Source organism: Littorina saxatilis, linkage group LG2 (genome assembly GCF_037325665.1).
Source record: "Littorina saxatilis isolate snail1 linkage group LG2, US_GU_Lsax_2.0, whole genome shotgun sequence".
NCBI lineage: Eukaryota > Metazoa > Mollusca > Gastropoda > Littorinimorpha > Littorinidae > Littorina > Littorina saxatilis.
In genome coordinates this window covers 23,116,121-23,187,729 of record NC_090246.1, presented here as the reverse complement: position 1 = coordinate 23,187,729, position 71,609 = coordinate 23,116,121, and the positions used below count along the sequence as shown (strand labels likewise).

Genomic DNA, 71,609 nt, shown 5'->3' with positions numbered 1-71,609 from the left:
GATTCACCGTAGGGGCAGGTCCCACTTGTACATCCTGAACTCAGGTCAAAATGAGTTCGGCTCATTCTCTCCCTGACCGGACGCGACAGTCCTACGCGAATCTATCAAAACTAGGAATACAGAGTTATCTCCCATATGTTTTTCGCGAGCACTGATCTAAATTTGAGATCAGTGTTCGCGAGACGAAAATGATTTGCATATTGGCCGACTTCGACAGTGATCTCCGTTCTGTTCTTCACAGTTATAATAAAGACATCGTTCTAAGGTCAAAACAAGTCGAAATTTTGGGACTGCTGCCGGAAAGAGACCGTAATATATGGTTGCATCACTACAGAAAAAATCGTCTGCTTCAGCGAACGCCGAAACCAAACGGTTGATTATCACGTGACACTTTTGCCATATTTAAAGTTGTTTGCACAGTAAATACAGCCGCGAAAAAATAGCTCGCTTGAAACTGTCTTACAAATCAATTCCTTTGTAATTTAAAAATTTCACAACACCATGAAAAATCATTATTGACGATCGCGAATCTGCTTATATCAATAATACATTACAAAAAGCTCTAAATATGTAAAAAAAAAAAATCGGTTTCCTTGCCAGACAAGCATCCTGTCACGGAGAGAATGGGCCGAACTCATTAATTTTGACCTGAGTTCAGGATGGGTACTTGTAATGCAAACAAAGACGACGAGGAAAAGAAAAGGGTATATATATAATTATGTAAACAAAATTGGAACTTCTTTCATCTCTCGAACAGAAAATGGCATTTGCCTATTGTCAACAGTGCCACCAAAGACGCGACTGCTATACATCCAGTCACATACCCTTAAATGGTTCCACAATTATACAACCGAGCTTTTTTTGTCTCCATTCCAGGAAAAGAGTACCGAACAATTAATTAAGGGCAAAAACTAGCATCTCTTTTGTTTCCCAATGTTGGCTTTAAATGCATTATTTGCATTTCCGCCCCGCCCCCCCCCCCCCCCCCCCTCCCCCTCCCCCCTCATCATCAGAACGAAACTGTATGCCATTCCATCGAGAAGCTGTCGTCATCGTGGTTTTTGTTGCAGCTGGAAGAACTATAATAGCAACTTCATCGAAAGTCGAAAACTGACGATCCTCAAGGATAACTCCGCTGTTCAAACATGTTGGAATGTAAGCGCAGACTTCCTGTGCATCAGTTCTCAATCATCCGGATGGGAAGCGCTTATCAAGTGGGACCTGTTGCAGGCACACGCCACGGCGACCACTGTACGATTTCAGTGTGTGTTTCGTTGCTGTTGGTTGTTCGGTTAGTTGGTTCATTGCTTGCTTGGTTGGTTTGTATATGATTTTATTCAGTAATTATAGCACGGCCATCAACATCGAACGCAGAAGAAGAAGAAGAATTCAGTAATTATAAAGTGACACATACGCACAACAGAGTCACGTGGGACCACACACACCAAGCTATGCTTATTTCAACTTCGGCCTTTTATGTTATTACTGACACGAATTACTTAAAGGGATGCTATAGATCTGACCGTTGAGGGGGGAGGGGTGTGTGTGTGTGTGAATGTGAGTGAATGCGCGTCAGGGCGCTGCTTCTCTTCGGTGTTGAAAACAAAAAGTAGTCCAGAAGCGCCGTTAGCGGCAAGACGGTCAACGCCCTCTATGACGCCGCGGCCTTGTAAGGCCTGGCACTCACCTATGTAACTTCAGCAGGACAGACGACGCATTGCAGATTATCCCAGCCCGCCACACGTTGCGTGAAAGGAAAACAGGCCAAGTACTCGTCATAATCCCTATCGCAGCATTAATAATATGCAGTGCGTCGTCTGTGCCGCTGAAACTGCGCAGGTATATTCTGCCCTTAACCAGCATCATGTACACAAACCAGCCCTCACATAGAGTATTCTTTCTTTGTCTATTTTAAGACATTTAATTAAGCTGTTGAAACACTTTCTTTTGCAATGGCGCGGTAGCTTTATCAGTTACACAGAATCATAATTATGGTGTAACTTTGGAAGCGACTTGAATGCCTTTTTACATTTAGTCAAGTTTTGACTAAATGTTTTAACATAGAGGGGTAATCGAGACGAGGGTCGTGGTGTGTGTGTGTGTGTGTGTGTGTGTGTAGAGCGATTCAGACTAAACTACTGGACCGATCTTTATGAAATTTGACATGAGAGTTCCTGGGAATGTTATACCCGGACTTTTTTTCCTTTTTTTTTCTCGATAAATAACTTTGATGACATCATATCCGGCTTTTTGTAAAAGTTGAGGCGGCACTGTCACATCCACATTTTTCAATCAAATTGATTGAAATTTTGGCAAAGCAATCTTCGACGAAGGCCGGACTTTGGTATTGCATTTCAGCTTGGTGGCTTTAAAAAGAATGAATGAATTTGGTCATTAAAAATCGGATACTTGTCATTAAAATTATGGTTTTTTTTTAACGATCCAAAAACAATTTCATCTTATTCTTCGTCATTTTTTTTTATTCCAAAAACATATAAATATGTTATATTTGGATTACAAACAAGCTCTAAAAATTAAAAATATGAAAATTATGATTAAAATTAATTGTCAAAAATCGATTAAGAAACAATTTTGTCTTATTCCTTGTCGGTCCCTGATTCCAAAAACATATAGATATGAAATGTTTGGATTAAAAACAAACTCAGTACGCTAAAAAGAATAAAGATACAGAAAAGCGTGTTATCCTGCTCAGCGCGACCATTACCGCACTATTCTGGCTTGTCTATTTCACTGCCTTTGCCACGAGCGGTGGACTGACGATACAACGAGTATGCGGTCTTGGTGAAAAAATGCAGTGCGTTCAGTTTCATTCTGTGAGTTCGACAGCTTGACTAAATGTTGTTATTTCGCCTTACGCGACTTGTTTTCTTTGGTATTATTTCTTTATTCGTGTTATTTGTTTGTTTGCATGTTTTACTTACCTTTTGTTTTTAAAAGTTGGTTCTAGTCCATAAAAGTTTATTTATATTGACTAAAAATCCAATCATAGTCTAATGATAATTGTAAATGTGTGCTTTATCTCTGCTTATCAGAGGGGTATTCAACTTATGGCTCACTCACATGCTTCTGAATCCAGCAATGCTTCGCCGGGAAGGAGCAAAGGTGAGCGATTACGACGAGTTCTGCGCGAGGCAGTTGTGGTATAAACGAGCAGGCGGATTCCTTTGATTCGTCAGAGATCAATCCCACAGGATCAACTTGTAGTGGCGGCGGCTAGTTTGCCTTTACCTGCCTATCTCTTCACCTCCCCTTACCCCCTCCCCCTCCCGTATCTCTCTCTCTTCTTCCTGTCTGTCTGTCTGTCTCTCTCCCTCTCTCACTCTATTTCTCCCCCCCCCCCCCCTCTCTCTCTCTTTCTCTGATCTGTAGTTCAGTCTTCATCCTCTCCTTCGAGGTACTGTGTGAGTGTGTAACAAGATTGATGTTTGTGGACTTTTGCCAGACGCTCCCGGGCGAAACACTTTAGAGGGCTTGATAGATCACCTACATACGATACACTTACTTTGAACTTCAAACATCGAGTCAGTCAGAGGCGCGGCGGCTACAGATCCAGATCGAAAACAGGCTTTTTATCGTCACGCCATAATCAGGACAGTACATGTATGACAAGCATCGCATCACTTGGACCTTCTTTGAAGAGCATGTTGTTCTTCTCCGCCCGTGCGTATATCTACAGGCTTTTTAATCTACATGGATAAGGTCGAGAAGAGAAGGATGGCTGATAGATAGAAGGGGGGGGGGGGGGGGGGAGTAGGGAAATGGGAAAGGGGAGGGGTTGTTTGGGGAGGGATCGAGATTGCGAAGGTATTTGCACCTTTAGGTCAATTCAGCTGATGTCGAAGTCTACCTCCACCGCTCAGTGGTCAGCATGAAGGGTGAAGGCCCTATTATATGGACCACTCTTTGAGAGTCAGAACGGAATCACTATCCCCTACGATGGACAAGGGGTCCTTTAACCCTTCCCCCGCAGCGTTGCTTAAAGGGACACCACCGTTTATCGATCGATCAGTTTGTAGCTTGAAAGAACCGCGGCGTACTTGTGATTCAGGCTCAAGTAGGTGTATCTGAGCGTTGGATCGCCGATAAGTGATTATCAGAACAATAGGTTCTCTTTGATTTCCGCGGCGAATTGTTAGGAGGGTGTTGGCGAGTGTGTGGGGGAGCTCCACTCCACTGCCTCGGGATCGTTATCCGAGTTGTCGTGCTGAAGGGGTCCAGTTCGACCACGGCCAGTATGGCTTCTACCCGTGACAGCCGATTCTGCCACTCGCGACGCTGCGCGAATCCCCTACATCTAGTCGAGGATATACAAAACCTTCCCACTCTTGTGTACAAATGTAAATATTGTACAGCGCCTAAGGGCGGTTTTTATATGATAATTTATCTATACTGTTCGTCCTTTTTAACAAGGTGTCTATGAAATTGCACGTCTTTAAAAAAAAAAACTATGATGGAAATAAACTTTCTAAAAACGTTTTAACGGCCCACTTCCCCCATACGTACGGTTATTGGATTATACGGCAAAATTCTGGTACGAGTCAGTTCTATTCAAAATCTTATCGTATAACACAAACTTTGATTGGCCCTTCCCCGTTATCTCCAAGCTCCCATCCCCCCTCACCCTCCCCCCTGTTTTTTTAAAAAATTAATTAATTTTTGTTAGCCTTTTAACAATAATGTCCCGTATAGATCCCAGTTACCTGAGAGGACGTTAACCCCTAATGTCAGTCAGTCAAAACCTGCCCCTAAACGAAAAGACCTCAATTGGCCTATGCTGCCACTAAGGACGTACGTGAAAATCAGAAGGTCACTAGGCATCCCATGCATAATGCGCAATGCTTGTGGTTTTACCCATCACAGGTTTTTAGACACTCGTTTTTCAGCATTAATATATCTCATTGGCTTTTAACGTTTCTTTTGAACTGTTTTATGTGAACATTACGGGAAGAAGTGGTCGAATTCGACCCCGTCAGACGTAAAGTCGCCCCGCATCGGCCATCTCGCTGGGCACATGACAGAGAGAGAGAGAGAGAGAGAGAGAGAGAGAGAGAGAGGGAGAGAGAGAGAGAGCTGCGACAATCTCTCGAGGTCTTCTTCCTGTTGCCGCAAAGAGAGATAGGAATGATTACAGCAAGGAAACAGCGCAGGGTGAGATGCTCAAGAGAGCTACTGAAGGGCGGCGTGAGGACACTCCCGTGGGTCAAGTGGCGTTGAAATTGGTTTGAAAAACGTGACGAACCGCAGCGTTCCTTAATCATTTCTCAAATATGTCTGCTGTAAATCTCCCAATCTTTCTGTTAGAGGTTACATAGTGGTGTGGTACAACAACAAACACAGTCACAAACACCAGACCATGATTAAACGAACGAAAACATCACTGAGACGATTAGGCCCCCCCCCCCCCAAAAAAAAAATAGGTCTGTTTACGGTAACATAGGCCAAAATAATAGGGTCGGTAGGTCGGGATTTTTTTTCCCCAAAAAACATATTTTTACGTTATTTTGCAAAAAAACCAAAAGATTTTTTTTTCCCAAATGCCAAAACAAGTCTAGAATCGCGCGAAAAAAATAGGGTCGGTCGGGTTACCGTAAACAGACTATTTTTTTGGGGGCCTTATACAGCAGGCTGCACACACAACAGCATGTGATTCATCGCTTTATGCTCATAAATAAATGATGCAAACCTCAAATGATCACCCTCGAACCTCGGTCTTTTTTTTTTGTACAGCCCCCTCCTCAAGGGAAACATTGCCCCCCCCCCCCTCCCCCTCCCCCCGACGGTTTGTGTATTCGTGTTTTTTTGTTGTCGTAGCTGAGAAGGTGTGCAATGCCTTCATTCATAATTTCATCATTGTTGCTTTGTCCTTCACACGACCCAGCACGGTTCTTGAAGGCGAACAATAATGGAGGTTTTCGACTACATCGCACCTCTTCCACCCCCCCCCCCCCCCCCGCCCGCCCCCTACGCGCACGGTTCAGTATAACCACTATTGCAAAACTGTGATACCAATGCGAACGAAATAATTAGTCGACTTACGTCATCGATACCATCGACAGTATCAAGCGTGAGAAAACAGACCTCTCCCTCTAAGCTGCCATTATGACGGTTGAGTGGACATCCACCGGAAAGCACAAGACGCATGCCTGCTTACATCGGTTTTGCCCGGGACAATAACTGTGTGGCATTTGCATTTAATACGTCATTCAAATTCAATACATAGTCTTGGTCATTAATACAGACAAACAAACCGATAATAAAGCTGGAGAGGCAGACAGAAAACACCCACACACATACCCACGTCCGCACGTGTGATCACACACACACACACACACAAACACACACTACAGACAGACAAACACAGACAGACAGAAAGACAGACACAAACACACACACAGAGTATAATAAAATACATAAACACAGATACGGACGGACAGACACTAAAACTGACAAAGAAACAGACACCATCTTCCTCTCTCTATCTCTCTCTCTCTATCTCCCTCTCTCTCTATCTCCCTCTCTCTATCTCCCTCTCTCTATATCTCTCTCTCTCTCTATCTCCCACTCTCTATCTCTCTCTCTCTATCTCCCTCTCTCTCTATCTCCCTCTCTCTCTCTCTATCTCCCTCTCTCTATCTCTCTCTCTCTATCTCCCTCTCTCTATCTCCCTCTCTCTATCTCTCTTTCTCTATCTCCCTCTCTCTCTCTCTATCTCTCTCTCTATCTCCCTCTCTCTATCTCTCTCTCTATCTCCCTCTCTCTATCTCCCTCTCTCTATCTCTCTCTCCCTTTTTTCTCTATCTCTCTCTATCTCCCTCTCTCTATCTCTCTCTCTATCTCTCTGTCTCTCTCTATCTCCCTCTCTCTATCTCTCTCTCTTCCCCGGCCCCTTGTCAGTAATTTTTTCCCAGGCATTGTGTCTGCTTCGATTAACCCACATAAAACTTCATTCTCACTTCAAAGATAGGAAAGCCTGTGAAAAAGAGTTGATGCTTTTTTTTGATTTTTTAAATTTGTTTATATGAAGTCTTATATCGCGCGCGTATCTCCAGACTCGGACTCAAGGCGCAGGGATCTATTTATGCCGTGTGAGATGGAATTTTTTTTTACACAATACATCAGTTGGTAGCGCGCTGGATTTGTATTCAGTTGGCCGCTGTCAGCGTGAGTTCGATCCCAGGTTCGGCGGAAATTTATTTCAGAGTCAACTTTGTGTGCAGACTCTCTTCGGTGTCCGAACTCCCCCCGTGTACACTACATTGGGTGTGCACGTTAAAGATCCCACGATTGACAAAAGGGTCTTTCCTGGCAAAATTGCTTTGGCACAGTTAATAATTGTCTACCTATACCCGTGTGACTTGGAATAATAGGCCGTGAAAGGTAAATATGCGCCGAAATGGCTGCAATTACTGGCCGTATAAAATTTCATCTCACACGGCATCACTGCTGAGCGCCTAGAACTGTACCCACGGAATATGCGCGATATAAGCCTCATTGATTGATTGATTGATTGATCACGCATTCACATCGACCAGCAGATCGCAGCCATTTCGGCGCATATCCTACTTTTCACGGCCTATTATTCCAAGTCACACGGGTATTTTGGTAGACATTTTTTTTTTATCTATGCCAATACAATTTTGCCAGGAAATACCCTTTTGTCAATCGTGGGATCTTTAACGTGCACACCCCCATGTAGTGTACACGAAGGGACCTCGGTTTTTCGTCTCATCCGAAAGACTAGCACTTGAACCCACCACCTAGGTTAGGAAAAGGGGGAGAAAATTGCTAACGCCCTGACCCAGGGTCGAACTCGCAACCTCTCGCTTCTGAGGCAAGTGCGTTACCACTCGGCCACCCAGTCCTGCTGATGATGTTTACTGACATGATAAAAACAGCTTCTATAATCATTAAAATGATATGAACAAGAGACAAAAGGGTCCGTTCCCACGCTCTCACAGTAAAACATTTTAAAATTAGACATAGGCCAACTTAAAAAAAAAAAGGAAAAAAAAAAGAATACGCTTACCGCCCTAGGCAATAATAGAGACACTTTTTGAGTAGAGCAATCAAATCACATCAAATACAAGTTTGCGAGCTATAACTTTTTTTTTAATATCTTCGTTTCTTTTTTGTGTAGCCACTGATCGTCTGAGGCAATGACGACTGGGGAGATATGTATCTCAGCGAATTGCATTGTCATCACCACTCGAGGCTAATACAGCATTGCCGGATGGGTGTGATTGGATAAACCTTATTGAACACGGCTCATCAATTCAGTGTGAACGTTGATGTTTTTAGTCGCGTTGCTTGCTACAGTGTAAGCTTGAGCATCTCAGTGTATACACGTTTCATATCGTTGTTGTTTGGATATTCACTGTCGTCGTTGCCAGTGGTTCAGACAGTTGCCGAGAGTTCTTCATTCCCCTACTATGATGGTGCGTGCATTTTTAGTATAAGTACATTGTGTGTGTGTGTGTGTGTGTGTGTGTGTTAGGGTGGGTGGGTATCATGTGTGTGTTTATTTTTGTCAAAATGCTGTACATGGCAGCAGTTTGTCTGCGAGTGCCACTTTTTTTGACTGAGCGATTAAACTGATGCTCTGTATTGCTTTTTTGCTGGAATCAGAATTCTGCTTCTTAGACAAAAACGGGGGATCGGTCCACGAAGTTTTCTGATCGGAAATAAACCCTCCATCAGCAACTTAGCTCGCTATGAAAACGACGTGCCAGAGTTCTCGCAAAATTAAAAAAATTAAAAAATCGCAAGAAGCAGTATTAAAACATTCAGTCAACATGTCGGCCCGAAACTAAAAGATCAACATTAAAATTCCGTCATGCCCGAGACTTCTTATAGTAAGGCTTGGGCAGTCGATCGAAGACCGAGGCAAGTCACGCTCGCCCCCGTGAAGAGTGCGAACGTTGTACCTATAATTAACCTATTTTCCTTAATAGTGAGCCCATTTTCAGAAACCATGATATTTTTTGGATTCAGAATGTTATCGATGTTTGTGAAAGACTTAGAATTAATTTACCAACAGAATAGATGAATCTGGCAACAGAGAGGCTTACCTCATCAACAGATTTTCCACCACGAAAAAGGATTCTTTGAGCACGAAAAAGATGAAAGCGGCTAATTATGTGATTTGTCTGTCTAATTTGTTTGTTTGTTTGTTCGTTCATGGGCTGAAACTCCTTCGGCTTTTACGTGTATGACCGTTTTTACCCCGCCATTTAGTAGGCAGCCATACGCCGCTTTCGGAGGAAGCATGCTGGCTGGTATTTTCGTGTTTCTATAACCCACCGAACTCTGACATGGATTACAGGATCTTTTTTCGTGCGCACTTGGTCTTGTGCTTGCGTGTACACACGGGGGTGTTCGGACACCGAGGAGAGTCTGCACACAAAGTTGACTCTGAGAAATAAATCTCTCGCCGAACGTGGGGACGAACTCAGTCACGCTGACAGCGGCCAACTGGATACAAATCCAGCGCGCTACCGACTGAGCTACATCCCCGCCCACGTCTGTCTAATTTGAGGGACCATTAAATACAAGCCTTTGTGAAACTTCGATTTTAATGACAATTAATGAGCAAACTAAATTTATTAATGTTTAAGCTTTTGAGCCGAAATGCACTCCCATATGGTCAGGACTGAGTTAAAGATTGCTTGACCAACATTTCAATCAGTTTGGTTGAAAAATGTGGTCGTCAATGTGTCACCTCAACTTTCAATAAAAGCCGGATGTGACGTTAAGAAAGACATTTATCGAAAACAAAATTGTCAAAAAACACCTGGGGATGTCATCTGGTATCATTTGTATGACAAGTTTCATGAAGATGTGTCCATTAGTTTTCTGGCAATCGCTCTACACACTTACAAACACACACACACACACATACATACTTACATACATACATACATGCCTACATTCATACATACATACATACATACATACATACATACATACATACATACATACATACATACATACATACATACATACATACATACATACATACATACATACATACATACATACATGCCTACATTCATACATACATACATACATACATACAGCATAGTTTATTCAGGATTCAAAGATACGCAGTTTATGTATAACACAATATTTATCTCCTGAAAATGGACACATATATGTACTCATATCCTTTGCCATAGTCTCAACGGACAAATTGTGGCATTAACACTGCAGGCACGTGTGTATCTATATATATATACGACTAGTGTCTGTCTGTGTGTCTGTCTGTCTGTGCGCGATGCGCGGCCAAGGTTCTCGATGGATCTGTTTCAAATTTGGTGATCATATTCAGGTACACCCTGGACACAACCTGGTCGATGAGATATTTCAACACGTGCTCTCAGCGCGCAGCGCGGAACCGATTTTGGTTCCACCTCAGCTATTTTGGTTCCACCTCAGCTTACCCGGGCCCCCATACCGACACACCATAGCCGCTACACCACATCACAACGCCAAAGTTCTCGGTGGTTCTTTTTCAAATTTGGACACCGTATTCAGCTACACCCCGGACACAATATCATCGATGAGATATTTCAACACGTGCTCTCAGCGCGCAGCGCTAAACTCATGTTCGTTTTTGTGTTCATTTCACCATTATAAGTAACTCTTCCTTATCTTCTCCAGTGTTTGGCGTTTATCTCCCTTCCTTCGTGTGGCTTTCCCGTTCAGTTGTAAGTTACTATTTATTTTTAGAATGTCACTGCGCTGTCCAGAACGCTTCCCTTGCACCCGTAAGTTGTTCTTACTGTCAAAGTGAAAAGGTCGAATCAATTTATAGCCACGCGAAAAATACACTCTCACCTATCTCTATATATTTATAGATACAGATATGCATATATATATACGGCTTCTCTGTGTGTGTGTGTGTTTGTGTGTGTGTGTAGGCAAAAACCTATGTATTATAGAGTTCTGTTTGTGATGGGGTCTAGCGGCTTTTGTCTGTCTGCATGTTCTGGCATGTGAGAAGCCACAGCAGATAATATAGGGCTAAGAAATAAGCTCTAAAATTCTCAATCCCGTTTGACAGGACTTCGCCTTTCAAAGGTGATTGTGGTGAACCGCCACGCTGTCTGTCTCTGTCGCGCCGTTCACCCCAAATTCCCGTTTCTGAGAGTGACTATTTTTAGAATGTCACTGCGCTGTCCAGAACGCTTCCCTTGCACCCGTAAGTTGTTCTTACTGTCAAAGTGAAAAGGTCGAATCAATTTATAGCCACGCGAAAAATACACTCTCACCTATCTCTATATATTTATAGATACAGATATGCATATATATATACGGCTTCTCTGTGTGTGTGTGTGTTTGTGTGTGTGTGTAGGCAAAAACCTATGTATTATAGAGTTCTGTTTGTGATGGGGTCTAGCGGCTTTTGTCTGTCTGTATGTTCTGGCATTTGAGAAGCCACAGCAGATAATATAGGGCTAAGAAATAAGCTCTAAAATTCTCAATCCCGTTTGACAGGACTTCGCCTGCAGAGGTGATTGTGATGAACCGCCACGCTGTCTGTCTCTGTCTCGCGATTCACCCCGGCGAAGCCGGGTATTCCTCTAGTCTGGTATAATTTGTGTGACAAGTTTCATGAAGATCTGTCCATTATTTGTTTTGCCAATCGCTCCACACACACACACACATGCATACATGCCCTGTTATATAGTGCTATATGTCTTATGTAAAAACAATGTCCTGTTTGTATTATTGTTATGTACCACGCCTGAATTTCTCTATGAGATAATAAAGTATTCTTATTCTTAGTCTTTTACATACACACACATACATGGTCATCACCTTCGTCTCGATTCCCAGTCTATCTGAGAACATTTATTGGTCAAAACTAAACTAAATGTCAAAGAAATAAAACAAAAACAACAAAAAACAACACATTTAAAAAGAAACACAATATCACGCTTCAGGAAGCTTGCTATATGATGGCATGAACGAACCTCCTCCCCCTCCCCCCTCCCTATAATTTTAAAATAGATCACCTATCAGGGCTGTGCTCGCTTTGACAACGACCGAGTATCATTTCTCTGGATGCAAACTGAGGTCAAGAATCACATCAGGACTTTCGGCTTGCCATGATGGCAGCCACGAATATATAATTTCAGTCTTTCCACCACTAACCCCCCTCCCCCTCCACCTCACACACACACTTGTGTTCTTCTGTCTGTCACTACCGTTCTACTACTCGTGTAGATTTACAAACTGCACGGAAGAAAGACTGAGCAGCTGCCGCAGCGTCCCGTGGTTGTGAGAGAGCCAGTCGGGTGGTGAGTGGAGGGACTACAAAGCGCGTGTATCTCCTGTCACCCGGCCCCTACAGCTGTGCCATTCGCACCTTGCCCACATCAAAGGCGGCGCCGTCACGCGCAAAGTGACTGAGAAAAAAGAGAGGAGGCCCCGTGGCGGAGCGACTGCCACAATGGGGGCGGCACGAGCTCTTTGAAGTCGGCGCTGAAAGCCCGAGCCGCTCGACCTGCTAATTACAACGCCTTGTCTTTGTGAGTCGTGCTGCTGCGAAAACTGCCAACAGCTGGACGGACCATAGCGGACAGATGAAAGAAACTGAGGCAGTGGGGGAAAGATATTTTCCACCTTAGATCGTCTTCGTTTAGGTTTTAGTCAAGGGTTTTTAACACCTAAGTTTTATTCATTTATGAGTCTCGCTGTCATATTACAGTGTATTTATCTCTCACAGGCAAACTATCAGAAAAGCCTTTCCTGTGGAGGCACTCAGCCAACGTACACCCACCCCCTCTCTCCCCGACTTAGCGTCTAAGTTTTTATCCCTCGGCCTGCCTTAATCAAAGCGCTGGCGGTTCCTTTGTAAATTTTATTACCGCTAGTCTCGCCGGCCCGAACTAAAATTGTCAAGAACACGAAACAATTTTTTGGCACATATGTGTGGCAGCCGGGTGGCACACACACACGTGTACTCAAAATGTGCGTATTGCGGAACCTCTCTGCCGAAAAAAGGCTGCCTCCGGGATAGTTGGCTAGGCCTGTAAAAGAACTTATTTGAAAGACGACGAGGGCAAGAAAGTGGATTTGGCCAAGTACATTTTTAAGCAGCCGAACTCCACTTGTGAAGCCGGGCAAAGAAAAGCTTAGCGGCGTCCCTGATTTACAGCGCACGGCCCCACGCTGGCCACACTTCAAAGCCAAGCTCCAGCAAACATGTGTAATTTATAAGGCCAAGCTTATTATCTGCCATGCTTCGTGATCGCCTTCCAGATCTCCCAAAGTTATCGATTCCAACAGGAGACATTTCGGTTTAACTCACATATGACCAATTCCCTACAAAGTTCCTTTGACAACTTTTTGAACTGACCGATGTATCAAAGTGAAATTAGAAAAGTAAACATCCGTGCATCTGAAAGCTTCCATTCTCTCCCAACCCCTCCCCACCGTAGGAAGTCACAAATGTGAAGTCGGCCGAAAGGGGTGGTCAGTTGTTTAGACTGAACCACGATGCTACCATGCTTTTTGGAAAAGACTCAACATCTCTCAAAAATCAAGCTATAAGTTTTAAATGATTTCAATATCGTAAGCTACTCAATGGTATGGCGAATGGACGATAAAACAACGATTATGCTGTACGAATAGCCAACCTTCACCCCTTCCATTGATAGACTCGCCCAGCACATTTTTCTCAATGTTGATTTTATCTTCTCGTTGATTGGTGCGGTGCTTCTAAGGGCGTGACGTCACGGGGTCGGGGATTGTCGGCGGCGGGGATGTGTCTTTGATCTTTAGGATTCAAACTTTTCATAGCTTTTACATGGACAAAGATTTTTGTTGATGGTAGCGCAACATCTGGATATTCCTCGACGCCATTTTCAAAAAAGAAGGTAAGCGTCATGTATGCTGGTTGATGTGTGTTTTACCGCAGTGCTTACTGTGTAGTCGTGAAGCGAAGGGGGAAAGTGTGTGCGTGCGTGTGTTCTTGGCCGAAAACCTGAACCCGACCTGTGCCATCGGGGCAAGCGTCAGTCCGCTACTATCACAACACACAAGACCGAGTGAGTCGGTCTCTGAAGGAACACGCTAGCCTAGTCACTGACTGACTGACCTGTCGGAGAGAGCAGTGTGGATTCTGTACATACCTTGTGCCAGGTAGGCCACGGACATATCTTTGTGATCCTCTCTGGATTGTTTGATTGATAGAAGCGCTTGTGGAGAGTTTTAGAAGTTTCCAAGGAATTTGTTAAGACGGTCACCATTCTTTAGAGTTAAGTGTGACAGACAATATCCCCTCGTGCTGATGCTCATTAATGGGTTTTTTCTTCTCTCTCTGTGCCTTTATTTGTGATGATTTGGTTATTTACTCTCATACTCATAGAATAGATGATAAGAAAGTTGCTGTAACTGAATTAGTTCAGATGATGGTATGTAATGGTAAACTACAAGAGCATGTTTGTGCTGGTGTGTGTGTGTGTGTACATACATACATGTGTCTGTGATGCTTGCTTGACTCAGTTTATGCACAGTGTGTCATTTATTTAAATCATGAATGTTCATCTGTTCAAGAATGCTCTTCATTCTTGATTATCCGGGAATTGATTAACACAACAACTATGCATGGTTGTATGTGGGACGTATTTCATAATCATAGTAGTTTAGTACAGTGTTGATTTGTATGAATCTATTATTGAAGGTGTTTTCTTTTTGAAGTATTTAAATGTTCGATAGTGTAATTTGGCACCGTGTCACATACATGTATGATCAAAACAGTGTGCACATCTCATTTGGGTGGTGGGCTGTAAGGCTTCTGTGACATAGACTTGATTGTCACATACATTTCAGACAAACAACATTTACACCCACCTGCCAGATCAAATAGTGCTTTTAGTTATGCGCTATAGAAATCTCCTTAATAAATAAAATAAAAAGTAATGTAAACTGATACTGTTAGTGTAGCTGAAGCTTCAAAGGAGGCTCAGAGCATTGTAACGTAGTGAATGCTACTACAGGTGCACATATGCTGTTGCCGCCGCATGAAGATATGGTCATGATTATTTTAACTGAGTTTTGTGGTGTATATATCGATTACCCACTTACATAGCATGAAAATGCTGTGAAACTCATTCAGTTAGCAAGCAGGTGGCATAAATCCTGGTGAAAAAAATCATATGGTGACGGGTGTTTTCTGTTACTGTTTAAATACACAAACGAGTGACTTGTCCTGCTCATCGATGCTCGAAAGAACCATGACTTCAAACATCGGTAGACGTTATGTTCAAATGCCTGTGTAATCTTGCCGCTGGTGCATTGCTAAAGGCTTGTTGATTAGCTGTAAAATGCACAAGTCTTTGCTGTTTTGTTTGACTCTTCTTTACTGATGATTCTTATTGGATTAGTTCATTCTTTGATATCATGGCTAAAGTTGACACAGCCAATAGAATCTCTGGGTTCGCGGAGGTGGGGTTTAGAAGGAAACTTTTGTCATGTTATAAGGAGTCGCTGCAGCATTGCACGATTGTAAGTTTGATTGTAAGTTTGTTACTCGGTGATCAGCAGTGGCCAGATATCGGAGATGCGGAAGTGTGGTTCTTGGGCCTTTGTTTTGAAGCGGAATCTGCGCAGGACTTTAAAGCTGGCATAGCCTGCACATCTGGCATTTGATTTATCTGATTGTGGTACTCTATTGTTATTATTTAGTTTGGTTGCTGTGTTAATGTTTGTCATTTCATTTTATTGTCAGGAGATGTTTTGGGTAAAGCAGACATTTTGTTAACTTGGAATACTTTTTTCACATAAATTTTAAAGATTGACAGTTCCACTTTATTTCTAGAGATGAATGTTGGCAGATGTAATGGTAAGACTAAGAGTTGACTTGAAAAAACAACAACTTTTAAAAGTAATAGCACTCCAGTCTTTGATCATTGATGTGCTGCAAATTCCTTCACTGCCAGCTTAGCCATGTTCAGATAGTTTCATTTTATTGCTCTCATGAAAAGGTCTGTTTTCTTGCCACTAATAAAACTTCTAGACAGAAAGTGCTAAAGGCAAAACACCCTTGAGCATCAGAAGATTTTACTCGAGGCTTCAGACAGCATAGATGAACATGATTAGTAGAGGCAGCCTCAAAAGTCTGTGTTAGCCCTTTACCCTCATGTTTCCGTAGTGCGCTGTGTAAAGGACTACTGGGGGTTGAATTGGTGACCCTGATAACACAGGAATGTCTTACTGGATACATACTGTGAATGAAGTTGAACACACCTTTGAACCATTCTGTTGAAGATTGTCTTTGCAAGGTTTGGCCAGTTGACAACATAGTGATCTCTCCCCCCCCCCCCTCCCACCATTTAAGTCTACATTTTTTTTTAAACACTGCCTTCTAAGATTTTCTGTTCCTAACCTTTGTAATTTTTTCCCAAGTCAATTTTACCCCTCTTATTTTCTCAGGTTTTGGGAGGTCTTAAAAGGGAGGAGGGGGGGGGGGGGGCGGGTTGCTACTGTTAGTGTTAAAAAAAACCCACCATGCTTTTGATTCCTGACTTTACCTTCAGTTCTTTTCACAGATAGTTGACTAATCAGTGATAATTCATTGACAGCCAGTCTGTGTTTTAAAGACTGAAATGAATACAGTGGGAACCCCCTTTTAAAGATCTCTCATCCACCCCCCCTCCCTCTACCATTTAAGTCTACATCTTTTTTAAGACACTGCCTTCTAAGATTTTCTGTTCCTAACCTTTGTAATTTTTTCCCCAGTCAATGTTTTACCCCTCTGATTTTCTTAGGTTTTGGGAGGTCTTAAAAGGGAGGGGAGGGGGGTGCTACTGTATTGTCTGTTCTGATGATTGTGTGACTGTAGGCAGTAGTCACAATTGACAGAATAAAGAGGAGGCAGAGCCACTTGTTTCAAAATACTTTAGATTCTTCACAGCTCCAGTGGATATGGTGTGTTGCCAGTTTTTTTAGCCTCGTGTTTTGTTGTTTATGGTGTACAGAAACATATATATAGATATAGATATATATATCTTCCAAAAGTGACGGACCACCCCCTTCACCGCCCATGCGTCTAGCCAAGACACAAGACACGGATTAATCTATCCACTATACACAGGAAAGAAAGGGGGGAACATCATCAAGGGTTCATTCCTCTAATTTTGATTTACAGGACTTTAAGTCAAGTTCAGATTTCCGTGAGGAGGTATAAGGCATAGGGAAATAATATGGAAGACATGCTGTCTCCCGCACCCCTACCCTCGCTTTCTCCACGACCCCTTTTCAGAGAGATGCTTGGACCACGAAAGTGTTTTTAGTGTGTGCTGTGCTTGAAGCGAGCGCCACCTATGCCGAGTGTCTGTAATGGCGGCAGCTCTGCCCGAGCCCCGATTTCTCGTGGAGTACCTTTCTTCGACTTGAAAGAGTAGCTCGGGCCCCTTTTCGCCCAAGGTATGCTTTTCGCTCGATTTTGGGCGCGCTTTAGAAGTGGCATTTTTGTTGTTATCAGCATATTTTCTCTGAACTAACCAGGAATTTGATGTTAGAATACCTTCATGCATGGTTGATCGTAGGCTTGTCTCGCGGTCGCGATGCGAGAGCCCTTTCATGCGCTCTACCAGGCTTGTTCGCGAATGGTCTGACACAATTTTCTACTGATGTTAACGAAGCACTGCCTTTGTTCTTCACGAAAACGGGGAATTTTGTTTTAAAGTAGTTGTTAGAAACTGAAACGCATGCGCTTCCATTTGGCCGGACAAACTAGTCGCCACAATTCGCTAGCAGCTCTTTTTGATTTAGAGGTGGTACGAGGGTCAGAGGCCATCTTGGATGCCGAAACCTGCAAGATCGGGAATCTTTTTAGTTCTGGGGTGCTTGAAATAGTATTCTGGTGTGTTATTCCTAAATTCTGTAATGTCTGTTTTATTTTAAAGAGAATAAAATGGTGGCAGAAGCAAGGGATTGTGAGGCTAGATATAGAATGGTGGGGTTGATGTCCAGAATATTGTCCCTTTTCGCACCAAGAAAGAAAGAAAGAAAAACAAACCACACGACTCTGTTTGTACGCAGTTTAATTTGAACATGTGCTGTTTTGTCTTGCTTTCGTGATCATAGATACATCAGCATTGAAATATTAATCACAAAAGCCTGCTGGTTAGCAAGTCATGGTAAGTTATGCCAGGCACACAGACATGACTAGGATTGTAGGTAACCTTAAAAAAAATCTGGTAAGGGATCTCAACACATAAAAGAAAGAAGGAAAACGGACTTTTATCCTTTTATGTTTGCAGTTATACCGTAGATCTAAGAAGTTGTGGTGTTATGCGCAAAATATCAATTGTGTTTTGTATGGCAGATTGCACGTCACACTTAGGCCAAAAAAAAAAATAGGTGTGGTTACGGTAACATAGCCAAAAAAAATAGGGTAGGTAGGTAGGCAATCACTTTTTTTTTTAACTTTTTTTTCTAATGTGTACAAATTAAACCTACTTGACAGGGAAATAAGTGTGCGACTCGGGCGCTTTCGCTTTCATTTGGTTTTATTGCACTCGTTTTTTATTTTTTATTTTTTTATTTTGACAAATGTAATAAAAAGTTATAGGATCGGCCCCTAAAAATAGGGTAGGTCGGGTTACCGTAACCACACCTATTTTTTTTTTAGGCCTTATTAAACCAACAACTTGATTATGTTGCAAGTACACACCACGTTTTAAAAAATGTTTTTGTATTATTATCATGGCCTATTGCAAGAAAATCCTGACAACCACCACCACACGTTATATTTCATCTGTGCGCTGTATGCACATTTGATCACACTGAACAGATGGTAGTGAACAGCTGAATGTGTGATCAATTGCGAAGATGTGCTGAATGCTCAATTAAGAAATTTGTTATGTATGCACTTGATTTAAATTTAAAGCAAAATGAATTAGTTCCCTCTCTGTGTAGGAGCAAATTTGATGCTTTTGTTCACATGTGCATGTTTTGCTTTACATTTCAACTAATTAATTTTGTCCCCTTAGTTTAGCTGTTATGAGTTGAGGGAGGGAAGACAGTGGTGGATGCTGGAAACATGTATGCACGTACTTGTATGCATGTTACACAGCTGCTGTGACTTTGACTTTAAAGAACTATTTGCTTGGTTTATGATGGCCTTTCCAAGGGGGATCTCCCCCTAGGGAGGAAGGGATGGAAGAAAGCTTGGAGCTCAAACAAGCAGATAGCAGTCTGAGCAGTGTGTCTGTTTGAAGTGAGCACAGGAAATCCAGGCCTACTGCTCGCCCATGTTTGAACTGGTTTCTTCTGATGGAGGGAGTCACAACTGTTCTTTCCTTTCCACCCCCTCCCCCAGCGCCCCTCCCTGCTGTAGCCAGTCTCAAGTCATCTCCCCTTTGTGGCCGGGTCAGGGAGTTCAGGTCCCTTTAGATGGGTTGGCGTTTGTACAGGTAGAAAGCCGGATAGTGCTGAAAACATGTGTTTGTAGCTGGGATTTTCATGGCTGGCCTCTTTGATTTGGCTCTGCTTTGATGTTTCAAATATCTCTAAGCCATTTCAATTTGCTGTTAGGCTGCTTCCCCAAGATCAAAGCATTGCATGGCCAGTTGCTCATGTACACGCCAGGAAATATCGTCTTTTTAAATGAAGTAGAAAGGTTTGGGGCTTTAATGGAGAGGCGCTGGCTTTGAACTCAGAAAGTTGTATGAGTGTTGTCATACGGAATGAATGGCTTAAAAGAGACTTGCTAATGTATTATTTATCATTAAAAGGATCAAGCGTTTCCCCAGTGGCCAACTATTTTCTGTGTGTCACCTCCCTGTATTCATAGCCGATTGAACCTTTGATGGGGCTTATAAACTGTAGCTGACATTTGAATGATTTCTCCGGGTTTTCCACGCTGTGGTAGAGGCTGTCGCAGAAACTAGAGTAAAGCTTCTGTTTGGTTGGATGATAAAGTAAAAGAGATAGTTCCATGGTTGTGTGACATGAATGAATTGTGCCTTGCGCATTTGTCAGTTTCGGGCTATGGGGTTGTGTTTGCACCTGCAGGGATATTTTTTGGGTCTAGTGTGAGCAAAGAGCTTCCTTTGGGGAAAGCTCTTTTAGTTTGAGCATGTGTAATAAGTTGAAGCTGCTTCAGATCAGTTCTGGAAGCATACACCAAAATGTATCATTTCCTGATGTCTTATAAGTTATAATTACAGTTACACCAGTCAGTGAAAATTTGACAGTTGCAGTTTATTTCCTGGCCTGTTTGGTTTCCTGTAAATCAAATGTCACAACATAAAAGGAATTTCAGATAAAGGAGGAGACTAGAATGTTAAGGCCAAAACAAAAAATTTGTCTGTTTCTGGTAACATGGCTAAAAAAAATAGGGTCGGTAGGTCGGGATTTTTTTTATTTTTTATTTTTATTTTTTTTACCCCAAATGTAGACCAATAAAACTAACTTTAAAAATCGCGCAAAGAGACTGGATTCACTATACATAGAGACAAGACACTCAACACATTTACAAATCGTCAGCGGACTTTCGTTTTCACACGTTTTTGTTGTTCATTTTCTCACCCTGTCCTTTAGGCCAAAAAAAAAATTAGGTGTGGTTAAGGTAACATAGCCAAAAAAAAATAGGGTAGGAAGGTAGGCAATCATTTTTTATTTTTTTAAACTTTTTTTTCTAATGTGTACAAATTAAACCTACTTGACAGGGAAATAAGTGTGCGACTCGAGCGCTTTCGCTTTCATTGCGTTTTCTGCACTGTTTTTTTTTTTTTTTTTTTGTGACAAATGTAATAAAAAGTTATAGGGTCGGCCCTTAAAAATAGGGTAGGTCGGGTTACCGTAACCACACCTATTTTTTTTTTAGGCCTTACCACCAAAAAAACCAAAACATTTTTGAGTTTGGAAAAAAAAAGTTTAGGGTCGGGGCCGAAATTTAGGGTCGGTCGGGTGACCAGAAACAGACAATTTTTTTTCTTGGCCTAATAACCAAGGGGTTGTTTGTTTTCTGTGGAACTGAGAGCCAATCGGATGGTGTCAGTAATAATGCTGCTTCATGATTTGGAACTTGTTTTGAAGTATAATTTTATTTCTCTGTGTTTTACAGGCCAAGAAGCAGCAGGCGATGGCTCGGCAACAATGAGCGTACCATGGAGCAACCCAGAAAATGACGTCCAAGGTTTTCGAATTTCTAAATGATTCGGGGGGAAACAATTTCACAGAAACATCGCTTCCGCCAGAGACATCAGTGCGTCCACCAGTGCTGGGGGAGGAAAATGAGCTGCAGTCCAATGGGGGCATGTCCACCCGCAGTAGCGGGTCACATCGGAGTAACAAATCCCACTCCTCGTCGAAAAGTGCGACGTCCAACAAGGGTGAAGTGAGCCACTCGCCTGCCGCCACACCTCGCAAGTCCAACCTGGAGAAAGGGGACTGCACCATCACCACCCTTCCTCCTGGATTTGATGGCGAGGATGTGGAAGCGCCTCTGGGGTTTGAACCTGAAGGGAGTGCTGCCAACTCTCCGCCTTACGCCGAGAGCGGCACCCCGCCACACTTGAAGTGGGCAGAGAACTTGAACTACTTGCTGGAGGACAGCGAAGGAGTATCTCTGTTCAAGGAGTATCTGGAGCTGGAGCAAGGCGGGTCCGATGAGCTCCAGTTCTGGTTTGCTTGTCAGGGTCTGAAGAGAAAAGCAGACACTGGCGATGTGTCCAACATCGTTAAAGTGATTTTCAAAACCTACGTTCGTTTTGATAAAGTGAAGTGCATCTCCAAGGATACCAAGAAGGAGATTGTAGACAGGCTCGGCCAGAAGGTGAAATTAAATCAGTGTGTCTTTGATGAAGCCCAGAAAGAGGTCGACAGCCACCTTCGGGATGTGTCCTACCCGGCCTTCATCAAATCTGACCTTTATGTGCAATATGTTAACAATTATGCAGAATCACCCAAGTCGAGTCATTCTAGTGGGTCGAACTCTGCCAGGCCGGTGTCCCAATCTGGATTACTCCCTGTGCTTCACGAGGACAAGGAGCTCGCTTCTGAGGAGTTTACTTCCAGTGTCGGAGTATCTCTCAGTCTCAGTGCCAGTAAGACACCCAGTGGGCCACGCAGTGACTTTCTCTCCTCCAAGCGCTCAGAGGCCGTCATGGGGTAGGTATTTTGCTATTTTGTCTAGGGTGTGAAAATCTTTATCAAAGTTCCACAAACATTTTGCAATGGACATTTGTGACAAGTTTTTGTTTTGTTTAGTTAGATATTACGTATGTATATGTATGCATTTTCTGTGAGCCTCAAGTCACATTTAAAGTTGTACAGATCTGCAGAAGACAACAGTAATTAGAAAAGACTAGTTAAGACAGTAGAGCATAATCAGCAGTGTCCCAATTTAGCTAATTGTTTTAAACATTGCTTCGTGTGCGGTTGATAGTAAAATATGCGGTTTGTTTGAACTAGGACAATAAAGGGTTGTGTTTACTATCCTCGTATGATTGGCCTTGTTTGATAACTAGTGTGAGTAATTCAGTGTACTGTACAACCTTGGTGAATGACAAAAGTGTCCTGTTAGCTGTATTATGAAAGCCTTTGATGTTTTACATTTTCTCTTGATGATTATTTGGGTTAAACTTAAATACCCCTTCAGACATTCTACTTAGTACTGCAAAGAGGTCAAACCAGTGCAATATCATAGTGACATGCTTCATTCACAATGAAATGAAAAGCCTTGATCTTCATCAGGCTTCACTGGTGTTGGAAAGTTTTGTTGAATGTTTCTGTTCTGACTAGGTCGACCAGTGCATCAAAACTTCTGATGTACATGATCACAGGCTTAGACTCACTTGCTTCCCCCTCCCGTCCCCGCCCCCCCCTGCCCCCCCAAAAAAAAAAGAGAAAAAAAGAAGCTCAAACCAACCATTAGCTAATTTGCAGAGGGATAGAGAAGGAAGAGTTTAGGAGTGGAGGTTCATGTTTCCCATGAGGAATTTAGTTCCTTTATTGTGTAGGATTGTTTTAAAGTAGGTATAGATTTTAGAAACCCATTTTGTGAATTGTACTATGTAGTTGTTCGTGTTGCAGGTTCTACACTTCCAGAGGTCAGTCATCGTACCCAGCCCACATTTCGTATGCCCCTGTGTCTGCTCAGGACAGTGAGCTGCAAAGCTTATCAAGTGATGCTCTCACTGACGACACAGTTTCTCTAACGGACACAAGTAGTGTGTAAGTAGTTTGATGAATTGAATGTTTACTTAGTTATGTTTTTGGTATGATTGCGCTGGTTACCTGTTGATGTTTATGACCTAGGTATGTGCCTTGGCTACTGCCTTTTGTTAATGAAAATAAGACCTGTATACAGTGAGTTTCAAGGTTGTTATTCGTATTATTATTACTATTAACTGCCAAATTGACCAGCACAAGTGTGTGATGGCTTAGAGGTTTGTTTGGGTGAGGGTTGAGTGCGGAGTTAGTGAAGCTATATCATATTTTATATCAAAAGATGCCACACTTTTGATCTTGCACACTGCCTTCCTTTAGGCTGCCCCACCCCTTAAATTGTCCACTGTTCCTCCATACACTTTTCTCTGGTCCTTACACCTTGGTTGACTAGTCATGGCGAGCAGTAAGGAATTAAAACAGCCAGTTCTCCAATCCTTCAGGAGAAATCATAGTTTTTTTGGTCTGAACATGGGATTTGAACTTCCCCTTACCTGTCTTTGCCTTCCTATTTTTTTTTTATAGCCACTGCTTTTTGGGTTCGAAGTTGTTCCTAGCAAAGATACCTTGATAGCCTTTCTGATGTAGTATCGCTTTCACTGCTGGTAAGTGAGCTGTCAATGAGAACCTTTCTCTTTTCCTTCTACCACTTTATGTCTGTTAGTGAGTACTTGTAAAGCGACTTGTTCATAAGATGTAAATCAGCTGTGCTTACTTTGTGTGCATTTGAAGCTGTTTGAAGTAAATTACACTATTCTGATCAAAGAGAAGTTCTGTTGAACAAGTGTTTTGTAAGTCGGCATGGCGGATTCAACCTAAATGCCATACGCTCTGGGCTGTGCTTTCATTCTGAAGTTGCACAAAGGATGAAATTGAATAGGCAGTCATAACAATTAATCAATTGTAAGAAATTGTCTTTGTGCACTTTCAAAGAGAGGAAAACCAGTCTTAGGGCCAGTCTTCAGATCTGGCTTTGTACCTTTGAAGTTCAAAGAACAAACAAGCTTTAGGTTTTGAGTCTGGCAGGCTTGTCTGTGTGGAGTAGCCTGCAAGTGTGTGTGTGTGTGTGTGTGAACGTGTGTGTGTGTGTGTTTCAGAGCAGGCGTTGTTGCTAGCTAGCTAGTCATAGAGCCGTCATTGTGGCAGCTGTAAAAAGGGTCGGTCGTGTTGTGGCAGGCTATTATGAGCCGGCAGTCCCTCTGATCAGCGCCCCTTTGAAGGGCACTGGGGCTGATCAGGGCCAGGCACTTCAAAGGGCTTCAAATGCCGCCATGAAGCAGTTTGTGCAGCCTTGATAGAAGGCATCAAGCACTTACATGTTGGTGCGGCTTTTATCTAATGAATGACGGGCCGTCTTTGATCTGCCAGGCTCGAGCACTTGCTTTGCTTTTGCCGGTCTGCGCTGCCTGCTGGCTGCCAAAGCGTGTGTGTGTGTGTGTGCCGCGTTTGTGGCCTGTGTTACCGCTTCCCGGCCTTTGTCAGTGGCAGAGAGGCAGTGCCAGTATGAGTGGCGAGCTCTTCCGACCTGGAGTGGCTCTTTGATGGCAGAGAGTCGTGCCAGTTGTGTCTGCTGAAGTCTTCCACGTGCGGCGTGGGGGCCTTTTCCTCTCCCCTTCTTTCTTTCTTCAACCTCGCGTTTTGACTGTTGTGCTGGGTGGCGGAAAAAAACACCCTCGCATTGGTGTGTGGTAAAAGTGTCTGGAGGTTCCTTCTCCCCCTGCCACCCATATGCATCACACTCTATCTTCACAGTACGAGGTAGTTTGGCCTGTGGAAGCGTAGTTGGATACACTTCACTAAGCTTTACTTTAGTTAGTGGTCAAACATCAATACACCCCAGTTGCCTTTGCCAAGTATTGAGCATCTTCACTATACTCTTGTTGCAGTAGTGTCTTCAATAAAAGTCTTAATAAACTTTGAACCGTACAACAGTACTTGCAGTGTTGTCTCGCCGCTCCTCCCCTCCTTCCCTGTCCCTACCCACCCTTAGTAGTAACACTTTCGTTGCAGTAACACTCAATTCATACACATACTGTTCTCCCTTCATGTCAAACTCAAAGGAATAATTATGCTTACATGTAGAGTCACATATTGGTTGGGACGAGAAAGAATTTACCCGATGCTCGTAAGAGGCGACTAACGGATTCTGTTTCTCCTTTTACCCTTGTTAAGTGTTTCTTGTATAGAATATAGTCAATTTTTGTAAAGATTTTTGTCAAGCAGTATGTAAGAAATGTTAAGTCCTTTGTACTGGAAACTTGCGTTCTCCCAGTAAGGTAATATATTGTACTACGTTGCAAGCCCCTGGAGCAAATTTTGTGAACAAGAAACAATTGAAAAATGGCTCTATCCCATCTGTGATCTCCCCCCTTCCCCCGTTGCGATATAACCTTCGTGGTTGAAAACGACGTTAAACACCAAATAAAGAAAGACAAAAAAATTAAGCAGTGCTTCACAAAATCTGTCCATGCTGAAATACTTGGGAGTATAATTAATCTTCGCAAATGGGACGTCCCTGTTGTAAGGATTAAATAATTTTACTTTTCTTTGCAATTCCCAATGCAGATGGTGAATTACAAACCCAGTTACTGAGTTAGAGGCCATAACAGGTGTAGAAAGATAGGGCTGAACATATTGTTGGTAAGGCAAAAAAAAAAATAGGTCTGTTTACGGTAACCCGACCGACCCTATTTTTTTTCGCGCGACCCTAGACTTTTTTTTGGCATTTGGGGAAAATAAAAAAAAATCTTGTTTTTTTTGCAAAATAATGTAAAAATATGGTTTTTTTGGGGGGGGGGGGGGGAAAAACCCGACCTACCGACCCTATTTTTTTGGCTTATGTTACCGTAAACAGACCTATTTTTTTTTTGTGGCCTAAAATAAGATCATTACATGTACCTGTGATTTTATTGCTTAATGGCCCAAGGTGTAAGTGAAGCCCAAGACGTTCAATGTAGGTGATAACCATGCTTTAACTTTCTCTATTGGTCTTAAGAATCATATATGTTGTAAGGTGCAAATCAGTAAGTGCGTATTGTGCTGTTTTTAAGGTTTTGGGGAATGTTTTACTGGCGTGCATGCGAGTTTTATTTGAGACTTGAAACTTTATATTGACTTTTGTTGCAGGGATGGGAACATGACGTACAGCCGGAAGAGGTATAAAAAGGCCATGAAAACCAACGCGCTGCAAAACAGAGAGCATAGAACGGGTCTCCACTCACAAATCATTCCTGTAAGTCTTGCAACTCTGTGTATGTGTGTGTTTTGTTTTGTTATCTTGTACCTTCAGTGTTCTTTGTGGGAGTAGATAATGCCAATGAAAAGATGTACTGCACTAAATAGTAAATTCAAAAATAGAGAATTTAAAAATTTCATATTGTGAAGCATTTCATCGTCTTCACTTTGTGTTCATATTAAAGTTTTTTTAAACATCTTTGCTGTAGATATTTTTGTTGTAAAATATGGCAACAACTGTAACTGTTTCAGCAGGAGCTATTTGTCCTGATCATAGTTGAATTTCAGCTTTTTTAATCTATATGTTTTTAATAGAATTAATGACTTAAATGGGCCAATTTAAACTGCTTTAATGAATAATTTAAACATTTTACAAACCATTACACACAGCTTATTGGGAACAGAAAGTGAACTAACAAAGCTATAAATGTTGATGCCACAGGTGAGCAATGTAAAAAAACATGTGGATTGGTTTGACAGCGAACGGAGCGTGCGCCCAAGGACCGTAACATCGCAGAAACAGACCCTGCTCGCTTTGCCCAACTGCTGATTGAGAAGTTGGACAAGGAGGTGGAAGAGAGGCATGCAGTGGCAAAGGTGGAGGAGAAACTGAGATCCTTAAATCAGGTCAGTTCCACAAGTAGAAGTTGTAAGTTCAGAGTTTTGTTCCCTGACCAACCTTATGTAATAGTTGTTGTGTGTTTCTTGACCCAAGAAAAAACATTGAAGCTCAATTAGGCCCCCCCCCCAAAAAAAAAGTAGTCTATGGTATCCCGACCGACCCTATTTTTTCGCGCAACCCTAGACTTTTTAGGGGCATTTGGGGGGGAAAAAAATAATAAAAATTATAAAAAAAAGTCTTTGTATTTTGGCAAAATAACTTAAAAATATGGTTGTTTGGAAAAAAAAAATCCCGACCTACCGACCCTATTTTTTTGGCCTATGTTACCGTAAACAGACTATTTTTGTTGTTGGCCTTAGCAGACTACAGAAGGGTCATAAAACGTTCTCCGGTGTCCAGGGGAGGCAACTCTTGTTTTTCTTCCAATAAAAGGCCACATACGACTGGGTAGATAAAAAGTAAAATGGTTTCATACTTTTTCTTTGCCCCGCAGAGGTAGAATTTCAGAGCGGGTTCATGGCCAGAAGTTTGGTATTACATGTATCTGGGAGTCAAAGGTCACTTTTTTTTTCATGCATCGCAGCTGCTTGAGTTGACCATAGTTTCAGTGTTTACTTGTACCAATATTTTCACAGATAGAAAGTCTGATAGAAAAGGAAATGAAGTCTATTAAGTGTTGTTATCTAAGGGAAACAATTTTGAGAGCCATGCTTTATTAGAAAGGGTGATGGGAATTTAAGGATAATTTGATTAAAGCCTTGTGATATTTTCTAATTTATGATTTAATATTTCTTTTTTATTCTGGCTGCCATTATTCGTCTGTGCAATTTATGGATTGCTATGTCTTCACTTGTCTTCATCTGTGACTTTTTATTTTCAGGTAGAAGTGGTGGAGGACGAGTCAATGAACAAGTCTTCAGCCAAAAACACAACGGCGGCCTTCATCCCCCAGATGCTGCCAGACGAGGAGTCTGCTGAGAGTATCCTGGACCAACACTGCTCTCGCATCTGGTCCAGCTCCCATCACACACCTAGTCGCTCCCCTGGTCGCCATTCCCCGCACGCCAAGTCGCCAGACCGAATCAACACCACCTTGCGGACGCCCAAGGCCAAGCAAGTGCAGCACTCTGCCACCGTGGCCGCCGAAGCGGCAGCTGCAGCGACGGCAGTCGGCAATGTCAGCTTCCCTCGCTCCCACCACCGCAACAAAAAAGACGCGTCCCTGTCCAAGTCGTTCGACAGCGGCATGGGGGAGGAGAAGGGGTTGCTGATGAGGGGAGAGACGCACCGCCACATCCACCACCACCATCACCATCACCACTCCCGTGACCTCTCCAGCAAACAGCGCTTGGAGCTTGAGCAAGGAAACAGTGTGTACTGGCGCGATCAGACTAGTTTCGAGCACAGTCGCGGAAGGACTAACACCAAGAAGGGTGTGCCACGTAAAAGCTCTGATGCGAGCAGTAACATTGACAGTGGAATTAGCATGGTGTATGAAGCAGATTCTGCGCGTGTTGTGCCAAACTGGAACACTCCTTCCAGTGACAAGTACGTCCCGTTTTGCATTTGTGTTTGTGTGTTGGATGTACAAGTACATTGTTACCAGTTACACGTCGGGAATGGGTAAAAAATAGTTTGTGTTCACAGAAATGCAGCATAGTCAAATAGACTTGGAAATAATAAGTTAAACAAGCCCTTGAAAGTGTTGTGAGTAGAATGGCTTGGTGCCACTTGGTGGGGATGGAAGGGATGAAACTTGACTAATATGACTCGTGAGTACCAGTGATACGCATGAGTTAGTTCAACAAGTCAGCTTAGGCTACATGTATGTTAGTTCATCTTGTAAGGATCATAATGTTGTAAGGATTAGCACAATACCAAAGCCAGTCCTGAATAGACTCTTGTACTGGAGATTGAAGCTAAAGGCAGGTAGCAAGAATATAAAAAGGACTTGATTTTCTGTGGCTGTGACCTGTTTCTGACGATGCCATTATTTGGTTGTAAAATGCGGCACTGGTGAGTTGTTGCTTAACCATGACATGAAAGTGGTTGTAACATGTTGTGATGAATCGTTTTGCAGGGTGATGAAGTGGATGATGCAGAGCGAGACAATCTCAGGGGACACAGGGTCCGGGTCTGTGGACACCGACCGCAGCTCCTCCACCAAACGCTCCCACCGCTACCCCTCTACCTCCGCTACCTCACAAGCACATAAACAGAGGTGAGTGTTCGTGCTGCTACTGCCAGCTCCTCCTGTCTCTTGCCCCTCTGCTTTGGCTGCCGTGGATGGCAGAAAGTGTGAGCTTGGAATCTTATGAGGGGTTTGGCTTTGAGTTAGTAATTTTCAAAGCTCCTTTCAGTGCTCAATGTTTTATTTTGATCTTTTTTTTATTTGCTGTTTTGGCTGTAATTATTAAACTGCATTTTCTGATTACAGAATTAGATTTTTGAGTGGTCTGATATGTACAAAGAGCTCAATAGTCAGAATCTAAGTCGGAATGGAAACATCTGTGTGTCTGGCTACAGATAATGGAAAACCAAGAAAAGAGAAGAAAATGTGTCAGTTTTCTTGTTATTCTCACGTCTAAAGGACACCTTAGAGCACACCTTTCATGCGCAGCTTGTGTTCTTTTTGTTTCAGCTCTAAGAGTAAAACGGGTGTCGTTGTGTTTCAGCTCTAAGAGTAAAACGGGTGTCGTTGTGTTTCAGCTCTAAGAGTAAAACGGGTGTTGTTGTGTTTCAGCTCTAAGAGTAAAACGGGTGTTGTTGTGTTTCAGCTCTAAGAGTAAAACGGGTACCCACTTGTCTAGTCGGTCAGCGTCCATGGAACGCAGCAGCGGCTTGCTGGCGTGGGCGGGAGGCACCATGCCCAACCAGCCCTTCGCCCAGGACTCAAACATGCCCCTCCCCACTCCCCCCAATCCTACCACCCAGCTGGAGGAGGCCAAGCGGCGTCTGGAGGAGTCTCGTGCTTCCGCCGGACCTGTCAAATCCAAGTAAGTATTGGCTGGAGTCAAAGCTTTTTGTCTGTGCTGTAAGACTCTTAGAGTGATGTCAGTGTACCGACAGTTTTGAGGGTGTGTCTGTATAGTAAGATCAAAGTAAGCGTCCTGGAAGTCTGGTGTGTCTGTATAGTAAGATCAAAGTAAGCGTCGTGGAAGTCTGGTGTGTCTGTATAGTAAGATCAAAGTAAGCGTCCTGGAAGTCTGGTGTGTCTGTATAGTAAGATCAAAGTAAGCGTCGTGGAAGTCTGGTGTGTCTGTAAAGTAAGATCAAAGTAAGCGTCCTGGAAGTCTGGTGTGTCTGTTGTATAGTAAGATCAAAGTAAGCGTCCTGGAAGTCTGGTGTGTCTGTATAGTAAGATCAAAGTAAGCGTCCTGGAAGTCTGGTGTGTCTGTATAGTAAGATCAAAGTAAGCGTCCTGGAAGTCTGGTGTGTCTGCAATTGTCCAGTTCAGGCTGATGCGTAAAGATTTGTCTTGTCAAATCTGAGGCAATGCAGAGGACATTCATACTTAGTAACCGAGAGAACAAAGCCAGTAGAAAGTACATATGTTCTATTAACTGTTGTAGTTCAGTGAGTGATCAGATAAATGGGATAGTACTTGGAGAGGGTTTGGATGTGGATGGTTGATAGCAGTTTTTGGTTGCTGTCGCACAGACCGTCGGTTTGGTGGCTACCAGACAAAACAAAAACACCATAGAAGTGAACAAAAAGGAATCATCGCAGACATTCATTTATTTTATGGAAAGAAGACTGCATTATCCATTGTTATATTTCTTTTAGCATTTAGTACAAAATAGCTGTAATTATGGAGATCTATGGACTTGCAATGTAATTTTAACCTCTGAATCCTTTTTGCTGCAGGTCTTTCGCTGGTGTGCCTTCTAAGGAGAAAGGCCGCGTTGTGCCTGGTGCAGGCATGCTCCCGCCATCTCATATACCTTCTGTACGCACTGTGCCCACTGATCTGGATTCCTCGGCCAACCTGCCTGAGTGAGTGGCGTTTGGTGCTCTTACAATATGTGGCTGTGTCAGCGTATGTGGTGAAATGTGTCTGTGATTGTTGTGCGAATGTGGGTTTACAAGCAAGCATGTCTTCACAAGAATAAATCTGAAGTTTCACGAATCTGATAATTCCGTCATGAAAAGTAGCCAGAACAAGTCAAAGTATGCATTGACTGTGCTTGGCATGCAGAAAAAAAAGAAAAAAATGGGTAGCTGTATGGCAGCTCGCTTTCCCCAGTGAGAAAGCAGCCCCAATTTCCATGAGGGTAACCTCACAGGACTATATGCCTTATCCTTATTCTTATCCTCATCCTTATGTTTCAGCTGCCCCACGCCTCGCCCCTCCAGACAGGCAGGCAGCAGCTCGCAGGGCGACAGTGTGGTGGTAGGAATGTACTACGAGCAGGAACCCATCCCCTACCGCTTCACCCTGCCTGGCAGGAGCATCACGCTGGGAGAAATCAGGCATCTCAACACCAAGAGAGGCGCTTTCAAGTGAGTCACTGTTCCCTATTGTACTCTTCTTGCCTTGAAATTACATTTCCAGCCCAGATTGTTAATGTCTTTTTTGAAAGGTTTATGGATTTTCATGAGCATTTGTTGAATAAAACAAAGCAATTAAAAATGTTAAAGACTGAGTGAAAAAAGAAAAAAACACCATTTGTCATGAAACTGGAGTGTATGCAATGCCTCGGACAACCATAAGATTTCTTTAATTTAGAGATTGGTTAAGCATGACTCATGCTTGTCTTTTGTTCACAGTGCTTCACATTCTTAGTAGAATAATGCTTTTGCCGCATTTCTTTCTTGTTCAAAGTTTTATTGCAAAAATCCTGAGAGCAATATTGTCTGTATTTTTACTCCTCCTAGCTTTCCCTTTCAAAGTCGGCTTCTTTCTGTTGGCACAGGTACTTCTTCAAGAGGGACAGTGATGAGTTTGGCGAGGGTGCTGTTTTCGAAGAAATCAAGGACGACAGCATTGTGGTGCCAATGTGGGACGGAAAGATTGTGGCCCGCTTGCAGAAAGTGGACTGAACACACGCATCAGGGAGATAGTTGAGAGAATTGTCACACAGTGGGGTAATGACCAGAATCAAACCATAAGCTGAGATCCTGGTAAAGAAGCCTCTCGTCTGTGTCATGGAGCGCCAGTCGTTTTGACAGGGCAGAAAGGTCCGATGCAAGATATTCAACTCCTTGTGAGTGCAGATGGCTCCAAGTCACTTGACCACAGAGATATTGGACAGTGGAGCAGCGAAGTACCCTTTCTGTATCGCCATGCTTTCGGTCACCTGAGCAGCGCCAAGTGCGTGCATGGTGTTGATGGTTGTGGAATGGGTTGGCACCTACCGCTACCAAAGCCAAGTCGCAAGCTGGTCCAGTCCTGGCCATCTGAGCAACCACTGTCATTCCGCACACAGGGTGTATAGTGCATTGGGTGGCACTTGGCTGGCAGAACATGGCTCCACCTGTGATGTCCATAGTTATTCAGCTTCTGTTGCCGCAGGCGTGACTTGGATTGTTACAGTCCGTAAGGCAATGAGTGTCCCAGCCTGCAGTGTTCTCCTGCTGAATTGAGACCTTTTCTTTTCAAGGCCAGTTGCCTTTCAAGAAGTGAAGAAAAGGCGAGGAGAATTGAGATGACGCCTCAACGAGAAATAATGAAATCAGTCACTGCCTTTCTATGATATAAAAGTTAAAGACACTTTAAACTATTTTGTGAAACAGTCAGGGGTTGTGTGCACACACACACATGCATGTACATTTTAATCTGTATTTGTGTGTGCTGCAAGCATACAGTGGTGTGCGTATGAATGTGAGTGTTTGCCGCCCTGGTTTTACTATGTCTTGCAGATATAGGGCATAATGGAATACTGAGGCTTGAACGAACAAAATACTGCCTTGCATGCTGCTTATTTCATGCGACTGACTTTAAGCCTTGTTTTTCTTTTTGTGCGTTTGGTTTAGCATAAATACACTGTTCCACATTTTTCGTCTTGGCAAAATATGTAAACTGTAGCTTTTGTTTGCTGAAGTTTTCAACCTCAAACACCATTGGTCAATTTAGAGGTGAACAGTTGTAATTTATCTCCAGCATTTCTTTTTTGATGTTTTAATCTGCTGGGCATGTCACTGGTTGTTATAGTTCTGGTGTTTTTGAAAAGACAATATTGAAATTACTGTTAGTTTTTTTGAAGGGGAAATGACAGTTTTAGACGGTAAGTGACATGCGCTTAGTTTTTGATCACTAATTTTACTGGAAAAAGCAATAGTCGCAAAGTTTGGGTTGTTTTCTGGTTCAGGTGTAGAAAAGTTTGACTTGTAAAAGTGAACCAAAAGAAATTAAACATTGTCATTAAATTTCAGCTAGAATTATAAGAAGGGTTTTACCTCTTGTTGGTTGTCATAAGATCGGATGGGGGAATGTTGGATGGGTCATGATGGGATGGGAAGTATTCCTTTGTCAGTAATTGTTGAGTTGTGCATGGGGGAGGCAAGTTTGCTTCAAACATCCTTCCTTGCAGTTTTTAAGGTGCATTTTTTGTTGTGTAGCTTGCTGTACATAATATGGTAATATTTCAAAACTATTTTATTGACTCAGGGTCAGTTTACTGATGTAACACAAATCACAAACATTTACACGTTCAGTGGGCATACACCCCCACCCCCGCCCCTCCGCCATTTTTTAATGCTGTTATAATGTGTTGCTTTGTAAGGCTGAACAAAAACAAAATTGTGGCTGATTGCATACTCCCTATTTCCCCTAAGCATGAAAGAACTGAATCCCAAGGTCAGACTGAATCACTCTGTAGTATTCCTCTCTTTGTTTTCAGTCAATTTGCTTGCTAAGGTCCAGTTTCTTTTTCTTGTTTTTATTTTGGCTTGCAGTTGCAGGTTGATGAACATGCTTTTTCCCTGGTCTGAAATAATGAGTATATTCTGACCTTATTGACTGTGTCTACCTCGATTGCTCTGCACGGAGCAGATGGCATTGGTTGTTGCAAAATATATAAATCAGTGTGGCTAAGAAAGCACCAGAGTTTGTGAATGTTCTTCACTCTGTCCTTGGAGGTGGTGTGGTGTATCTGAAGGAGCCCAAACGTCAGGACTGCTGCTAGGGTTAAGCTTAGTGCAACTTTCTGATGCTACAGGGTATGGACAGTAGATCATGCTCTTTCTTTCGCCCACACCCTGGCTGGTCAGTTATGAAACTGGAAACTCACTGATGAAGTAAAGAAAAAGATGAAAACATATTGAAGGACAAGAACAGTATTCCTGTGCCGCTGGCTGGGGTAACTAGTGAAAATAGATGAACAAAATACATTTTTGGATAGTAACCTTTGCTTATGCGCCGAAACAAAATGTGGTTTCAGTTAGATTCAGAGTGCATTCTGTCAAAACATGTTGATTTCACCGACCATTTGGTCAAAGTAAACTGCTGTCCTGACCCTGTTGGTCGTCGTTTGCATTTTTCATATGCATGTACATGTTCTGGAAACAACATCTAATACCAAGTCAGTTTGTCTAAGATTGAAAATGAAATTCTCTCGGCAGTGAGTAAATACTTTATTAAAGTAAAGAGAACATGACAAAATTTAGTCGAACATTCTTTGACAAAACCTGAATTTTTCTTCTCGTGAGATAACCACTGGAGAGCAAATGATGGTGGTTCTTTGTGAAAGTGGGCAAAGAAATCATTACAACTGATATACATGTATGTGATTATGTATTTCCAGTTACATTTGTTATGCCTTGTGTGATATGGAGAGAGAGAGAGAGAACAATTCTTTTGATGGCATGAAAGGATTTTGTAGTCTGAACTGACGACTACGGATGTGGTAGTGCTAGTGGCTAAGTGGGCGACAGAGCTTGTTATGACTGTGGTATGACCGCTGTGAGTGTATGCGTGTACGTGAGTTTGTGTGTGTGTGTGTGTGTGGTTGCCTGAGATGAATGCTAATGAGACAAGAAAATAGCTCTTGTATGTATTTGTATATCTTTATACTGTGAACTTGACACTTGTAAGGCAAACTGTGCCCATTGCAGAATGGGATAAGGGTGCATGTTGACATTATCTTGTGTTGTTTAAAGATGTAAGAAGTGCTGTTGCATCAATATGCTGGTATGGTTGTGACAGGGTGGGGGGCCCTTTTCCTGTGGAGAGGGAGCAAAGGGCCCCTGTTCTGCTAGAGCCATTTACATTGAAAAAAGAGTGACGTCCAGCTGAAAAATACAAATCATGGAAATAAAAAGTCACTAGTCAGTTATGAAAACTTGTTTTTGTGTGATGTGTGTGTGTGTGTGTGTGTGAGTTATTTTGGTTGTGTGTGTGCGTGTATGTGATTTGTGTGTGTTTGTGTGTGGTGTATGCTAACATTATAAGGCAAAGCATGATCCATTTCACAGATGTAACACTGAAAAGTCATCCAGATTTTTAGTGATGGGGGAGGTTAAACATAAAGCAAGAAAAACAAACAACAAACAACTTTTTTTTTTTTTTAACGGAACCATTGTCTAATTTGCATTACTACAAAATCAAAGACAATCATTGGGAAACATTTTCTTTCTTACATGACAATTATTCTTAGAGGAAGCCTCATGGGAGGACTTCAGTTGGGATCGAGGTCTCGGGCAAATGTCGCAAGACAACAATTTTAAAAAGAGAAGTATCTCTGGTCGAGGTAAGCCTTATTTTCAATGCTGTTTTCATAAACATCTTGGTGAATGTCAAACAATCATTGTGGTACTGCTCTAACTCTAAGTGACGTAACCAAGCCATCAGTCAAGATGGATTCAACAAAACAAGCGAATTATTCACTCGTAGAAAAAGGAATAAACGCCAGCACTCAGACCAATGTTTTACTGCCGGTGATGATAAAAATCATGAAAAACTTCAAGCTTAAACCAGAAATACTGCTACAGATCTCTGGCGAACGTTTACGTCTAGAAACCACCAGTGGTCAAAGAGAGATAACTCTTCCCCAAAGCTTTTTGACCGTGGTAAGTCTCGAAAATCGGGTAAATTGCAGGCAGACCATGCATACATGTAGAAACTGCTAGTGGTACAACGGTACCCCCTAAGCGTTTTGGCGTCAGAAAGTGTCGATCAATTGTGTAGAGCCAGGGTGCCAGAGAACCTCAACCAGGTGCGACGATTAAAGGGAGGCTACTCTTTTAAAAAATATTAGAATGCACAAGAATACATTACTCCCCTTTGTCTACCAATGTGCGTTTCTACTGAACTATCGCAGATTTCTTTCTTTCTTTCCTTTTTAGTTTAGAGAAACTTACCTTCTATCTTATATATATATATGCTCTTCAAGGGTTTCTCCAATTTCCTTCCTGTTTCATAAAGTTTTGTTCTGTGTTCAGATGTTCAAACTCTAATATCAACTAATAATTCAAGTTGTGAGAGGCTTCCATATTTTTGATAATAGCAGTTGAAACGTTCGTATGCCTACACTAACTAACATATCTTAAGTCATCAATACATGAAAATGCGAACCTTTCACTATTTCTTTCAGAACGGAGTTTGAAAGAGCAATAAAATGCTTGGCTTTTTAACTAGAAATTGATTAGAACAAACGAACAAAGTGAACAAACAAACAAAGGAGTGACTAACAAACCACGAAGAGACACGAAAGCGCTGAGAACTTAATGACTCAAATCGCATGCTTGAAAAGGCATGTAGTACATAAGCCTTATTTAGCCATAACTTTGACCTGCAGAGACATCTATCTCAGACAGAACAAACTATTTTCGACCAATGAAGACAAATCATCTTTAGCTGTTGCAAAAATTCACCCGACAAAAAATACAACAAACAAACAAATAAACAAACAAACACACACAACAACAACAACAACAACAACAACAACAACAACAACACATCAACAACAAAACAAAATAGAAATGGAAAAAAACCTGACTGAATAAAGAACAAGTCGCGTAAGGCGAAAATACAACATTTAGTCAAGTAGCTGTCGAACTCACAGAATGAAACTGAACGCAATGCCATTTTTCAGCAAGACCGTATACTCGTAGCATCGTCAGTCCACCGCTCATGGCAAAGGCAGTGAAATTGACAAGAAGAGCGGGGTAGTAGTTGCGCTAAGAAGGATAGCACGCTTTTCTGTACCTCTCTTTGTTACATTTAGTCAAGTTATGACTAAATGTTTTAACATCGAGGGGGGAATCGAGACGAGGGTCGTGGTGTATGTGTGTGTGTATGTGTGTGTGTGTGTGTGTGTGTGTGTGTGTGTGTGTGTGTGTGTGTGTGTGTGTGTGTGTGTGCGTGCGTGTAGAGCGATTCAGACCAAACTACTGGACCGATCTTTATGAAATTTGACATGAAAGTTCCTGGGTATGAAATCCCCAGACGTTTTTTTCATTTTTTTCATAAATGTCTTTGATGACGTCATATCCGGCTTTTCGTGAAAGTTGAGGCGGCACTGTCACGCCCTCATTTTTCAACCAAATTGGTTGACATTTTGGTCAAGTATTGTTCGACGAAGCCCGGACTTCGGTATTGCATTTCAGCGTGGTGGCTTAAAAATTAGTTGATGACTTTGGTCATTAAAAATCTGAAAATTGTAAAAAAAATATTTCATTTATAAAACGATCCAAATTTACGTTCATCTTATTCTCCATCATATTCTGATTCCAAAAACATATAAATATGTTATATTTGGATTAAAAACAAGCTCTGAAAATTAAATATAAAAAAATTATTATCAAAATTAAATTGTCGAAATCAATTTAAAAACACTTTCATCTTATTCCTTGTCGGTTCCTGATTCCAAAAACATATAGATATGATATGTTTGGATTAAAAACACGCTCAGAAAGTTAAAACGAAGAGAGGTACAGAAAAGCGTGCTATCGTTCTCAGCGCAACTACTACCCCCGCTCTTCTTGTCAATTTCACTGCCTTTGCCGTGAGCGGTGGACTGACGATGTTACGAGTATACGGTCTTGCTGCGTTGCATTGCGTTTAGTTTCATTCTGTGAGTTCGACAGCTACTTGACTAAATGTTGTATTTTCGCCTTACGCGACTTGTTTTAACTTTCTGAGCGTGTTTTTAATCCAAACATATCATATCAATATGTTTTTGGAATCAGGAACCGACAAGGAATAAGATGAAGGTGTTTTTAAATTGATTTCGACAATTTAATTTTGATAATAATTTTTATATATTTAATTTTCAGAGCTTGTTTTTAATCCAAATATAACATATGTATATGTTTTTGGAATCAGAAAATGATGGAGAATAAGATGAACGTAAATTTGGATCGTTTTATAAATTTTTATTTTTTTTTACAATTTTCCGATTTTTAATGACCAAAGTCATTAATTAATTTTTAAGCCACCAAGCTGAAATGCAATACCGAAGTCCGGGCTTCGTCGAAAATTACTTGACCAAAATTTCAACCAATTTGGTTGCAAAATGAGAGCGTGACAGTGCCGCCTCAACTTTCACGAAAAGCCGGATATGACGTCATAAAAGACATTTATAAAAAAAATGAAAAAAACGTCTGGGGATTTCATACCCAGGAACTCTCATGTCAAATTTCATAAAGATCGGTCCAGTAGTTTAGTCTGAATCGCTCTACACACACACAGACAGACACACACACACACACTCGCACGCACGCACGCACGCACATACACCACGACCCTCGTCTCGATTCCCCCTCTACGTTAAAACATTTAGTCAAAACTTGACTAAATGTAAAAATCAAGCTCTCTTCTAAGCTGACAAGGTTCGAACAAAATGTTAATACCAGGCAATTAACAAATAATTAATCATACCCTGCATTTTCAGCATGAGACTGAACGTGACAATCACGAAGTCAACTTTGACCGGAGACAAACTACTTGTTAACACCGCTGAAGGAGCTACCTCCCCTTCTGAATGAAAGCCGCAGGGACTGATGTTTGATTAGTTGTTAACCAAAACTACTGTGTCCAAGACAACGCGGCCACAGAACGTGCCTTGGGAGTCGGGCAGACGATGTTGAATGCTTCTGTCTGAGTCCTGACAGGCATCAGCCTTCGAGTGCAATAGGACTGTTATCGCCCAAACGATGTGGGCGGTCGTCTCTGACAGAACAAGGGGTACATAAGACCACAAAACACCCCCCACACACACCCACCCACCCATCCATACATACACACACAAACACACCCACACACACACACACACACACACACACGCACACACATACACACACACACCAGCACGCACACACGCACGCACGTACGCACACACGTGGCACGCACACATACACTCACACACACGCACGCACGGATGCACGTACACACGCACACACTGGCACACACACACACACACACACACACACACATACACACACACACACACACCGGCACACACACACACACACACACACACACACACACACACACACACACACACACACACACACACACACACACACACCAAAGAACAAGAAATGTAAATTAATGGAATGTTTTAGTTCAAACAAAAACACAACATTCACTAGTACGTTGTCCGATGGAGTCTTTGTAATGGAACGTAATATTAAGTAGACAATTAAAAGAAAAGAAACATATTTGCCTGAGACAATCTATCAATCTTTTAATCTATCAATCTATCAATAGAAAGGGTGTGGTGCGTATGGGCGTTATCGAACTTGTGGAAACTGTACATAGTCCGAAGGTAACTGAATAGTACTGATCAACTTATAAAAAAATCAATAAAAAATCCTACATCTTTGTAGACCAATGATGACCGGCATAATTCTTTCTGAGAGTGTTAGCTTGATTCCTAACGTCTGCAAAGCGTAGCTGTCATTCTAGGGCTGTTTATACCGGTGTAACACGAGAAAATTACTCACACGAGATTTTTTTTACTCCGGAGTAAAAATTTCGTACGAAAATGTTACTCCCTTTACGAAAATATTACTCCCCCCCTCCCCCACAACACGAACAAATTACTCCCCACGACAGGTGTGCCCGAGTAAACATTTCGTACAAAAATGTTACTCCCCTGACGAATAAATAACGAATAAATTATTCCACCCTAACACGAGCAATTTAACTGCCCACGCCAGGTGTACGAAACCTTTACTCGCTTGTCCCCTGTTAGTTCTGGTGTGGAAGGGGTGGAGGGAGGGTAGCACGACATTCGTTTGTGCGAGATCACATAATTTATTGGCATTATCCCTTCGCCCGCATCCCATTTTTGCGTACGAGATTTTTACTGGAAGTAAAAAAAATGGGGAATAAACATTTCGTGGAGGGAGTACTTTTTTCGTGCACTGGCCGGGGAGTTCTTTTTTCGTACGACAGGTGTACTCGGAGTAAAAATGTCGTACGAAATGTTCACTTCGGAGTCCATTTTTCGTGGAAGTAAAAATGTCGTGTTACACCGGCTTCTTGTCTTTCTGCCCCTTTTTTCCCTCAATTATATTTTTTAATGTTCTTATTTATTTGATTTTTTTCTCTCCAAATCAAACATCATTATAGCTTGCTGTAGTCACTGACGATAACGGTTGAGCAATAACTGGGCCATTCAGAATCAGCCCGCTTTTGCGAGCGTGTATAGGCGCGATTTTAGCAAATAGCAGCGGTTCATAATTCTGACGATAACAAGCCCATCGAACATAACAGGGCCGACGGTGATCAGCTAATATGATGCAGACAATCCAGGAACTAGACCGTCTTTGAGAAGCTTAGACCGGGGGCGCTACAAAGGAACACTGGTTATCAGCAGAGCCTACTGCCGACTTGTTTGATTAATTCGTTGTTTACTGCTCGGAAGTGGTTCCTTTCTCTAGAATAAAGGTTTGCGCCCTTTTGTTACATTTCCGGTTAAAGAGGCACCTGGTAACTTAAACGCAATTTTTGTACTTTAGTCAGTGAATGTAGTTGTATATCTCCTCACAACCATCCACTTGACAAACCAGTGAGAAATCCAACTAACAAACTAATTAAAGATAGTATACCTAAGGCGCCATTTTGGCAAGTTTGCTGACGATTTGGACCTTAAAAAGTTCAAGAGACATTCGCTGTACTGTAATTTAGAAACACCTGCAATGATTTGCTCAGAACTGCCCCAAAACTATGCCAAATGAATTTTAATCAGCGAGCGGTTTGCATCGCCAAGTCGTCATTATTACTTATTTAGTTTTCCTAGAGACCCATTCGTCAAAGCAGATAAAGACCGTTGAATCAGTTGAGGAAGTCAACCCTATAGTCTAGCTTACGCATGCAAATTCCGTGCCATATAGGGCTAAAACGCTTGGCACAACAGAAACGAACACAATATCAGTAAGAGAATATTACGGTCTGCAATGACTACCTAACACAGCGTTCAGATTTGAAAAGTAGAACGCTCAAACACTAATTCTAAGACCTTCCTCGTGTGTGTTGTCATCTATTCAAATCCCAAAACGAACTCTGTAGCTCTCGGTTCAATTTCAAATCTGTATCTCTAGGAATAGCGCATGAACTACTCAAAGTCGAAAGGTGTAACAAAAATTATGACTGGCGCAAAGAACGTCACAATAAGAATTACAGTCTGGGATGCCCACTCAACACACAGCCGTTTTCAATTTGAGAAACTCAGCGCTCAGACGTTTATTTTAAGGTATTCCTGGTGTGTGGTCACATTATTACAATGTACAACCACCAACCTGATGTACTGTACAGCTCTTGGGGCGATTAAATTTGAGACAGCCTTCTTGTTAGATACTGATAATCCCTTTAAACGACACCGCCCAGAAGCTAGTGTTTCAAGAAAACAAACTAAATAAAAGCAACAATCTCATTCTTCAAGTATAAATCTTGCTGTTTGAAGTTTGTACTTTATAGAAAACGTAACTTCTCTATCATCTATTGCTGTTTCGAAAGACCTCCTCAAATGACACGACCAGTACAAGTAGGCCTATGTATCGCACAGCTCATTTAACCCTTTCGCTGCCAATCAAAACTTCCTGACTGCCAGGGAATATTGGAGTTCGGGGTGTAATAATTCACAAAAAATTCTAGCTCCAAACTGGCAGTAGGTAGGAAAGTAAAACCTATGTTATTTTTAAAGGAAATTCAACCAAGAATCTGTTTTTAGTATCTAATCATGGAAATAATGCACAAGTGCAGGACGGGTATACCCGTCCTAAGGCAGTCAAGGGGTTAACCCTTCTCGCTAAGCAGATGCCAAGCGGTCACAAAGTGCACAATAAAGACTGTTATCCTTGCGGCAGACTTTTGCTTCTCGACAAGTGTCTTCGATAAACCAGAACACTCAGTGGTCACCATTTTCAACATAAACGTGTTCGAACGAGTTCGCTTCAGCACCTTTTTGTGTTCGTTAATTCATCCATTTCTGTGCCGAGGGAATGGCCGCTTGTCTTTGAATCTCTGAGAGAAAATAACAACAACAAAAAACAAAAAACAAACAAAACCGCTGCGAACAGTTCTGCAGTTTGGTGGGCTGTAAACGCTGGAACAGACACTACCATCGGTCTCAAGATATCTTCCGATCCGTCGTGAAAAGCTTTCTTGGTAGGGTTATTCCACGTCTCAAAAAGATCTGACATTATTTCTGCTTTGTCAGATGACCCACGACATTTTGATTTGTGAAGCAGGCAGTTGCTGGAATTGTGATTACTTCAAAACAAAATCTTGAACTCATCGCCATTGCAACTGTACGAAACGTGCTAAAGACTTCGATGATATACTTGCACTTTGATAGTAAAATCACCCAGTTGGACGGAAATAATGATGTGACCACCATGACAACTTGACATGACATCGCTGCACAAACACAAAGCATGTCATTTATCTTGTGCAGTTCGACGGTTTTTTATGCAATTGTTCATTCTCAGGCAACATGTTGCCTTATTTGAGCTGTCACTGTGTCGTCAGGCAAGACCAACCTAAAGACACAACGCACAGTGGCCGGTCAGCTCGGAAAACCTGAACTCAGGCGCCGGTCAAAGTGTGCGCTCATTTTTGGACACCAAGATGAAGCCAGATCACCTGTCTCAGGCCAATCAAGCAGTCTCAGCGATCGGTCAGTTCCGGACACCAAGATCAAGACAGATCACCAATATCAATAATCGTTCATTCACGTAAGTTTCAGCGATCGATCGAACCGGGGAACCAATTCAAACCAGAACGGTGCAAATTCATCAGATACATTTACCACCATCCTTCATCATAACCACCACCACCATGCTCAACCACACCATCTTAACCCAAAATCCAACGACCACCGCCATCACAACCGACATTACCACCACCACCACCACTACCATCACCACAATCGACAGCACTACCATCAATTCCACCATCATCACTTCTGGTTGCTCGTGCAAGCACCCACCCCCCAACCAAACCTGCTGTCGGTGGTACCATTTCCCCACAGAGTTCGTCTTCCTCCCTCCTCCGCTGTCCTCCGAGATGCTGGCGTTGTTGACGTCGTTGTACGCCTTGGTCGTCGTCGGGGCGCTGCTGGCGAACGTGCTGGTGATGGTGGTGGTGGTGAGGGGGCGGATGTTGAGGTCGTTCACGGACACCTTCATTCTGTCGCTGGCTGTCAGCGATCTCCTGGTGGCCGGCTTCAACATGCCTGTCAGGTTAGTACAGTGGAACCCCCCTTTTAAGACCCCCCCCCCCCCAATTTAAGACTCCCTCCCTTTTCAGACCCTCTTTTCTCAGACTTTTTGTTCTTAACCTCTGTAAATTTACCCCCATTTTAAGACTCTTCTTTTGTTCTTTTTGAGACCTGATTTTTCCAAGATTTTTGGAGGTCTTAATTGGTGGGGGGTCAATGATTTGTAGTAATCTAATGTTTTATATGTCTCTGTGCAATATTTTTTTGTTATTGTGAGGCACATTGGGGTGTGCACGTTAAAGATCCCACGATTGACAAAAGGGTCTTTCCTGGCAAAATTGTATAGGCATAGATAAAAATGTCCACCAAAATACCCGTGTGACTTGGAATAATAGGCCGTGAAAAGTAGGATATGCGCCGAAATGGCTGCGATCTGCTGGCCGATGTGAATGCGTGATGTATTGTGTAAAAAAAATTCCATCTCACACGGCATTGAATATGTGCGCGATATAAATTGCATAATTTTTATTTTTTTTAAATCCCTGCGCTTCGAACTATACCCTCGGAATACGCGCGATATAAGCCTCATATTGATTGATTGATTGAGGAATACAGGACATTTTTTCATTTGAAAAGACAGACAACAAAGTATTTGTTCTTGTCCTTGTTTTTGTTGTTCTTGGCTTTGTTCTGATCGAATGGAACCTCCCTTGTAAGAACACTTGATTTGAACACTTCCCTTCTTTTAAGATTTTGTTTTTTTCTTCAGATTTCTTGTTCATAACCTTTTTTAAGGCCTGAATTCACATATTTTTGGTTTTTTTTAAAAGCGGGCAACAAAAACAAGCAATTTATGTTTTGCTGTGATTTTTTTTAGTGAAAATCTAGGTTTGAAAATGGCTTGGGTATGACAATTTCGTTATATTCATTTATTTATTCATTCATTCAAATGATTATTTATTTATTTATTCATTTAAGTATTCATTTATTTATTTATTTATCCATCCATTTATTTAGTTATCTATTTATTCATTCATTTATTTATTTATCCATTCATTCATTTATTCAGTAAGTCAATCGGTCCATCAATTATTGTTTTGTTTTTTATTAATCAATTTATTCATTTATCTATTTATTCATTCAATATTTATTTTATTGAGTTTGATTTTTGATTTATTAACTGATATATCGATTGATCTATGATTTGAAATCATTTATTTATTTTGGTTGTTGTTGTCTCAAACCTAATTTTTTGTCAGGAAGCTCGAAGATTCATTGTTTGTTTTTGAAATCTTTTTTATTTTTTATTTTTTACATTGTGTTGTTCAATCATCCATTCGTACAATACACAAGTAGCATTTAGCATTCAACAACAACCATAACTTTGTTCACATTTATAAGTTCATCTTGTTGTGCCCCTTTATTACATCCTTTGCTCCACGGCTTTGTATTTATGTATCTGGATAAAATACTGTTTAAACCAACTTTTTGTAGGTTACTGAGCGAAGTGTGGAACGAATGGCGCCTGGGTCTGGCCGCGTGTCGGCTGACGGAGTACCTGCAAGGGTTCACCATCGTCAACAACATCCTCACCCTCACTGCTATCGCCATTGACAGGTAAGCTAATTGCTTCGCCCCGGCGTTGTCATTACTGCTTTTGAGAAAACTTGCACTTAAAGCTGAAGAGTACCGATAAAGCTAATACATTGGCCTTTGGAAGGAGGGGACACAATGTAGCCGCGATCCATCTTTGGCTACTTTGGACACTGTCCAATGACATGCGTGTGTGTCTCCCAATCGTCATACCCAAGTCTCCCACGCGTGCCCATATAAAAGGCTCGAGTTGTTTCGTGAGGTTTCCATGCCCCTGCGCGGTCTCGTAGAACAATGTCATGTCATACCTTGGTCAAAATGACAAATAACGTGTACTAAAACCTTGGCGTGTGTCTAAACGCTGCAGGTACCTGGTGATCTGCATGGAGCAGCTACACCGACGCATCCACGGGAGGAGGTGGACGGTAGGGGGCCTGGTGGCGGTGTGGGGGGTATCCCTCCTGACCGTGGTCCCCCAGCTCCTCGTCACCAAGCTGGACATGCGCATCAAGCGTGACGTCACCACGCACGAGATCACCGGGCGCGCGTGGGTCTGCGTGGAAGTCTTCTCGGACCGGGAGCGTCGCGTCTACACGCTGGCTATCTACTCCTGTGTCTACGTGCTGCCGATGTGTGTCATGGGCTACGCTTACGGCTCCATAGCTAGACGTCTGTGGCGCAACCAAGGAGGGGGAGGAGCTCAGCGTGGATCTGGCGCTGGAATCAACAACAGCAGCAACAACAGTACTGCCAGTAGTAGCAACTGCAGCAACACACAGCAGCGTGGTGGCTACCCTCAGTCCCAGATAGCCTTGGCCAGGCGGAGGAGAGTGACAGGGATGATGCTGACTCTGGTCCTGGCCTTCACCTTGCTGTGGCTTCCCTTCTTCTCCGCCTCACTGTACCTGGAGTTCCGCCAGGACCAGGGCTGGAGTCAGGACGACCTCAGCAGCTTCCGCGCCGCCAGGGACTTCCTGCAGCTGGTGGGCTACTCCACCTGCTTCATCAACCCCATTGTCTACAGCTTCTTCAACCGCAACTTCCAGGACCAGCTCTGCGCGCTCTGCTGCAGGGGAACAGGTGGAGTAGGAGGAGGAAGAGGGGGAGGAGGAGGAGGAGGCGGAGGAGGAGGAGGAGGAGGTCGTGTGGCTCCCGTGTTGGCTGGTAATGCATCTAGAGATCCGAACCCTGCTCCTCCCACTGTGCCCGCGTCTCCCCCGTCACGACCTGGTGTGCAGATGGCTGTGCAAGAGACGAGCAGCACGATCATTGCTGTGCACGGGGATCTTGGTCTGGGTCAGAGGATGGCCGGGGATGGAGCGGAGGGAGAATGCATGATGCTGAACATTCCAGAAAGAGATGGGAGCTGTTGAATGTGTTTTGTGTTACAGAATACGGGATTGACGCGAGTGTCTCACAAACACCAACAAAAGGATAAACAAACATGCGCAAACAGATCTTAGCACTTGTGGTCTCTCTGTTACCATTTGTCTGTCTGTTTCTGTCTCACACATACACACACACGTACGCATGCACGCAAGCACAAACACACACAAATGCGCGTAAGCGTTGCACACACACACACACATGCGCACACACATGCAGACATGCACACACACACACATTGTTTTTCATCTCATAACCTCGGAAATACACACACACACACGCTTCCCTCTCGATTCCCAGTCCAAAGCAATTCATTCAGTCAAATATTGACTACATGTAGAAACGCAGTCAAGAACGTCGAATATGCGCAATCCTTTATTCCAAAATCATTTTTTAGAAAGGCACAGTTCTCATGCCGAACAATGCAAGGTCAAATAACAATTAATCTAAACACTATAAATATAGACAGCAACAGTCAGTAAATATTACGCGGAAACAAAACCTGAGAATAAGATGCATTGATGCAATAAACTTTTTTTCTCATGCGACAGGAGACAGATTCCGCATAACTCCCACTTCCTCTTGTTGTCAAACTTTTAAAGCGCTTACTTCCCTTTAATCCAAAGGTTTGCGCTTCAAATATCCGGCAACCATGGTAATCAAAGCTGATGACGGAAAATAACAATGCCGGCAAACAATTGTCAAGAATTGACATGAAGTGCAAAAAAAAAAAAAAGGATCTGCCTTTGCGGGTTTGACGACATCTCTTAAAGTGACATCCTTTCCAGTGTAAACTATCTTTTAAATCTCCATAGATCCGCTGAGGCTTTTACATGGCATAAGAACATCGTTCCATTTGAACACATACCAAAAATCGACATCCTGGTTGCTTCTTTCGCAGCGCTGGAATTTTAGTGCTGAATTAAAGTTTCGTAACTGACACGTATGCCAATCTGTAAGGACTGGGTGGCCGAGTGGTAACGCACTTGCGCTCGGAAGCGAGAGGTTGCGAGTTCGACCCTGGGTCAGGGCGTTAGCAATTTTCTTCCCCGTTTTCGTGATGCACTAGTTAACCTGCTGTGATTTAAAAATAAAAATGTAAAAAATACACGACGGCCATAATTTCTCATTATTTGAATGAATTTCAAATTTAAAAACATTGTTTAAGAGTGTAGGTTAGATACAGGACTGGGTGGCCGAGTGGTAACGCACTTGCGCTCGGAAGCGAGAGGTTGCGAGTTCGACCCTGGGTCATGGCGTCAGCAATTTTCTCCCCCCTTTTCTAACCTAGGTGGTGGGTTCAAGTGCTAGTCTTTCGGATGAGACGAAAAACCGAGGTCCCTTCGTGTACACTACATTGGGGTGTGCACGTTAAAGATCCCACGATTGACAAAAGGGTCTTTCCTGGCAAAATTGTATAGGCATAGATAAAAATGTCCACCAAAATACCCGTGTGACTTGGAATAATAGGCCGTGAAAAGTAGGATATGCGCCGAAATGGCTGCGATCTGCTGGCCGATGTGAATGCGTGATGTATTGTGTAAAAAAATTCCATCTCACACGGCATAAATGAATCCCTGCGCCTTGAATATGTGCGCGATATAAATTGCAGAAAATAAAAATAAAAAAAATAAAAAAATAAATCCCAGCGCTTAGAACTGTACCCACGGAATACGCGCGATATAAGCCTCATATTGATTGATTGATTGATAAAATCAGCAATACATTTCTCACCCTGCAAAAGAAGCAGTTTGTTTGTTTGTTTGCTTAACGCCCAGCCGACCACTAAGGGCCATATCAGGGCGGTGCTGCTTTGACATATAACGTGCGCCATACACAAGACAGAAGTCGCAGCACAGGCTTCATGTCTCACCCAGTCACATTATTCTGACACCGGACCAACCAGTCCTAGCACTAACGGTAACCCCATAATGCCAGACGCCAGGCGGAGCAGCCACTATAGATTGCCAATTTTTAAAGTCTTAGGTATGACCCGGCCGGGGTTCGAACCCACGACCTCCCGATCACGAGGCGGACGCCTTACCACTAGGCCAACCGTGCCGGTGTAACACGACATTTTTACTCCACGAAAAGTTTACTCAGGAGTAAATATTTCGTACGAAATTCTTACTCCGAGTACACTTTTCGTACGAGAAAAGAACTCCCCAAGGCACGAAAAAATTACTCCCTCCACGAAATTTTTACTCCCCATTTTTATATTTAGTCAAGTTTTGACTAAATATTTTAACATCGAGGGGGAATCGAAACGAGGGTCGTGGTGTATGTGCGTATGTGTGTGCGTGCGTGCGTGTGTGTGTGTGTGTGTGTGTGTAGAGCGATTCAGACTAAACTACTGGACCGATCTTTATGAAATTTGACATGAGAGTTCCTGGGTATGAAATCCCCGAACGTTTTTTTCATTTTTTGGATAAATGTCTTTGATGACGTCATATCCGGCTTTTCGTGAAAGTTGAGGCGGCACTGTCACGCCCTCAGTTTTCAACCAAATTGGTTGAAATTTTGGTCAAGTACTCTTCAACGAAGCCCGGGGTTCGGTATTGCATTTCAGCTTGGTGGCTTAAAAATTAATTAATGACTTTGGTCATTAAAAATCTGAAAATTGTAAAAAAAAATAAAAATTTATAAAACGATCCAAATTTACGTTTATCTTATTCTCCATCATTTGCTGATTCCAAAAACATATAAATATGTTATATTCGGATTAAAAACAAGCTCTGAAAATTAAATATATAAAAATTATTATCAAATTTTTTTTTCGAAATCAATTTAAAAGCACTTTCATCTTATTCCTTGTCGGTTCCTGATTCCAAAAATATATAGATATGATATGTTTGGATTAAAAACACGCTCAGAAAGTTAAAACAAAGAGAGGTACAGAAAAGCGTGCTATCCTTCTTAGCGCAACGAATACCCCGCTCTTCTTGTCAATTCCACGTGCACTGCCTTTGCCACGGGCGGTGGAGTGACGATGCTACGAGTATACGGTCTTGCTGCGTTGCGTTGCGTTCAGTTTCATTCTGTGAGTTCGACAGCTACTTGACTAAATATTGTATTTTCGCCTTACGCGACTTGTTTCTTGTTTTACTTCCAGTAAAAATCTCGAACGCAAAAATGGGATGCGGGCGAAGGGATAATGCCATAAGTGATCTCGCGCAAACGAATGTCGCGCTACCCTCCTTCCACCCCTTCCACCACCAAGACTAACAGGGGACAAGGGAGTAAAAATTTCGTACACCTGGCATGGGAAGTTAAATTGCTCGTGTTGGGGTGAAGTAATTCATTCGTTATTTATTCGTCAGGGGAGTAACATTTTTGTACGAAATGTTTACTCGGAACTCACCTGTCTTGGGGAGTAATTTTCTCGTGCAATGGTGGAGTGCTTTTTTTGTAAAGGGAGTAACTGTTTCGTACGAAATGTTTACTCCGGAGTAAAAATCTCGTGGGAGTAATTTTCTCGTGTTACACCGGTAAAGGAAGCAGTGAGGCTGTTGATTTTTGGTATGCTTCCAAGTGGAATGATGCTCTTATCCCTACAAGTAAAATCCGGTGGTCGGCCGCTGGACTGCTAAGTTGCGAGCCGGTGGTTCTCCAATTGGCAGTAAAGGTGTGTTTTGTTCTGTATGTGGAGTTCCATTACACATGCGGCATTCCCGGTGTTGGGGTTCAATGCTCAGGCCAACTGCTTGACGACGGCTTCAGCCATGGCGGTGGCTGAGGCAGGGTTTTGCCCTGTGATGATGCGCCCGCTCACCTGCAAGGACATAAAGACGTTTTTTTTTTAACCTGTAATTAAATAAAATCTTTTTGTTTCCCGCTCACCTGTACTGACACATTTATTTTGTTGTCTGTAATTACATAAAATCGCTTCGTTGCAAGCCCACTCACCTGTAATTACAAAATAAATTCGTGTCGTTGCACGGACGTTGACTTCATATAATCATTAATTTTGTCCTTGGAAAGTCCAAGATATTGTGCCTACAGAAAACAAATTTCAATATATATATATGAATTAGAAATTAATATTTCCTCGCGCGACACCGTTTTGTCTTGACAAACAGAGTATAGCCATACCATGTGAGAACCAGACTCTGCCATTGCCGCAGCCTTGAAGACTTTTTATTTTATTTTATGAAATTGCTTTATCTATTTACTTATTACGTTTGTTAGGATGGATAACCGGCGTAGACACCATAAAAAACCCACACCCCTTAAACGAAATGAAAGTTTTACAACTCAGTTGATCGTTAGCAAATCCTGGAGCCGACCATAATCAACAGAGTTTGTTGCCACAGAGCACTTAGCCTTCTCCCAGGCATATTATTATGGGGGCCAGGAGGCCCCCATTCATACGGATAGTTTCGAGGTTGACCATGGGCAGCGCCATTTTGTTGTGAAATACGTCATCAGTTTGTGTACACAGGAAGTTGTGACATCCGTCACCCTATGGGAGGTGTGAAGGCAACATTGTTCATCAGTAGAAAGTTGTGAAATCCGTCACCCTATGGGAGGGGTGAAGGCAAAATTGGTCATCACTGAGTCTGTGTAACACAGGAAGTTGTGAAATACGTCACCCTATGGGAGGGGTGACGGCAAAATTGTTCAACAAAAAACATCTTAGGTCGACCTGTGCAGGGTCAACCGCAACAAACTCAAACCATTCATACTTTGCTGTATTTGAGTGACATATATACCGACATTTTTATTTCTTATTTTTAGCACAGGTGTAGGAAAAAATCATGAACCAAAATGGTATTTATTTTCTAATTTAACATTTGTTTTTACAAATGTGACCATGGTCTTTTAAACATACAGTGACATTAAACATTGTTATGTTAAAAAAAAAGAAAAAAGAAAAAAAGCTTTTGTGCACAAATCAGAAAATACATTGTACATTTTACCTACAGGCCAAACCGTGAGTGTCTGTGGCAAAGCCCGACCCAGGAAATTGCACTGATTTTATATTTAGATCAGAGGGAAATTGTCAAGAACAGGCGCTTGCATTTGGATGTGTCCAATGATAGTAGGTTTGGTTGTGATCAATCAGAATAATGTAGGAATAAAAATGTATGACAGTTTGGTATGATGACATGTAATTCATATATGCTGAAATATAATATTATACATCATGCAATATTATTATGGCTGTTGCCATGACCATGAAGCCCAACAAAGGTTTAATGTAATGTAATTCAAAATACCAAAACCAAGCACCTATTAATCTCGTCTATGCGCGTGAAGATTGAGGCCGTCTGCCAGTAGCGGTTAGGTCATACAGTGGAACCCCTCTCTAGCGACCTTGAAAATGTTGACAAAAATCGGTCCTTATGGAGGGGGATCCTTACAGAGGGAGGGGGGCGGAGTCAGGGGGCCACAAAGAAAGTCAGATTTTCTTAAAAAAAAAGAAAACAGAGAAGTTTGAGTTGCTGACGACCGTTCCCTCAAGCAAATTGCTTCGATTTCATGTTTGTCCATGGTGTCCACCAGTTCTGGTGCATGTACTACCCTGGCCAAGTTTCCTCTCAAGACATCAAAGAGACCGCCCCATAGGTTAAACTCCCCATAGGTTAAACTCGGTCACTGACCCGGATGCAGGAAGTGTTTCCTCTCTCAGATATGAAAGGGGAACCACCTCTCATAGCTAAAACTGGGTCAATGACCCCTGGGAAGAAGGTCAGTGTCTATAAAATTTTAATCCTAGGCCTGCGGCCAGCGGGGGGGGAGGGGGGGGGAAGTATACCGGTATCATTTGAGAATCAGACCAAATGAAAATTGAACCATTTGAGAACATACTTTTTTTTCAATCACTACATCGAAGGCCTGCGGCCCGGGGTTCACATGGGTTGGTTTGTTTGTTTGTTTCAAACCCACACCCATATACACACATTTCACATTTAAACCATTTGTCGGCCCCCTGTCGATATTTATCGACTAAGTTCCTTGTGTTCCTTCAGTTTGGTTTCAGCATGCAGGGTACAGCAATATTAGTGGACAGCTACTATACTTGTACTAACTTTCCCAACCACCTCTTCTCTCGCTTAACTCTGTCAATCACACCAAAGCTCCATTTCTTACACAAACAAGCGGCTGGAAGTTTTCGGCAGCGCTATACTGGCTTGGCCCCGAATTCTGGTAGCCTGGTCTCCAGCATGAAGGGCATAGCAATAAACAACATCATGCCACTAGATCATTGCAATAATGACTGCTCCAAAACTTACACAAATATGCGGCTGAAAGTACTTGGCCCCGAGTTCTTTGAACAAGGTCTCAAGCGTTGCAAGGGACACAATCATAGCGCTCCGTCTAGATCATTGCAAACTTACACAAACATGCGGCTGAAAGTTTTCGGCAGCGCTGTATTGGGCCCAGAGTTCATTGCGCCTGGTCTCAAGCATTGCAATGGACACAATCATAGCGCTACTTCTAGACCATTGCAATAATGACATCTCCAAAACTTACACAAACATGCGGCTGAAAGTTGTCGGCAGCGCTGTACTTGGCCCCGAGGTCCTTGAGTCTGGTCTCAAGCATAAAGGGCATAACGGCCGACAGGCTGACCGCATCCTCCTCGCTGTTGCTGAACGAGGTCACCGTCTGTCCCTTCAGCACGCTCTCCCCGCTGGACAGCTTGACCGGAACAAGACCTGCGATCACAATGTTCACGTTCCTTCATTAGTATTAGAAATGGGTTGAAAAATATGATGCTGATCATGTAATTTTACATTCTTTGGATACGCGGAGATACTACACTTCCATAAATGGAAGACCACGCTATTATGCCTTTTACGTGCATTCCATATCTGCTGGAAAATGTGCACAGGTACAGTCCGGCGGAGGGGCAAGTGGTGCAGTTTTTAATTTTTTAAATATTTTTGTAATCAAAGCAACGTTTATAAAAGTGCGTAAGAAGAGAAGTTCTTGAGGGCGACTCGTACTATCTCCTGTTGAAACTATGACTTGGCCCAAGCTTTGCGGTCTGAGCTCTGTACAATTACATCAGCGGAGGCATTCACCAAACACAAAGCTTACCAACCACACATAGAACAAGCCAAACTACCAACCAAACAATTAACACGATAGCCAGCCAAATGCCAGTCAGACATGGAGTCAACATGGTTAGGCCAAAAAAATAAAAGGTTTGTTTACGGTAACATAGGCCAAAAAAATAGGGTCGGTAAGTCGGGATTTTTTTTTGTTCAATTTTTTTTTCAATTTTTTTTTCTTTTTTTTTCTCCCCTCTCTATGATGATCTATGATGTTTCACAGTTCATTTCTTCTCATCAATCCTTGTTTTTGCCTGTTGAAAAACGTTAATGATACTAAAACTCGCTGGATAGGTACTGATAATTTTCACCCCATCCTTTTCATGACAACATTTATCAAGCTTTACAGCTAGCGGGTGGCGAACACCACTGCGTGCATCCATTTTGAAAGGAAGTAACACGAGTGACGACCCTTTACTCCTAACAGTACTTTGAGCTTACCTCCCTTCTGTCGTCTGCTGTTTGAGCGCAAACAGCTCTATTTTTGGATGCGGGTTTTTTTTTTTTCAGACGATCCAAAAAAAAAGTCTAGGGTCGCGCGAAAAAAATAGGGTCGGTCGGGTTACCGTAAACAGACTAATTTTTTTTGGCCTTATCTAACACATAAAGGGAAGTAAGTGCTCTAAATGTATGCGACATGTGTAAAAGAGCAAGCGAGAGTTATTCGGAACCTGTCTCCTGACACCTGAGAGAATAACAAGCTCTTGAATGAACAAGCGATTTTCATCTTCAATGAATCTGCATTTAGAGCGCTTACTTCCCTTTGTTCATTTGATCTCTAAACGGCGCTCTGCCACATTTGTTTAAGGCCAACAAAAAAATAATAGTCTGTTTACGGTAACATAGGCACAAAAAAAATAGGGTTGGTAGGTCGGGATTTTTTATTTTTTTACATTTTTTTTCCCTAATGCCAAAAAAAAGTCTAGGGTCGCGCGAAAAAATAGGGTCGGGCGGGATACCTTAAGCAGACTTTTTTTTTGGGCCTAAGATTGTAACATGATAAGTTATTCAACCAAATAACCAGTGTGAGCTGAGGTAAGGCTTGCGTTTTGGACGGTCGAGATCCAAGTGTGTCAGCTGAGTCTCTTCGACGGTGTTCAGTAGTAGTGCCCCCTACTAACGACATTGACTTTTTAAGTCGCGGAGCCAGACTGAGTGAGCGTCCCCTCCAGAGAGCAGACCGCCACCACGTCCTTCCGTCGACCCCCCAGAACGTCACACGTTGAAGAAGGATCGAACAGGAACACTGAGACCAAGGTCACCATGAGAGCTCCGGGCATGAAGGGCCACAAGAGCAAGGACAATTTATATTTTGGATGATTAATGAGATGAGGATGATTATAATGATGATGCTTTGGATTTCCAATTTGGTTTTGAGACTACGTGACAGGGCAGCATTCTACGCTTACTGTCATAATATATCCTGGCGTAAACCAGGCCCGAGAACTGCCGCACCTGCGGTGTTGGTCAGGTTTACAGAACCTGAGCACCCTCAAAGTCGCATTCGTTAAGTGAATGACACTCGGCTGTGTGATCCCATTCTTCCCATAGGAACCATAACACTTCCACTCTGGGTAGGAGCCGACCGTAACCCGAAAAACCCACATGACCCTGATGGGATTCGAACCCACGACCTCTCGGCCCGCAGCCCGATGCGCTAACCACTGCGCTACGGGGGCCGGTAGAGGTAGAGTAAAACATGTCAGTTTTTTGCAAGTGAAGGACATTCGTATTAAAACTCGACAGATTTTACTCCAAAATTCGATTACTTCGAAAGCATGCATCGAGTGGTTACCTCCCTTGCATTACTGAGAAGGGAAGGATTTTGCGATGAAGCAAATGTCCAAGTTAAAATACAATTTTTTTTTCTGAACGAATAAGACCCCATGAGTTTAAAGTAGGGGAAGGGCTCCTAATATGGACCACTTTTTGTTTCATGCTGATAACTAGCTTGTTTTCTTGCGAAGAAGTTTCATTTTGTGTTTGGTAGTCCTTCTCTCTTAGGTTAACCGTTAGGCCTAATTAGAGTGAAATAGCTTTGTTAGACATTCAGCAAAAATTAAATACAGAAAAAATCACAAAGGGTCCATATTAGGAGCCTGGGCGCCTAATATGGACCAGTGAAGCGGCCTTCACGAATCACTGTAAAAAGCCCCCTATATTTCAAAATAACATGATACAACTTAGTGTACAAGTCAGCCTAATTAAAATATGCTCTAGATTTATCTGTTTCAGGTTGATGAGAGCATTATTTGAAGCACACCGAGAAACTAAAGAAGCTTATCAAAAACAGATTGAAAAAAAGTGAAATTATCAACTTCCACGAAAAGAAGACTTTTTGTTGCATTTTTTTCTCGAGGGCTAGTTATACATGTAGGTTATTTCCAGCAAGCTTCTTAATGAATTAATGAAAATAGCCTTTAGCTTTTATTTTCTTCGATTTGTTGAAGGTGGTCCATATTAGGGGACTCGCACATACTTTGAGATTTTGCTATTATTTTTTGTTTGCAGTAGAAACTCGGGGTCAACACTGCTAAAATGTAACAAATACGGTTTTAGCTGTCATATATAGCAATTTTTGTGTGATAAAAGCTTTGGCTGTGGACAGAAACGAGTCCGTTTTAGGCGGCAAATTTAGAGTGAACGCTGCCAAAAGTGAAAAAAAGAGAAAAAGCCTAACGGTTTTGAGATTTCTGTTTCTGCAACTGTTTTGACATGTGCAAGTTATCCAGAGAGGGTGAATACAGCGAATAAAACTTTTTTGAGCGCTCTAGCGCCGTTAGTTTGTCAGAACAGAAGGTGGTCCATATTAGGAGCCGGTCCATATCAGGAGCCCTTCCCCTACCCACGGTTGATCATCAGTAATTGGAAAGGGAGGGGAAGATACTCAGTGTTGAGTTTATGCGAGATCAAAAAGGCCGGTGAGAAACTTGACATAGTTACACTGGGTCCCACTGGTTAAAAGGCTGAGAATTATTTATGATTTCAACCAATCCGACTCCGCAGCTGGTTCGATCCCACCTAGTTGGTAACTTTCTCGTGCGAATCAACAAAGAAAGTCACGTACCAACGGTTCCATGGCAGACAGCAGCAAGGATGCCTCCTTTCTCGTACACCTGCGTTGCTATGGCAGCGATGTCTGTGTTTGATGGCAGGTCATACATGGGCCCGTGTCCTCCAGCGTAGAACATTACGTCATAGTCACTGTGACGTAGGAAGCAAAATAGACACGTGACTTTGGCCACAGGGATAAAAAGAGATGCCACAAGATGTGCAATAATCGAAGAAGCATAGGAAAAAGGGAAGACGAGGAGGAGATGAAGGAGAAGAATGATGATGAGGAGGACAGGGGAAAATAACCAAGAGGGGTCCATTGAGGAAGTGAAAGAAGAAGGCGATGGTTTACGAGATGAAAGAAGAAAGAAAGAAGAACGTATAGAAAAAGGAGAGAAGGAAGAAGACATGAGAAATGAAAGGAAAAAGAAAAGAAGATGAGAAAAAGAAAAGAAGATGAAAAAAAGAAGAAGAAAGAACCCTGCAAAAAACAAACCACAACCACAGACAGGACAGTCAGACAGACAGACAGACAGACAGACAGACAGACAGACAGACAGACAGACAGACAGACAACAAAAATGATACGACAATACGAGCAACGACGATAAAAATCACCGATACAAAAGAAAACAAAGTAAACCAGTCAACCAACAGATCAACCAATCAACCAACCCAAAGGAAAACAGCTGAACTGACAAATTGTATATAAGAATACTACATGGTAGTATCTGTGTCGTACCAGATTTACACGAGTTTTTTTTAAAAATATTGAACTGCAAGCGAAAGCGAGCTGTTCACTATTTGAAAAAGCAACGAGTGTAAATCTGGTACGACACAGCAAGCCATGTAGTATTCTGTTTATCCTACATACTGTACTTACGTGTATTTTACTGAAAATGTCTTGCAGTCGAGGCAGCTAAATTGAAGACGCTTGTTTTGGAACCTCGATCTCTTCTAAAGCCTCGTGCAATCTATTACGTCAAAGCAAAGAAACGTCACTCTGAAAGTGTGGTGTGACGTGTTAGTTCTAAAGATTCATCGAGGGTAATTAGCGAGCGCAATTTTTGTTTCTATAATGACGTTTGTCTCGGTGACTTTGGCATCATGAGCAGTGGAAAAACAGGTCCCTGCCAGACTTGCTTGACATGACATCATTTACATGATATGCACACGTGTGATTTGAACGAGTATCATCTCACGGGTGTCTCTCTCACGTATGTGGGACTAGATGATTACCCGCTTCGCCGGGTACCGCCTTCGCCGGGAAGAAGTAGAGCCGAATACCACCGGCGGCGCACGAAGGAAAGGAGATAAACGCGCAAAACACTGGAGACCTTCTAAAAATAGTAACGTGCAGTGACCTTCTAAAAATAGTAACGTAGTAACGGGAATATGGATTGACGCCACACGGAGGAAGGGAGATAATCGCGGCTGAAAACACTGGAGAAGATAAGGAAGAGTTACTGGTAGTGGATCCCGAAAAAAATAATTAAACAAATCGGTTCAGCGCGCACAACGCTGCGCGCTGAGAGCACGTGTTGAAATATCTCATCGATGAGGTTGTGTCCGGGGTGTAGCTGAATACGGTGTCCAAATTTGAAAAAGATCCACCGAGAACTTTGGCCGTGCATCGCGAACAGACAGACAGACAGACAGACACTAGTCGTATATATATATATATATATAGATACTAGAGGAATACCCGGCTTCGCCGGGGTGAATCGCGAGACAGAGACAGCCAGCGTGGCGGTTCACCACAATCACCTTTGAAGGCGAAGTCCTGTCAAACGGGATTGAGAATTTTAGAGCTTATTTCTAAGCCCTATATTATCTGTTATGGCTTCTCAAATGCCAGAACATACAGACAGTTAAAATTAATATTAAAAGTCCTACGGTTTTGAGCCATTAAGGACTTGAGTGTTTGTCCGCTTTCAAAAAGAGGAAAGAAAGAAACAAAAAATAAGGAGAGGAGGGCAGGGGGTGGGGTTGAGTTGATAATGCTCTGTGGAATTTGTTAAAATGAAAAGTAGTTAAGATGTTTCTTGGTAAGAATTATAAGTCTGTATTCTATATCTTGAATAACGGGTTTGTAAAATGATTTTTTTTTAAAATTCAAATCGAGTTAAAAAGTGGAACCTTTCAGGATCACCAATAAAACCAAATAGATGAGCAAGTAAGAGGAACACGAACAATAAATCTCAAAACTTTTTACAAACAAAAGGATTAAGATGTAAGCCACGAAGGCCGTGGTAATAAAAACAATATGTACAGTTTGGCGACTAGTGGGCCTTGGGTGAGGATATGTTGTCTAGAGGCTAGTCGCTAGACATACAGACAGACGAAAGTTGCCAGACCCCATCACAAACAGAACTCTACAATCCACAGGTGTTGCCTCCACACACACACACACACACACACACACACACACACACACACACACACACACAACACACACACAGACACACACACACACACACACACATAGACACAGACACAGAAGCCGTATATATCTATCTATATCTATAAATATATAGAGATAGATGACAGTGGATTTTTCGCGTGGCTATAAATTGATTCGACCTTTTCACTTTTACAGTAAGGACAACTTACGGGTACATGCAAGGAAAGCCCACAACTTCTAAGGCGAACAACTCTGCAGAGTCTGCTGTGAAGGGCGACGGTAGTCTCCCTGTCACACTCGACCCCCTTTGAATGAACTTAGGTCACTCCCAGGTGGAATGGGAACAGCATGCACGAAAATGATTCAGTCGCCTGAACATTTCATGTCGAGTCCCATCGCTGTCGACGACGCCAAATGTAACCGAGTGCCTAAACACCACAATCACCTTTGAAGGCGAAGTCCACTTTGAGATTAACTGTTATGGCATCTCGAAGGAAGGCCTGAACATACTGACACACCAATGCCGCTAGACCACATCACAAACAGAACTCTACAATCCACAGGTGTTGCCCACACACACACACAAACACACACACACAGAAGCCGTATATATATATGTATATCTATATCTATAAATATATAGAGCTAGATGACAGTGTATTTTTCGCGTGGCTATAAATTGATTAGACCTTTTTTACTTTTACAGTAAGAACAACTTACGGGTGCAATCGTGACATTCTAGTAACGTAGTAACGGGAATATGGATTGACGCCACACGGAGGAAGGGAGATAATCGCGGCTGAAAACACTGGAGAAGATAAGGAAGAGTTACTGGTAGTGGATCCCGACAACAACAACAACAACAAAATCGGTTCAGCGCGCACAGCGCTGCGCGCTGAGAGCACGTGTTGAAATATCTCATCGATGAGGTTGTGTCCGGGGTGTAGCTGAATACGGTATCCAAATTTGAAAAAGATCCACCGAGAACTTTGGCCGTGCATCGCGAACAGACAGACAGACAGACACTAGTCGTATATATATATAGATATATAAGATAATCACGAATAACACGTGCAACACAGACACCGACCTTGCGGAGACCTGTGACGCTGTCTTGGTGTTGTTGATCTGAGACATCACGGCCTGGTCGCCCAGAAACTGCTTGCAGATTTCATCGTCTTTGAACTGTTCGGCGCTCCCTGGGTCCTGCAACATTTGTCAGATTTGAAGTTGGTTGTTATATTATTGTTGTAGACGACGACGACGACGACGAAGATGATGATGATGATGATGAACAGTTCTGATGCTCACTATCTCTGCCCAGGTTTAACACTGGAAGACTATCCCCCCGTTTAGACCACACACACACACACACACACACACACACACACACACACACACACACACACACACACACACACACACACACACACACACAATGTACACCCCGTCTACTAGCAGTGCACAGTGGGATTTTTTGATGAATTCATTTTGCAGATTAACACTAAAGGATGTTATGACTGAAAATGGTATTATTATTTCTTTGGAAGATTTATTTCAAAAAGTGGGTTATAAACCATCCAGACAGTTCAAATACAATGCATTATGCACAGCACTTATGCAGACGTACAGACACATTACCATATCAATATTTTACATTGCAGGATTTCATTGTTAATGGTGGTAATATAACAGCAAAGTTTATTAGAACATGTTTAGTTGATTTTGATGTCCAGATTCCGAGTGCCTGTGATTTTTGGAAACGAAAATATAATGTTGATTTGGATAAGAGAAACTGGTTACTGGCTGTTAACAGCACAAAAGAAGAAAGATTACCTCTGCTGCACTGGAAATCATTACATAGAATATATCCAACCAATATTTTATTAAACAAAATGGGACTACGAACATCGAATAAGTGTGAAGTTTGTAATGAATTAGACACCCTTGAACATTTCTTTTTTAGTTGCCAAGAGGTGATGAAGGGTTGGAAAATATGTAAAGATTTTGTTTATAAGAAAATACATGTTGCCATCATTTTGAATGAAGAAAATGTATTTTTGGGTTTAAAAATGTACACATTTGACTGAGAAAAGAAAAGACCTATGAAGAAGGTTTGCTCCAAGCCACACACACACTCACACACACACACACACACACACACGCACACACACACACACACACACACACACACACACACACACACACACACACACACACACACAAAAGCCAAAATATATTTGTAGTAGCAAACCTGCATGCAACTGAGGTTTAAAAAAAAATCGTAACTCTGCCCAGCATTTAACATGGGATAAGACCACCCCTCCATGTGGACACGCACCAAACATCAAGATCATGACGACTTCCTGTACACATTTGTTTGGTACGAATCAATGTTTTTAAGGTCACTTTTTGTTTGTTAGAAATACCAGTCAGACTGTTAATTGTTGGTATGTGTCCAAGTAATAATAATAATAATAATAATGGACATTTATTAATCGCCGTTTCTCACAAGAGCTCACGGCGATTTACATATTAATTTCTGCCGTGTGAGATGGAATTTTTTACACAATATATCACGCATTCACATCGGCCAGCAAACCTCAAGCCTATTAGGGCGAGCATTCACCTTTCACGGCCTTTATTCCAAGTCACACGGGTATTTGGTGGACATTTTTAGCTATGCCTTTTCAATTTTGCCAGGAAAGTGGAAGGATGCTCTTTTCACACGTACAAGTCGAAACAGATTTTTGACAGCGTACACTATCGTTTACACTAGAAGGACTGTATCCAATTGTTTGTGGGAGAAATATGACTAAAGTGCTGTTCACATGGCAGACTTTCAACCAACCATTGTGTTTTTGTTTTGTTTTAGTTTTGTTTGTTTTTGTAAGTGTGTTTAATATTGTTTATGTGATTGTTGATATTGTGTTGAGCCAGCTATGTATTTGATTGTAAAGCGCGTTAAACCAAGCACAAGAAAGAAAAAAAACCAAAACAAAAAAACAAACAAAACCACTAGAGGCCTTTAAGAAATTAATTCATCAACAAATTCAAACTCTGCACACAACGCAGATAGGTGATTGATTATTGGTATGTGTGCAAGAGGAAGTATGGTCTGATTTCATGTAAAAGCCTGGACAGCTCTGTGACAGATGACATGATCATTAACACGGGGAGTAATTTATGTTTAACGTCACTCGCACAAAACCGCCCCTACACAGTACAACCACTACCTTACACCAACATACCATGGGTGCCTTGCCGCCTTTAGGACTGATGTAGTCACAAGTGTAGCCGGCGGCTTTGAAGACGTGATAAGGGTGGGCCACCTCGGGTAGATACCACCCCGTTTTGTTTCCCGTGTTGCCCAGGTTATCGTGGCTCGTCAACACAACCAGAACTCGGCGACCCATCTTGTGGCTGGTGTGACGCTGTCAACGATGACGTCAGGATATGATGCACGTGATAACTGTAGGAATATAAACAAGTCGCGTAAAGCGATGTCAAAGCATTTTGTCAATATGTTGACCAATGAGAATAAAACTTAAAGTGATAATGTCTAACAAGAAAACTGTCTCTCATCGCCCCAAGAGCTATACAGTTAAGGTTCTGATCGACCTCCAGGGAGCACATAAATGAACAGCACGTCGCGTCACAAAGGCGCATCCATAAGGCAAAAAAAAAAAAGTCTGTTTACGGTAACATAGATTCCAAAAATAGGGTCGGTAGGTCGGGATTTTTTTTTCTTTTTTTCTTTTCCCAAAAAACATATTTGTAAGTTATTTTGCCCAAAAACAAAGACTTTTTTTTTTTGGTACACTTTTTTTTTCCAAATGCCAAAAAAAAAGTCTAGAGTCGCGCGAAAAAATAGGGTCGGTCGGGATACCGTAAACAGACTATTTTTTTTGGGCCTAACAAGAGTTGAAGGATGATACACATGATTATGAACTTTCTTCTTTCAGCTGTAGCTAGTACAGTCGTGGAACTGTCATAATTATACGGAGAAGGCATTAGCAGCAACTTGATTCAATTCCCTTCAGACAGCAAAAATATGAATGCAAACATACAACCAAACAAACAAACAAACATCCAAAAAACATAAATTATAATCCGGCCTTCAACTCCTGTTATGGATGCGCCTTTGTGATTTGCTATTCATGTATGTGCTTCTTGGAGGTTAGAATTGCTACTGATACAGTCTCCGTATATGTTGGTTCCACAAACAAACAAACAAACAAACAAGAAATCCTTACAAAGGCGATGCGAAGTGTGGGGATGTAAGATCCGTTCGGTAGTCCTGAGTCAAGCAGAGTGCGAGTCAAACCAGCATATGTCTGCCAAGCTGGACAGTTTTATGTCTGTCTCGTGTCAGACTCAGACCTACTTTCGTAATTAACAACTTGGTCTATACTTTCGCAATTAACAACTTGGTCTACATTTGTAAATGGGTAACCTTTAGGAATTGTTTGACAAACTGTCAAACGTGCTATACACGAAAGAAAGAAAGCTCACTCTACGCAGTTGTACTGTAATTGGTCAGGCCGTCAGCGTTTTTGTGCAGTAGTTGATGGTGCTACACACACATCGCACGCACGCACGCAAAGGCGGCCTGGCGCTCACCTATGTAACTTCAGCAGGACAGACGACGCACTGCAGATTATCCCAGCCGGCTACACGTTGCGTGAAAAGAAAACAGGCCAAGTACCTACTCGTCATAATCCACAACGCAGCATAAATAATATGCAGTGCGTCGTCTGTGCCGCTGACTCTGCGCAAGTATATTCTGCCCATAACACGCACACACACATGCACACAGTACCTGTTCACAGTGCACCTAACCGGCAAGTACCATAAACACCAAGCTCTAACGCGTGTTATAATCTCATTTATCCTACATACGTGAGAGAGACACTCGTGAGATAATAATCGTTCAAATCACACGTGTGTATGTCATGTAAATGAGGTCATGTCAAGCAAGTCTGGCAAGGACCTATTTTTTCACTGCTTATAATGCCAAAGTCACCGAGACAAACGTCATTATAGAAAAAAAAATTGCGCTCGCTAATGACCATCGATGAATTTTTAGAACTAACACGTCACGCCACACTTTCAGAGTGACGTTTCTTTGCTTTGACGTAATAGATTGCATGAGGCTTTAGAAGAGATCGAGGTTCCAAAACAAGCGTCTTCAAAAGACCTTTTCGGTATCTGAGCAGCTCTCGCGAGACACGTTCTTTGTTATGCGTTGAACGTCGCGAGAACTTCGAACCTCGGCTTTTGCAGCTCGCACGAGATCGCTGTACCACATGCTTTGCTATGCTCTGAAGTTTGCGAGAGCTTACGAGAGCTTGGAATACCGATAGGGTCTATTTAGCTGCCTCGACTGCAGGACATTTTCAGTAAAATACACGTAAGTACAGTAGGCCTATGTAGGATAAACAGAATACTACATGGCTTGCTGTGTCGTACCAGATTTACACTCGTTGCTTTTTCAAATAGTGAACAGCTCGCTTTCGCTCGCAGTTCAATATTTAGAAAAACAACTCGTGTAAATCTGATACGACACAGCAAGCCATGTAGTATTCTCTCTACCTCCTGCCTACGCCTACAGAATACACTTGCCAATCATCAATTTCAGACCTACCTCAAAGTTTGGCAAAGAAAATTCTGATTCGCGTGCAAAAAGTTTTGCCCGATACGGAGAAAGTCTTCACTCCGAGAAGAATTTATTTTTTAATTTAGTCAAGTTTTGACTAAATATTTTAACGTAGAGGGGAGAGGGGGGAATCGAGACGAGGGTCGTGGTGATTGTGTGTGTGTGTCTGTCTGTCTGTGTGTGTGTGTGTGTAGAGCGATTCAGACCAAACTACTGGACCGATCTTTATGAAATTTTACATGAGAGTTCCTGGGATTGATATCCCCGAACGTTTTTTTCATTTTTTTGATAAATGTCTTTGATGACGTCATATCCGGCTTTTCGTGAAAGTTGAGGCGGCACTGTCACGCTCTCATTTTTCAACCAAATTGGTTGAAATTTTGGTCAAGTAATCTTCGACGAAGCCCGGACTTCGGTATTGCATTTCAGCTTGGTGGCTTAAAAATTAATTCATGACTTTGGTCATTAAAAATCGGAAAATTGTAAAAAAAAATAAAAATTTATAAAACGATCCAAATTTACGTTCATCTTATTCTCCATCATTTTCTGATTCCAAAAACATATAAATATGTTATATTTGGATTAAAAACAAGCTCTGAACATTAAATATATAAAAATTATTATCAAAATTAAATTGTCGAAATCAATTTAAAAACACTTTCATCTTATTCCTTGTCGGTTCCTGATTCCAAAAACATATAGATATGATATGTTTGGATTAAAAACACGCTCAGAAAGTTAAAACAAAGAGAGGTACAGAAAAGCGTGCTATCCTTCTTAGCGCAACTACTACCCCGCTCTTCTTGTCAATTTCACTGCCTTTGCCATGAGCGGTGGACTGACGATGCTACGAGTATACGGTCTTGCTGAAAAATGGCATTGCGTTCAGTTTCATTCTGTGAGTTCGACAGCTACTTGACTAAATGTTGTATTTTCGCCTTACGCGACTTGTTTAATTTTTATTTCAACACAAAATGCTTTGTCACCTAACTTCTTCGAAGAGCTTTGCATTACACAGCAGTTTTTGTGCGTGTTTACAGAGAATAGAGATGAGATCGATAAGTAGACATTGCATTACAGCTTGTCACCTATTATCACGAACAAATGCTAAAGGGCGCACTTATCGAATGACAAAAAGTTCCTGAAGATTTACTTGAGGAAATTGAGTCACACACACACACACACGCGCACTAAATCAGCGCACAGGTACACATAAGCAGGAATAGCAGATTCAACCGTACCTTACCTCAACGTTACAGCCAAGGAAAGTCTCCAGGCACCTAACACGCCAGCAAGATTTGCTCGACTCAGAGGCACAGCATTCACTCAAGTGTGACAGCCTTGAGACAGGCCTATGTGTAGGTAGAACGAGCTAACCTGTCACCGCGCCGCTTGCAGGTCAACGAGGAATTTGGGCGCTCAGTGCGCGCGTACTGTATAACACTCCGCTCAAGTGTGCAAATCCAGGCAAGGTACTGTGTATACGTTTCAACCGGCGCACAGTTACAGTGGAACGCGTCCTGTAAACACTCGATACGATTGGAGTAGATGTTTGAAAATCCCCCATGTGGGGTAACTAGCGCGCCAATTGGGCGAATTTACCTTCACAGGTCATCATACCCCCATCCCAGGCTATTCCCGCCCCGAACCTTCCCAGCCCCATCGCCCCCTCCTATCATATTCCCCGAGCAAAGGTTTGATCAAAACTGACCAGAGTTAGATCTTAAAGCCCCAGTATGTCTAAAATGGTTTACAGAACGATTTAAATCTTCTCATGAAAAAAGCAGTTCTAACCTTATCGAACACACTTTCAATAGCATTTAGACACAGTTCGTTTGAATGGCTGTTTAGCTCGCGTAAACCACACACCTATTTTCGTGGTTTATCTAACCCCTGAGCCATCGTAAACCCCTGTGATCCAGTTTCCTTTTTTTCACAATTTATTAGTCAGTTTGTGATTTCAATGCGACTCGCTGTATGCAATAGCACGATATTGTGTACCTAAAACGCAACAAACGGCTACGAGTCACACGAACTGAGTGGTGGCGGTTTACCGTTCAAAAAAATCTGGCGATATGCAGAACATTCATCTGCTACGAGAACCACGTTTTGCGGGACACACTTCCGGGCTATCTTGTTTTTAAACTTTCAAAACTTCGAGTTGTACTGATCTTGTCTTGATAAAAAAAAATCTTTTTTGATTTAAGAACGTTTGTGTAACAAGCTGTCAATTTATTATTTAGATTTTAAAAGTGATGTCTAGCGCCAAAACGCGCCGCCCGATTGTCTGATCAGACAATCCGGCTCGCCACGCAAAAATAAATTCTTTGAAAATTGCTCGCTCTTTACGTAGGGCACCTATGATGTTCTCAAGCGGAGAGTGTTCAAACGAAAGGGTGTTTGTACTGTGTGTAAAAGCCTGACAGTGTCTGTGATGGTTTACGGGAGGCTTACTGTGCCTTTAAATCGTGCGGTAACAAGAATAGTAATCGGTCTCGAATTGCATTAACTGTCGAAGAGAAAATTTATTTATTTTATTTACGAAGATTTATATCGCGCACGTATCTCACCACACAAGGCGACTCAAGGCGCATGTTACCTATTAATGCCGTGTGAGATGGAATTGTTTACACAATATATCACGCATTCACATCGGCCAGTAGATTGACTGCCTTTAGGAGCTGCATCCACCTTTCACGGCCTATTATTCCAGGTCACACGGGTATTTTGGTGGACATTTTTATCTACGCCTATACAATTTTGCCAGGAAAGACCCTTTTGTCAACCGTGGGATCGTTAACGTGCATACCCCAATGTAGTGTACACGAAGGGACCTCGGTTTATCATCTCATCCGAAAGACTAGCACTTGAACCCACCACCTAGGTCAGGAAAGGGGGGAGAAAATTGCTAACGCCCTTGACCCAGGGTCGAACTCGCAACCTCTCGCTTCCGAGCGCAAGTGCGTTACCACTCGGCCACCCAGACCAAAATAAACAACAATGTAATAACCACCCACCCAACCACCACATGGACAACATCGGGAAGGGCAGCAGGAGGAACCGTCTGTGCATACGTTGATTTAGACGGCTGTGGCCTGTTATAAGGCAAAAACTGAACACCTAGTCAGGTCTAGAGCGTTACTGGTGGTACCCGGGGTCTGTGGAGTGACTTGATACAGGTTGTCTATAAATTATTCCGAATTTTGCCTCTGATTTCAAACAAGTTGTATATGTTCATAACAAACAAGAACGTAAGGCTAATTAAGTGCTCTATCTGAAAAACGCGTTCGATTTGAGAATTACCGTAAACTACCTTGTATACGCCCAGTGTCGAGTAAACGCCCACGGGCCGAAAGCTGTGCATGGGGCATACTACCTAGTTAACGCCCATCCCCCACTTCTTGCGAAGTAAGATAAAGAGCTATCTTGGAGTTCAACTGGCCTCTGGTAGAGATACATAACATTTCAGTGCTGTCATCAGGCAATTGCTACAACTGCTGCTTTGACTTTGGTCTTTTGTAACGCTTTTCCTCACGTCTTGTGTTTACATAGTTATTTCTCGACTGGATTTGACTAGGATGATAGTTCCAAGGCGATATGCAGCTTTCTGACTGGTCATTGTACGGTACTGAAGTAAACAATGTCCAGTTTTCGTTTATCTCTGAAATAGTGTAAGTGAATAAGATTGGGCTGACATTTCCTGTATCAGCTTACCCAAAGCATTTTTCAAGTTATCAAGTTATCAGGTTCAGACCTGCAATAAATTATAGGTGCTTACATAACATGCAGCAGCCTGAGCATTACAAATGACTTGAATGTCTATGTTTGTCTAAACATGTTGGGATTCAAAGCGTTGACATATCCAGCTGTAGCTGAACGTTTTGTTTCTATAACCTGCCTTTGGAATTTCCATCGATTTTAAAGTTAGTCACAAGTTCAGACTTGACACTTGCTGGTTTGGGAAAACCAAACCGACAGCTTGATCGAAAGTTTGAAGTACAATGTCTAGTATGTGAGTGGATTTGAACTCTTTCATCTAAGCTTGGGAATTCGATCAGCAGCATCTGCAGTGAAATTTGTCTTGATTGTTTTTCTTCTCTCAATGTAATCAAGCACGGTACATGTCGGAGATTTACCAGTAACTGTTGGTACTCCATCAATACACAAAACAATATGAATGAGAGGACTTCCTCGATTTTGAAACTCTAGCCGACAGAAAGAGTCACGAACTATACATAAGGACTGAGAAGGTCTCATGATGATAACTATGCTTGAGTAAAGACTAACAACGACTGTCAACATGAACTGCACTCTTAAACGGATCTTGTATTACTGTTGTAGAAAAAGAGCTTTGTGATGAAGCGTTAAAATAAGAAATATTTGTTGGCGATCTTTTGCAGTTCAGGGCAAGTCATCATCAAATAGTGTGAAGAACAGGGTAGATGGTCCAAGAGACCTAAACCTTGCAATTAAATCGTACAGTGCATTACGAAAACAAGCGGCAGTTCCCTTGATGTTTTTCATGGACATGTATAAGGTGTCGTAGACACCGGGGTTGACACCAGCATCCTTGAGATCTTTTGCACACACTCAGTTCAAATTTCCTGAAGCCAATGGAGATTTCACCTGCATGTAAAATGAAGCAACTTGGTTTAGCTGAAATTTATCAAACGCTACAACGGACTGAAGCAGATACGTCGTATCTGTAAGTTCGAAATATATCTATGTTGTACAGTCTATTTCTCAAATACATTGACAGTGAAATGTTTGTAGGCCTAAGATGATTAATTAAAAGCATTCTTGCCATCAGGGAAAAAGCCAAGGAAATGCAATTTCTTCTCCATTTTCAGTTTCAGAAATATTCAAAGGAACATGCAGGAATGTTTGCACAAACAGCGTTCTTCCAGAAGGAACAGTGTGATAAGAGAGAGAGGAGGAGGAGGAGAGAGAGAGAGAGAGAGAGAGTTTGTGTGTGTGTGTGTGTGTGTGTGTGTGTGTTTGTGTGTGTGTGTGTGTGCGTGTGTACGTATTTGTGTGTATGTGTGTGTGTGTGTGTGTGTGTGTGTGCGCGCGCGTGTGTGTGTGTGTGCGTGTCAAAATAAGGCATTGTTTCTCAAAATTAAGGGCTTATTTCTAAAAGTAAGGCCTTATTTTGAAAATAAGGCCATATATATTTTTAAGACCTTATTTTTGGGATTTTTTTTAACCTTTGTGCCAAGGATACTTCTGTGTTCGCTCCGCGTTGTGATTTAGGTCAAATGTCCTGGAAGTTCTAAGTGGGGAGGGGGGGGGGGGGGGGGGGTGGCGGCACGAGATGTTACCCACTATTACAGCACATCTCGTAGTCGACTCCAGTTAAACGCGTAATAGAAATTTGGTTTCATATGTTTTCCAGTTAGCATTATCTTTTGAAGTTATAAACTTGTTAACATACATTAAAGCAGCAATATTTCCTTCGTGGTTTGCTTGCCGAATTCCGTGCGTGTGCGTGTGTGTCAGTGTGGGACAAACAGTGTCTTGTCATCATCACAATTAACAGATACATGTACATTGAACAGACTTGGTACGTTGTTTTCTTGTTTTTTTCATCCTTTTGTGTTCTCTGCCTGCAGTAATAGTCTTGCCAGTACTAAACGGATTGTTATATTTGGTCGGTTGTGAAGAAGCCGACATTTTTGATGGAATATGCTGACAATCAAACTCTGTTTCATTACAAACATGTACCATGTACCATGCTTGCGTAAGCATCTTGTCTTTGTTTGGATTCAAAACACTCTTTTGGCAGACTTGTGTAACTGTCCAGAGCTGTGTTGGTAGTAGCAAGAGACATATGAAGTCAGATGAACAGTTTTGGTCCACAACTTTTGGTCTGGTTCCAAATCTTGCAGCAATTTTTCAACATTATAAATCGAGAAAACTAGACACTTTAAAAGAAATGTTGTGCACAAAATTGTTTTTTTTAATTACGAATCATTGTGTGCAACTTTCTTATTAACTTTCTTTCATAAAGTGTACGCATTTTGTTTTAGCAGTAGGTGTGTTTCCTGTTTTTAGCGAACACCGTTTTCGTGATGCACTAGTTAACCTGCTGTGATTTAAAAATAAAAATGTAAAAAATACACGACGGCCATAATTTCTCATTATTTGAATGAATTTCAAATTTAAAAACATTGTTTAAGAGTGTAGGTTAAATACAGGACTGGGTGGCCGAGTGGTAACGCACTTGCGCTCGGAAGCGAGAGGTTGCGAGTTCGACCCTGGGTCATGGCGTTAGCAATTTTCTCCCCCCTTTCCTAACCTAGGTGGTGGGTTCAAGTGCTAGTCTTTCGGATGAGACGAAAAACCGAGGTCCCTTTGTGTACACTACATTGGGGTGTGCACGTTAAAGATCCCACGATTGACAAAAGGGTCTTTCCTGGCAAAATTGTATAGGCATAGATAAAAATGTCCACCAAAATACCCGTGTGACTTGGAATAATAGGCCGTGAAAAGTAGGATATGCGCCGAAATGGCTGCGATCTGCTGGCCGATGTGAATGCGTGATGTATTGTGTAAAAAAATTCCATCTCACACGGCATAAATAAATCCCTGCGCCTTGAATATGTGCGCGATATAAATTGCATAAAAAAAAAAAATAAAAAAAAATCCCTGCGCTTAGAACTGTACCCACGGAATACGCGCGATATAAGCCTCATATTGATTGATTGATTGAATCATTGTATGAAGAATTTGAGAAAAGTTGGTTTTACCTAATATAAGCACAGAACGATTCAATTTG

The 71,609-nt window shown here is 42.2% G+C and overlaps 3 protein-coding genes across 7 annotated transcripts; 2 read left to right on the top strand and 1 right to left on the bottom strand.

Annotated features, from left to right (window-relative positions):
* Nucleotides 1-13,765: 13,765 nt before the first annotated feature.
* LOC138958520 (axin-1-like) lies at nt 13,766-35,346 on the top strand. Of its 3 annotated transcripts, none has more exons than XM_070329705.1 (11): nt 13,766-13,904; nt 21,104-22,149; nt 23,074-23,214; nt 26,335-26,440; nt 26,923-27,069; nt 27,945-28,612; nt 29,145-29,285; nt 29,842-30,060; nt 30,932-31,060; nt 31,397-31,567; nt 31,981-35,346. In XM_070329705.1, exons 2-11 carry the CDS (start codon nt 21,164-21,166, stop codon nt 32,105-32,107), a joined length of 2,835 nt encoding a protein of 944 aa, XP_070185806.1. In that variant the 5' UTR covers nt 13,766-13,904; nt 21,104-21,163; the 3' UTR covers nt 32,108-35,346. The 3 variants fall into 3 exon arrangements, with proteins under 3 accessions (XP_070185806.1, XP_070185804.1, XP_070185803.1); XM_070329703.1 differs by lacking the exon at nt 13,766-13,904 and adding an exon at nt 13,917-14,169; XM_070329702.1 differs by lacking the exon at nt 13,766-13,904 and adding an exon at nt 17,311-17,454.
* A 7,683-nt stretch (nt 35,347-43,029) lies between these two features.
* Nucleotides 43,030-46,689, top strand: LOC138955963 (QRFP-like peptide receptor). The gene is made up of 3 exons (XM_070327454.1): nt 43,030-43,696; nt 45,169-45,291; nt 45,635-46,689. Exons 1-3 carry the CDS (start codon nt 43,293-43,295, stop codon nt 46,638-46,640), a joined length of 1,533 nt encoding a protein of 510 aa, XP_070183555.1. The 5' UTR covers nt 43,030-43,292; the 3' UTR covers nt 46,641-46,689.
* A 3,184-nt stretch (nt 46,690-49,873) lies between these two features.
* On the bottom strand, nt 49,874-66,318 carry LOC138958525 (uncharacterized). Of its 3 annotated transcripts, none has more exons than XM_070329719.1 (6): nt 66,078-66,318; nt 62,424-62,644; nt 60,263-60,378; nt 56,782-56,918; nt 53,137-53,315; nt 49,874-50,425 (listed from the first exon to the last, which is right to left on the bottom strand). In XM_070329719.1, the coding sequence occupies exons 2-6, from the start codon at nt 62,586-62,588 to the stop codon at nt 50,345-50,347; spliced, it is 678 nt and encodes a 225-aa protein (XP_070185820.1). In that variant the 5' UTR covers nt 62,589-62,644; nt 66,078-66,318; the 3' UTR covers nt 49,874-50,344. The 3 variants fall into 3 exon arrangements, with proteins under 3 accessions (XP_070185820.1, XP_070185818.1, XP_070185817.1); XM_070329717.1 differs by having other exon boundaries at nt 53,131-53,315; nt 66,073-66,311; XM_070329716.1 differs by having other exon boundaries at nt 53,131-53,315; nt 66,078-66,307.
* Nucleotides 66,319-71,609: the final 5,291 nt, after the last annotated feature.

What these genes read in the sequence shown, in the direction of transcription:
- LOC138958525 (XM_070329717.1), bottom strand. Translation starts at nt 62,588, where the DNA reads ATGGGTCGCCGAGTTCTGGTTGTGTTGACGAGCCACGATAACCTGGGC. An exon ending in AAGGCGGCAAGGCACCCATG is followed by an intron (nt 60,379 to 62,423) that starts GTATGTTGGTGT and finishes CAAATGTTGCAG; the next exon opens with GACCCAGGGAGCGCCGAACA. An exon ending in GCGTCACAGGTCTCCGCAAG is followed by an intron (nt 56,919 to 60,262) that starts GTCGGTGTCTGT and finishes CCTACGTCACAG; the next exon opens with TGACTATGACGTAATGTTCT.
- LOC138958520 (XM_070329705.1), top strand. Translation starts at nt 21,164, where the DNA reads ATGACGTCCAAGGTTTTCGAATTTCTAAATGATTCGGGGGGAAACAAT. An exon ending in CGCTCAGAGGCCGTCATGGG is followed by an intron (nt 22,150 to 23,073) that starts GTAGGTATTTTG and finishes TTCGTGTTGCAG; the next exon opens with GTTCTACACTTCCAGAGGTC. An exon ending in AACACTCCTTCCAGTGACAA is followed by an intron (nt 28,613 to 29,144) that starts GTACGTCCCGTT and finishes ATCGTTTTGCAG; the next exon opens with GGTGATGAAGTGGATGATGC.
- LOC138955963 (XM_070327454.1), top strand. Translation starts at nt 43,293, where the DNA reads ATGCTCAACCACACCATCTTAACCCAAAATCCAACGACCACCGCCATC. An exon ending in GGCTTCAACATGCCTGTCAG is followed by an intron (nt 43,697 to 45,168) that starts GTTAGTACAGTG and finishes AACTTTTTGTAG; the next exon opens with GTTACTGAGCGAAGTGTGGA. An exon ending in ACTGCTATCGCCATTGACAG is followed by an intron (nt 45,292 to 45,634) that starts GTAAGCTAATTG and finishes TAAACGCTGCAG; the next exon opens with GTACCTGGTGATCTGCATGG.